This window comes from Aplidium turbinatum, chromosome 13, assembly GCF_918807975.1.
Source record: "Aplidium turbinatum chromosome 13, kaAplTurb1.1, whole genome shotgun sequence".
NCBI classification, from domain to species: domain Eukaryota; kingdom Metazoa; phylum Chordata; class Ascidiacea; order Aplousobranchia; family Polyclinidae; genus Aplidium; species Aplidium turbinatum.
In genome coordinates this window covers 9,666,372-9,730,458 of record NC_137484.1, presented here as the reverse complement: position 1 = coordinate 9,730,458, position 64,087 = coordinate 9,666,372, and the positions used below count along the sequence as shown (strand labels likewise).

The following is a 64,087-nucleotide window of genomic DNA, read 5'->3' as shown; positions in this document are numbered from 1 at the left end:
AATTTATCAGTAATCTGCGTCATTGGTAGTAAAAATGTGCATACTGTGAAATCCATCAAGATTGTCAAATTAGTCGTGTTTGTTTAAGAACAATAACATAATTATCGTAATTTACTGATAATTTCAGATAATTTTTTTTGTTTTCTTTGTGAACACCATCATTAAACCAATGGCAGAACGCTGAGTTGTTGAGATAAGAATTACAATATAGCACTTATAGGCACTGTATTATTTAGTGGGAATAAAAATATTTGATTGAGTTAGGCTAGGTCGCATAGGTAAATGAGAAAGGTTATACTGTATTTAGCATAATTTTACCACGCAACTCGATGCGCCTATTATCATGCAAAAACTACTACAAGATGCAAAAAATGTGATGTCGGTCTGCATGTCAAATGCTTCAAGCAATATCATTGTTAGATCACGAAGCGTAAGCTGTCAACGCGGATCAAACACGATGGATTGGCAATCAAAAACGCACACCTTTTATTGAGAACGGTATAAAGCTCGCAGGCTATGGTTTTCGAATAATTTTACCACAGCTTCAACAGACAGGCGGTTCTGGTACCCAACATTATACGATACTAACTTACGGTGACAGTATACATTACAACTTATCACTTTCAAAGAATAGAATCCAGTCAGTTTCTGTAATATACAGACATCCAAGCCTAAAAAACAGTAGCACAAAACGACTGCTGCAGCTGCGAAATGCCGCAAGAAAGACAGAAAGCCCGCGAAAAATAACTGCAGCCAGCAGAAGCATATTTATGACGTTACAAAGCCTTACGTATTACGTAATACCCTGATACGATGTAACAATCATATTCCGCAATGACTTGTTTCATTGATATTGTGTTACTTTGCTAATTTTCATCTTCATATTTTTTGAACTTTCATTTTAATAAAATGCTCGATGACAATAATGACATGACAAGACATGAACAAAGACATTTCCCATTTATCACTTTGAGCGATAAGTAAAATGTAATAGCCTAACGCTTAAGCATTACGCACAAGAAACTTGTGAAATTTGATAACGGATTTGCCTAGCGTCTTATATATAGGACGTTTTTTTTCTCAAAAAGTACAAACACAATTAGGAAAAAAATAATTGTGATATGTTCTTTAGGTCATAATTATGCAATATTTAAATTTTCCGCAAATTTTTTTAAGTACTTTCACTTTCGGCACAAATGGGTTAACTTTTTAAGTTAAATGGCACCTACGAATTTGGTTATTATTTTTGGATTAAAGTTATATCGCCAAGCTAGAAAAAAATTGCTCTTATAGTCTATAACCGATCTTGTGTTGTTATTGTGTGTGAATTTTGTCTTTTAAACTGAGTTTGTGACGTAACTGCACGTCTCAAGGCAAGTTCTTGCATTTTTAGTTAATCTACTCATCTAAAGATTTAATGCGCTTAAAACAGTAAGTTTCATGTTTTGACGAGAGGTATTTTATTTTTTTACGACAATTACTAAAAACTAACACTTCCAACGAAAAAAGAAAATATAAGAATAAAATAGTTGATCGTGAGGTGGCGCGAAAGACCATGTTTCCGATGTAAAAGCGGGCTCGTATTGCGACACTTTCACTAACCACTTGCCAATTTCTTTCGCTTCGCTTCAAAGGAATCTGTTCTGTCTGTGCGCTTACATTTTAATTGTACAATTCACTCGCGATTGCCGATTGCAGCAAAACAACAAGAGACTTGTTGCATGCATTTCATTGCATTGCAATTTGCAACTCTAAAAATTATTGTGTTGTCAGGGCCGTCGCTGCAGGGGGGCGTGCCCCCTCCCTTGACAACGACCTGTGCACATATACACTTCAGGCACTGAAGAAGAACTGGTTTTAATTTTAGTTTCATTAACTAAGTGGCTAGTAAAAATATTACTTTTCATGGTCTTTCCACTTGTGTGTTGATTCGAAATAAAAATTTATCGGCGATTATCGGCGATAATCAAATATTGTCTTTGGCGATAACGATAAACGATAACTGAAAAAATAATTGAGCGATAACGATAGGCGATAAAAACTTATCGCCGATAATTATCGCCTGTAAATTATCGCCGGTAAATTATCGCCGATAATGCTCATCACTGGATATAACGTTACTTCACCAATGAACGTTCAGGTGCGGCTGCAATATTTAGTTCGTTAAGCTTCTATACGCAGGAGTCAAACTTATCCAGCTTTTTGTTCAAATTGCTTGCGGTTGTAATGTTTAGGCCTAAGTGTTAGTTTTTGTAATGTAGGCCTAACTGAATATCTGAGAATGAACATTCATGACGAATTAAATATTTAGACAACTATTATTCCATGCCTAACACTGGATTTTGGTCCTGCAACGTCAAAATTAAGATTGTTCATGACTTTTAACATTAAAGGGATGTATGATCACGACATAGGCGAAGCACAATTTGACAGATTTTTATTTTTGATTTGTTTTGGAAATGCTCTCAGAGCGCACCAAATTGGAAGTGTTTTTCAAAAATTTCTGGGGGAGGCCCCCCAGACCCTCCGCTGAGTGGAGGGGGGAGGCCCCCCAGACCCTCCGAAAAAGTGCATAGACATTGTCTATGCACTTTTTCGAGTTAACAATACAAAAAAAAAACTTTTAAACCCATTGACGTTACCAATTTGAAATATAAGCGTTGGCTGTTTTTTTTTTATATGGCTTGCACTAGGGCTAGCATTTATGCATCATTTTCTTTCTAATGGGCTAGGCCTACTCTGCTAACTGCTTCTGTAAGCATAATATTTTTTAAGCATTTACCCTACGTAGAACCACAGCATTTTCCTTAAGGATTGCTACAGCAAAAATTTTGCTTTTCTTTTCTTAAATTTTTATTGAACATCAGTTTAGTTTAGACGTAATTTGCCGTTGCTTGACACATTAAGGACACGGGAAGCAGAAGCAGCCATATTGATAACTGATACAGTGGTGTAGCTGAAAACAATTTGGGGGGTGGGCCAAATATTTGATGAATTGAAGAGAACGACAAAGTGTTTGATTTAAGACATCGCCACCTGATGTGCAGTGGCGTATCCTGTTGGGTTGAGTACGGGAAACAATAAAGTTGGCGGGGAGTTAGAGCGTGCTGAAGGCACGCGTATTCCAGGGGGGTCCGGGGGCATGCCCCTCCGAAAATTTTTTGCAAAATTACGTTCAAATAATGGGGTATAGCGCTTTCTGGAAACACTTTTAGGGTAATATTTTTATGAAATTAATAGACAGATAAACAGCTATTATCTTATTAAAGGTAGCTGTTACACACGAACGGGCAAAAACTGCGGCTAAAATTTGAGAACACAAAAACTCAGCAACACAAAAACTACACAAAAACCCAACAGAGTAATCGATTCTAAAATTGCTTCCACAGATTAGTTAGAAGAAGCGTAAATCGCGTAAACTTTGCGCGATTTACAATTTGCAAAATTTATTGGTGTCTTTCTGTGTGTCTAAAACAAGTCCTGGGGGTATTAATAGCCAGATGTCTTGGAAAACGATATAAATTTATACAAATTATATTTTCAACAAAGGGTTCAACTTCGGAATCCAAACTTTAAAAATTTGGGGGGGCCATGGCCCCTTTCGCCCCCCTGGCTACGCCTATAAACTGATAACACTGGTCTACACAAAATTTCAGGTTTGGGTTTTGACAACTCATTTTAGCTAATTTTGGGGCGCTGAATCCGACAATGAATTCAGATTTTCTCTATCACATCACGTTTTTGAGATATGAAATATCCCTAATTTTTGAAAAAAATCAATTTTTGCCCCCCCTCTGTTGTCAAAACAAGGAATTCTGATGCAATAAACACTGTTTTACCTGCAATAATCTAGCTTTAATTAGCAAACAAGCATTCTATATTATATTCACACAAATTTGCGTTGTCTTTGTTAAAATTTCATGCCTTGGAATAAAAAATAGGCATGCAAAAGAGCAACCATAATAACATCAAACGCTACACCTACATTATGCTGACGAACATGTCGATAGGACAGTGACAAGGTATTATCTGAATTATAGCATACAGTTCACATAATATGCACATAGACATTCCAATTGAGTGCAGAAATTCTGAAGACACACACAGAAATAGCAAAGTGCCAAAATAAAGATTGACTCAAAGAGACTTGGGCAGGGCGAGTTCAGAAACAGTCAAAAAAAGAACTTTCATAAAATATGAACTCTTCACTTATAAGCTTAAAAATGCTCTTTTAGGGGACTTTCTTTTATGAGCAGCATCTGGAATTTCTCTTTTAAAACTCCAGCAATAGTCGGCCATTATATGACAATCCCACCGACTTTTGATAACGTTCCTCCATAATTTTAATATCCTGGTGGAAACGTTCACCCAGCTCTTCACTAACTTTCCCAAGGTTTTCTGGAAACTCATCCCCATGGCTCTTCAAATAGTGAAGTTTGATGCTCATCCTGCATCCCAAATCTTCAAAACTAAGCAGTAGCTCCCTTAAGAGATCTTTATAATTTTCTGCTTTTCTGTTTCCCAAAAAATTTCTCACAACAGCACCGAAAGCATTCCAAGCTCTAGCCTCGAATGGCAACATTGATTTTACAAATTTTTATCCTTTAACAATTGCTTGATTTGTGGTCCATTGAAAATCCCAGCTCTTTTTTTCTCTTCACTGAGACTAGGAAAAGCATAACATATATACTTAAAACACTTTCCTTCATGATCCAAAGCTTTTACATATTGTTTCATGAGACCAAGTTTGATGTGAAGAGGAGGCAAGAGGATCTTTTTGATATCAACTAACTGATCACGTATGATATTTTTGTCTCCAGGTGTCAAGGTAAGCCTTGGAGGCCACTCTTCTTTGTTCCAGTGCTGATCCTTGGCCCTGTTGTCCCAGTAGCATAGGAAACATGGGTATTTGGTGTAGCCACTTTGTTGCCCCAGCAAAAAGTTCACCATTTTTAAATCTACACAGATGAACCAACCATGCTCATGGTACTTTAACTTTTCAAGAACGGTTTTGATGTTCTGATACTCTTCTTTCATTGTCACCGAATATCCTATCGGAATAGAACCGTACACGTTACCATTGTGAAATAGAACACACTTCAAACTTCGTTTGGAGCTATCAATGAAAAGTCTCCTTTCGTCTGCATCATACTGTGGTAATCCCATTTTTAGAAGAAGCCCTTCTATATTGTTGCAATAAACGAAATCATTGTGGGAAGCAAAATATGGAAGTAGTTCTTCTTCTCGTTTGCGATAAAATGTCACGCTTGTACCAGCTTTGAAAAGTTTCCTTTCCTGTAGCCTTAATGCCAATAACTCCGCAGATTGCTTAGGCAAATACAAATCTCCCACTAAATCATTTAATTCCATCTGATTAAACTGGGAAGGCTTGTCTGACAGATCCTCGGGTGCTGGTTGAAAAATTTCACTTTCTCCTTCATTAAACGATGCTTCTGAAGAAGAAATAGCCTCTTCGTGTAGTTCTGGAAGTGATGTAAATACTGTCAGTGGCTTTTCATCACTGTGAGGAACTGGCCGCAATGCCGAATTCAGATTTGGATATTTCAAACGATATTTACTCTTTTTGTTATACCCTTTCACACTAACAAGACAAAAATAACAATCGTCAACATGATTTCGTTGCTCTTGCCAAATCATGGGTATTCCAAATTTCATTTGTGAACCTTTTCCTTGCGACCAACTTCTCAGACATTCAACGCAGGTTTTGCACACTTTATGAGGAGCCCAGCTTTTGTCCTGGTCTCCCAACTTGACTTTAAAGTAAGCAAGATATGCCCTTTTTACAAACGTGGTAATATTGCATTGTTGAGACTTCAACATGAAGCATCCACAAATGCAGCAAAATATATCCGGATCATTACAACATTTTCTTCTTTTGCTGGAAGCAGACATAGCTTGAGATCAAATATAACCTTTCTTTGTTAGTAGTTTTCTAAGACCAAGTTTTTCCATAGAAACACCACTATACCAAAAACTCTAACCGACTTGAACTCAAACTTATAAAGTATGAAAATACCTTTTCCTTCTACAAACCACTTTTCAGCTTGAACTCTGATGTTGGTCTGTAGGTCTGTCTGTCTGGTCTGTCTACAATGTACATGTGCTTTATGAAACTTCTAAATAAATCTTCCTTACTAAGCAAGAATTTATTTCTAAGTCAAATCTACTCCGACCAGCTGTCTTCCTACGATATTCCATCTGCACAGTGATAGCAGCTGACCCACAGATAAAGCCTGAGAAGCCAAGACAGGGAGTTCAAGCCAGCATGGAAAAACTCAACGCTACCAATCTCCACTATGTCCTATTACGATTATCATAACAGGAATTTTTTTTATTTTAGAGGAAATCTGAACCAATTTATGAATTTAGTGTAAAAATATCTCTATGTTTGAAAGTTTATAGCTGTCAGAAAATAATTATATTTGACATTTTACTGCACTAAAAAGGGTAAAAATTGGTCAATTTCATAAAATAATGGCAACGATAGAAAGAAAACTTGATGTGATAGAGAAAATCTGAGTTCATTTTCGGATTCAGCGCCCCAAAATTAGCCAAAATCAGTTGTCAAAACCCAAACCTGAAAAAAAAAGTTGAAATTTGTAGACCAGTGTAATAGGCTTAATCTTTCACTGCTCCTTGTCTGCTCTGAAATATATTTTTTTTTGTGCTAGATTTTTGAAAAGCTGCTTTCTTACCCAATATGCTCACTTAAACTATTTTCAGGTTACACATTTATGAAGATTAAACAGCATGTGCAGGGACTTTTAAACACTTTTCACATTTCGAAAAATTTAACAAATTTTGTTGGCAACTCTACTTTTGCATTATTTCTAGAAAAAGCGGCAATGGTGATAGAAACTAGCAAATGGAGGAAGCAAATTTTATGTAGTACTGTAGCCTACCATTCTAATCAGGGCTTTTGAAAGGATAGTTTGGGACTGGTATCAATGAAATCCTCGACCCCAAATCATGGCATTTATAAGAACAACGCACTATATCCAAATAGTACGCTGTGGTTTTTTCAAGTACTGTATCCGAGGGCCTAAAATCATTTCAGTTTTAAAGTACCCCTTGGACATCACTGCCAATGATAAACTGGGAGCATAGCGTTTTTATCAGAGTTTTTCATGAGAAAAAGTTGACTTATGCTAGTTATAAAGCATAAATCAATGCTGATATTGGATTATATAGCTGTGTACTTTTGTGTGTGTACGGTACTGTGTCGGTTATCACTCACTGTTGATTACCAACTGTTTAAGTATCGTATACGTAAGTATTATCTATATTAGTTTGTACCGTATGTAATTGAAAGATGAATAAGTTCTCTGCTTTGCAACATCTTATACGTTATTATTATTAATGTGAAGACTAATTTGTATAATGTCATTGTACACAACAAGTACCGTAGCTATGTAGAGGAGTTGATGTGTGGTAACTACAGAACTTGAATATGGCGAGGAGAAACTTTTTCATTGCTCGAAGCTACAGTAGTTTTTGTCTGACTTTCTTCAGAAGCTTATGTCATAATAAAGTCGACCTAAATGTGCTGGGGTAGCCTATTTATAGAATGAAGAAAAAAGAAAGTAAATTTTGGCTAATTAACATGAAAGTGGCTATTTTTACAAACTTGTTGCCATGGTCACAATCAAGTGTTGCCAGAGTTAGAATTAAAGTTAGGAAGGGTTAGAGTTAGGAATAAGGTTAGGGTTTTGATCTTTGCCCAGGACTAAAAAAGATTTCCAGAATACAAATTTTTGTTTTCAACAGCTTTAAACTTTTCTCAAATTAGGGCAGAATTTCTTATCTGGCAACACTATTGAGGCTATATTTACACTATACTGTGTAAATAAAGTGTATAGTGTAAATATAGCCACAGCCAATGGGTGCAACCTAATTTGTACCCTGAACAATTTGGGGTGCAACCTAGTTCGTACCTTGAACCATTCGTACAGTCAGTTCGTACCCTGAAAAGATCGAGAGAAAAAATTAAAAAAAGCCGAAGGCGCTGATCGGAGTTTCCCCAAACAATTTGAAACTAACTTGAGGGTTGGGGTTAGCGGAAACTGCGAAAAAATGTTTGCGGAAACTGCAATCAGCGAGGGTTAGGGTTAGAGCATAGATTACTCTATGGTTAGAGTAAGCGGAAACTGCGGAAAAATGTTTGCGGAAACTGCAATTAGCGAGGGTTTGAGCATGGATTACTCTATGGTTAGGGTAAAGGTTAGCGGAAACTGCGGGAAAATGTTTGCGGAAACTGCGATCAGTTAGGGTTAGAGCATAGATTACTCTATAATGAATTTAGTGTAAAAATATCTCTATGTTTGAAAGTTTATAGCTGTCAGAAAATAATTATATTTGACATTTTACTGCACTAAAAAGGGTAAAAATTGGTCAATTTCATAAAATAATGGCAACGATAGAAAGAAAACTTGATGTGATAGAGAAAATCTGAGTTCATTTTCGGATTCAGCGCCCCAAAATTAGCCAAAATCAGTTGTCAAAACCCAAACCTGAAAAAAAAAGTTGAAATTTGTAGACCAGTGTAATAGGCTTAATCTTTCACTGCTCCTTGTCTGCTCTGAAATATATTTTTTTTTGTGCTAGATTTTTGAAAAGCTGCTTTCTTACCCAATATGCTCACTTAAACTATTTTCAGGTTACACATTTATGAAGATTAAACAGCATGTGCAGGGACTTTTAAACACTTTTCACATTTCGAAAAATTTAACAAATTTTGTTGGCAACTCTACTTTTGCATTATTTCTAGAAAAAGCGGCAATGGTGATAGAAACTAGCAAATGGAGGAAGCAAATTTTATGTAGTACTGTAGCCTACCATTCTAATCAGGGCTTTTGAAAGGATAGTTTGGGACTGGTATCAATGAAATCCTCGACCCCAAATCATGGCATTTATAAGAACAACGCACTATATCCAAATAGTACGCTGTGGTTTTTTCAAGTACTGTATCCGAGGGCCTAAAATCATTTCAGTTTTAAAGTACCCCTTGGACATCACTGCCAATGATAAACTGGGAGCATAGCGTTTTTATCAGAGTTTTTCATGAGAAAAAGTTGACTTATGCTAGTTATAAAGCATAAATCAATGCTGATATTGGATTATATAGCTGTGTACTTTTGTGTGTGTACGGTACTGTGTCGGTTATCACTCACTGTTGATTACCAACTGTTTAAGTATCGTATACGTAAGTATTATCTATATTAGTTTGTACCGTATGTAATTGAAAGATGAATAAGTTCTCTGCTTTGCAACATCTTATACGTTATTATTATTAATGTGAAGACTAATTTGTATAATGTCATTGTACACAACAAGTACCGTAGCTATGTAGAGGAGTTGATGTGTGGTAACTACAGAACTTGAATATGGCGAGGAGAAACTTTTTCATTGCTCGAAGCTACAGTAGTTTTTGTCTGACTTTCTTCAGAAGCTTATGTCATAATAAAGTCGACCTAAATGTGCTGGGGTAGCCTATTTATAGAATGAAGAAAAAAGAAAGTAAATTTTGGCTAATTAACATGAAAGTGGCTATTTTTACAAACTTGTTGCCATGGTCACAATCAAGTGTTGCCAGAGTTAGAATTAAAGTTAGGAAGGGTTAGAGTTAGGAATAAGGTTAGGGTTTTGATCTTTGCCCAGGACTAAAAAAGATTTCCAGAATACAAATTTTTGTTTTCAACAGCTTTAAACTTTTCTCAAATTAGGGCAGAATTTCTTATCTGGCAACACTATTGAGGCTATATTTACACTATACTGTGTAAATAAAGTGTATAGTGTAAATATAGCCACAGCCAATGGGTGCAACCTAATTTGTACCCTGAACAATTTGGGGTGCAACCTAGTTCGTACCTTGAACCATTCGTACAGTCAGTTCGTACCCTGAAAAGATCGAGAGAAAAAATTAAAAAAAGCCGAAGGCGCTGATCGGAGTTTCCCCAAACAATTTGAAACTAACTTGAGGGTTGGGGTTAGCGGAAACTGCGAAAAAATGTTTGCGGAAACTGCAATCAGCGAGGGTTAGGGTTAGAGCATAGATTACTCTATGGTTAGAGTAAGCGGAAACTGCGGAAAAATGTTTGCGGAAACTGCAATTAGCGAGGGTTTGAGCATGGATTACTCTATGGTTAGGGTAAAGGTTAGCGGAAACTGCGGGAAAATGTTTGCGGAAACTGCGATCAGTTAGGGTTAGAGCATAGATTACTCTATAGTTAGAATTAGGGTAAGGGTTAACGGAAACTGCGGAAAAAATTTTGTGGAAACTGCGATCAGCGAGGGTTAGAGCATACATTACTCTATGGTTAGAGTTAACGGAAACTGCTGAAAAATGTTTACGGAAACTGCGATCAGCGGACTTCGGTTTTGAGCTATTTTTTCTCTCGATCTTTTCAGGGGGAAAATTTTAAAATGAATGCGGAAACTGCGATCAGCGACTTATATTTTTCTCGATCTTTTCAAGGTACGAACTGACGGTCCGAACTGTTCATGGTACGAACTAGGTTGCATCCAACAATTCGTACCCTCATTTCGTACTCTGAAGAGATTGAGAAAAAAATAGCACATAGCAGAAGTCGCTGATCGCAACAAAGCTGAAGTCGCTAATCTGTTCCTGAAAAAATTTTAAGTTAGAATTAGGGTTAAGCGGAAACTCTGATCCGTGTGTCATTTTGGCTTTTTTTAGGTTTTTTTCTCGATTTTTTCAGGGTACGAATTAGGTTGCACCCACAGCCAATTAACGTCAAGAGTAATTTTAGATTAACGCAGAAGTTTTAATGCATAGACAAATAAATTTTTTTGGTAGTATACAATAAATCTGGATTAAGAGTTTTAATGAATATTACTTCAAGACGCAAGTGCTGCAATTTTTTCCATTCTTGCTAAAAGGACAATTGTGTTGTCACTATGACAAGCTAAAAACATTAATTATGGCATTCTACGTTTTTTGAATGTTTCTATGCTTTTTCAGTTGCGAGTAGCAAGAACAATTGTTTAAATTTCTCTAATGAACTGGAATTTGAGAATACCCCTGGGTGAATTTTCATTTATCAAAAGGGTTATGGTTGTGTTTTCTAAAGAAAACAACTTGTGACAAAACAAAACGACTTTTACCATCCAATTGTTTGCTTTAGTTTACTCAATCCTAAATATTTACTTGAAATTTTACTATTATGATTGTAAAAAAATAATTGATAGTATCCATTAATTCATTACGTACATACTCAAGTACCATATAGGTCGATCTCGTATATAAGTCGAACCCCTACTTTTGAGCTGAAAATCGGTGATATTTTCTTTCGTGTATAAGTCGAATAGCTTATTCCGACACTACCATTTGATGGTTTATCTACGTATTGGTATTGACGTACGGTGAGGAAATTTCATAGAGTGTAGACTAGAGTAGCTTACGCTGATGGAATAGTCATGTAACACTATTCACTCAAATAATATGTAAACCAGCTAAATTAAACGCACTATTTTCAACAAGGTCTTCCCGCTGTGAGATCAATTATGATTCAACAGACCACATTGTTTTGTTATCAGACGAACGAGAATCGAAGTCCGCTCATTAACACATGAAAATTAACACTTGGCCTTCCTGTATTTAATGGTATTGCAGGCCTCGAAATTCGTTTTTGTTGATGACGGACAAACGTGTCCGGTCTGAGCAGACAAATGGTCAAATTAAGTCTCACGGCGGACACACCAGTTTTTGCATCAATCGTCATGCTTAATCATTTTATCTTGAAAATTCTTCACCATTTGAGAACTATAGCTACGGTTTAGAAGGCTTTTTTTAAATTTCAGCAAAGTCACACTGAAAGACGTGCGCTTGAAGAGTCAGAGCGCCGTGTAGCTGCTCAAAACGCTGCATAACTGATTAACTTCCACCGAACGAGGTCGTGTGGCTTCTTGCATCACAATGCTCTGGGCACGAGTCGGAAAAACTTCTACACTAATTCTACTATTTTCTGCTGTATAAAGTTTCTTTAGGCTTTTTTTCTTATTTTTGCATGTCATGTGAGCGAAAGTGAAGTTTCCCTCGGCCTTTTCTTCAGTAATACCAAAACTTAACAAATTTTGCTGCATCTTGCTGTAATAGCCGACTGAACTCGTATAATCTAATTTTGTAACCAACCTTGTCTTATCAATATTACTCGGAGATCAAAGCCAGAGATTGTGACGTAAAACTTGAACAAAGTTGCGCTGATTAGTGTAGAAGTACCCGTACTCCCATCGATTCTTAGCGAAGAATTCACCTTTGTTACCCTGATTCAATGTCATCAATTGTTGAAGCAAGGTAAAAATCGAACGTTTTCCTGCTTGAATGGAAGCTACCCAGACAACAAAATGTATCAATTTTACATTGTTGTCTGATAGATTTTGTTGTCTGTGTGAGAGATACAGTATTCACATATTCCAGATGCGCGCTAGAATGCGTGGGAAATTATATTCTCGCAACAATTGTCAGTATTATGCAATGACGATTTGTATCGCTAGTTCCTGTGTTATTTCTCGGCAGACAAATATGACCGATCTAGATGGGACTTCCCGCGGACATCACATGCTGTGACGGCGGACATTACCGCCGTGTCCGCCGTAAATTTCAAGGCCTGGTATTGGTTGCAGATATTGCCTGCATTAACGACGTCTCTTACTGCTATTATCACCTAGCCAACGTGACATCATTGTTTTATGCGGCCGCTAAGGTTTGATATCGACTTCAACGGTCATGGAATGTTACGTAATAAGAACGATTATATCCTACACGCAAAAATAAAAAAAATGATCGCTTAAAACGGCTCTTATTGCTGTTTTGTCTCATGAGCTTTGCATATTGCTCAACAAGTGTACAAAGTTTAGAATTGACAAAAAATCATTAAGTTTGAATGAATCACTGCAAATAGACATATTCAAAACTATTACTTTGGCCGACATCATTTCACAATCCGTAATTTACGTCGGCAATGATTTTGCCGCAGCAAAAATGTGTTAATTTTAAAGGCTGCTGAGCTCTAAACAACAGCTTATCCCATGTATGTCAAACCTGTCTTTTTGAGGTGAAAATCACTTGCGAAAATCTCGACTTATATGTACTCGAGTACATAGGCGCCTAAGCCGTGGGGGCCAGGCCCCCATGCATATTTCTGCGTGTGGGTAACTTTTTATGCTGTATTGATTCATAAAACAATAGATAAACTAGCGATCGGCAGCAAGAAAACATTTTTTGAATGCAAACTGCAACAGCTTCGCGATAAATAATCACTAGAACGAGTTGCGATGCTACAATCCCACATCAGACAACAAAATCTGTCATTTTTACATTGATTTAACGTCTGCAGACGTTAAATCTAAATGTAAATCTTTTACATTAAAATGTAAATTTTTACATTTAAATGTGAAAATGACTGATTTTGCTGCCTGGGACATAGCAAAAATCTACCATTTTGTGTCGATTTAATGTCATCAGATGTTGAAATGCGACATAATTTGACAACATAATTTGCTACGTAGATGGAGCGTGTGTTTAGCTTTATGCGCTTGCAAACAGACTCGGTGTCGCTTTCAAAAGTCGAAACCTCTGCAATGAATTGTCGCGGCAGTGAATCGCTTGCTGTGAAAATGAACTTGAAGTCTCGGCCCAGGTAACCACTAACCAACACAACAAGGGCTGGTACAAACCGCATTGCGCACAAGCGGCGGCATAATCAACGTAACAACGGACTCGCGCAAACTGCATGGCGCACACACGACCGTTGCCATAGAAACCCGATCAAAGGCGGGGAATATGCGCATCTTTTGTTTCATCTGCAATACGAAAACCGGCGTTTTACAGCGAATTGAATTTTGAAAGCAGGTCAGTCATAAGTTGGGATATTGTAGTGAAAAGGGAGCAATGTCAAGTCGAAAACTTAATCAAACGTCTCTCCGTAACTATTTTTCAAGGGCTGTTTACGGATGTCAGCAACTTTTAAACTTATTCAAGGTGACGTGCTGTTGAATTGACGTAAACATGAATGATTTTACTTTCAACAGGTATATTTTCAAGCGTATGATCAAGTTAGTATTTGCATTCCATTTTTAAAACATTGTCATTCCATTTACAGTGTACCTTTTAGTAAACCTTTGCGTCTCTTGTTTCATGCTAATAAATCTAGTTCGTTGCTAAACTTTATGTTGTGCTTAGCTTAAAGAGTCGCAGTCCATCAACCGCTAGCCAACGCAGACGCATGGCATGTGTTTGCTTAACCGCAGTGGTCGAGTTTTGTTTATAATAATCAATGGTATGTCAAAAGTAAGCGATAACTCCAAGTGTGGCAATAGTACTGTGAGAGTACTGTGATCCTACTACAAGCAATCCTACTGTGACGACATGATTACGTCATCCATCTGCGTGACATTTTGCTGAATTTGCGTTGCTGCTGATGAAACACGCTTTCGCCCCCACGGCCAAAAAAATAGTTAGGTGCCTATTAGGGTGGCTCTTAAAATTGAGTTTTTGAATTTTGCTTGGGACACCCTTTCAAATGGTGAGGTTGTCAGAAAAAATAACTCTTGCAAATTTTTTTAAAATTTGAAGTTGATTTAGAGGTGGCCCTCCTCCCCTAAAGTTCTGTGCCCTCCCTCGAAATACCAAATCTGCGTATCTCGAAAACCACTTGAGCTGGAGATACAGTTTTTGTGTTAAAAGATGCAGAAAACATGGTTTTCTATCTGCTTTCTGAACATTGAATGCATCTATCTTGAGTAGAAAAGCAGTTATTTAGAAAAAACGCATTTGACCAAATCTTGATTTTACAACCTTTTTTGTGACCACGAAACCGTCTACAAAATTTCGTGTTTTTGTCTTAATTTTTGCACCTTAGAGGGAACACTGGTAACGATATTCATTTCAAAATGTAATTCTGGTCAGTACTGGAAGAAGCGATATTATCGACAATACTGTACATATTGCCTTGCGTATCGTGACAGGATGTCTGCGACCTACACCATCGGACAATTTCCCTGTCCTTGCAGGCAACCAACCAGCTGAGTTTCGTCGCGAAGAAGCCATCCTGTCTCTTTCTCGCCGCACTACGAACCCCAACCACTTGCTCCACTCAAGTCTCTACGAGTCTGTGAGCGAGCAATCAAGCATCCTCGACAACTGAAATCGAGACACCCATTTGTATGTGACACACAACTCCTGATGAAAACCGCTGAAGACCAATTCATCAGCGCGGCTACCTGAGAGGACAACAAATGGAGCTCAGAGTGGAAGAAGAACTTCTCAAGACTCTAAAGTTGTATCTCCGACACCAGCCCCCATCCAACCGGAATGCATAATTTGCCAAGGAAGGCCTGGGTGCGGCTCAACCACCTGCGTACCGGGCTAGCCTACTGGAGTCAGACTATTCCGCTCCAACATGCACAAATGGGGGATGGCTCCATCCGCAATCTGTGAGTGTGGCAAAGAGGAACAAACCACAGACCACACCATCTGTAACTGCGCCAAATGGTGTGCGTGGTCTGCTTGAACTGGATGACGAATCAATGGACGAATCAAAGGATTGCTGCTCGACACCTGCTCAAGCATCTAAACCGCATCGCCACTGCCCAAGAGTGGTAAAAGACAGAGCCCTTGACCCCTGGAGTAACAAAGAAGGTTTAAACGGAGAAGAATCGACAATATTGTTCTTGTTGGAATTTGGAAACAGTTTCCTGTGTTCAGTAACAACTTGCAAAAGAAACTGAAGTTGGTACTCATCTTCAGTTAAGATTTTGTTAAAATCCTGGATTAGACTTAGAGCAACTCCTCTCTCTGCTCTGTCATTCACTACTGAAAGTCCCTTCGCCATGTGTAAAGCTTGAATAAATGCACCATCTTCTGTCCAATGAGCAGGATCCTTTGAAAGTATAATTATTGCTTCATCTTCACCCAACAGCTGAAGAAGCCATTTTGAATTAGAAGTGCAATACTGTTCTAGACCCTTATTGCTAAGAAACGCATCTACTTTGATGCTTGGTCTCCTTGGTGGACGTTCTCCTGTTTCATCTAACATGGTTGCCACCATTAGCTTTTTACTTTCCACAGACAATCGAGAGTCAAACAAGGCTAGTCCAACCATCTCTTCGGACAGATACCATAAATGCAGACCAAGCTTTTTGCATAAATCGCCTTCGCCATCCAACAAGTGCGATGCATAGCACCTGAAGCTTGAAAGCGGATTCCATGCTCAGGAGTTTCTCCAAGGAATATGATAAAAAACGGGCATTTTAGGTATGCATGAATGCATAAAAGTTTAGGAATACTTATTTCGTTTATTGCTTTACCCGTTTTACTTTTGAATAGCTGAACTTTGTTTATTGAATAGCTTGGGCCACAATACTTGTTTAGCACTGTTTTGTGCTAGAATACCGAAAACATGTTTTTTCTAAATAACTGCTTTTCTACTCAAGATAGACGCAATCACTGTTCAGAAAGCAGATAGGAAATCATGCTTTCTGCATCTTTTGACACAAAAACCGTATCTCTAGCTCAAGCAGTTTTTGAGATATGCAGATTTGGTATTTAGGAGGAGGGCGCAAAACTTTAGGGAGGGAGGGCCACCTCTAAATCAATTTCAAATTCAAAAATTTTTTGCAGGAGTTATTTTTTCTGACAACCTCACCTTTTAAAAGGGTGTCCCACACAAAATTCAATTTTTTTTCATTTTTTGCCAAATAAGAGCCACCCTAGTGCCTATGCTCGAGTATATATGGTATAACCAACAACCAACTGTAAAAAACCAGAAGTAAAAATTTCTGAATGTAAACATACTGAAAAAATAACACAAATATTTCACAAGTGTAAATAATAAATATATATACGACCTGTTTTAGCCTGATGCTGCAGTGTTGCTGTGGTGGTAGCGGTTTGTCACTAGCTTAAGTTGTAACACAATGCAATGTGCAATGACGAATGGTGTTGGAGTCAGATTGTCGTTAGTTTGTAAGGTTCTTTTCTTTGGCTTGAAGCTGCTGTCCTGATTGCATTGTGTTAAATTTGTGTTTTGTCCGGCGTGTTTGGCTTGTTGAATCAGTTGATTAATAGATTAGGCATCGTAATTCTTCCCTCTCAGCACAGTTGGTTATCAACAGTTATGTCTACACAATGAAGAAACATTTTTAAATGTTATTAATTCCGGGAACCCATGACTCCATGAGAACCAGGAAGATTAACCCAGACTCAATTACCAACAGAAAATTTAGTCACGGGCCTCTAAACTTCTTTATTTTTTTGTTACCAAGCATGGCTTACCAGAGCTTCTTTTCAGCAGCCAAATTCTCACTTCCAGCAGCTAAAGTAAAAAATCTGTCATTATACTTTGTGTGTTGTGTATTTAGTACTGTAAACAACAAATTATCTTGATTTGTTTTTAATATAGGCATGCAATACTATGGAAATATTATATATATGTTTTTGTTTCACTTTGCCTTTGCTTGTTCGATAACAATTTAAATGCGTTTTTGCAGTATAGGTTTTGTTGCTTGAAGTCTAACTAAACTTAAAAAATGCCAAAAAAATCATCCAAGACAGTAATGCAATACAATCCTGGAGACTTGATATTTGCAAAAATGAAGGGTTACCCTCATTGGCCGGCAAGAATTGATGATCTACCAGAAGGTGCTGTTAAACCTCCTTCGAAAAAATATCCTATCTTCTTTTTTGGGACCCATGAAACAGGATTTTTATCAGCAAGTGAAATTTACCCCTATGAAGAATTTAAAGAGAAATATGGCCATCCTCGCGCTCGACCATTTTATAACCATGGTCTTTGGGAAGTTGAAAATGATCCCACTGTTTTGTTTCGTGGGAATGGTTCCAAACTTGCAGACCAACAAGCAGAAGCTGCTGCATCTGAAGGAGTTAAGGAAGAGAAGGATTCTGATGAAGAGCCTCAAAATAAGCTTAAATATGATACAAATGAAGAAGCTGCTGATTCTGATGAATCTAATATTGAAGAAGAATCTGATGAAAGTTCATCTTCTGAATCTGCATCAAGCGAAGATGATTTTGCTCATCAAAAAGTGACAAAAAGGGGTAGGTCACAGAAAACAAAAGCCGCTGTTGATGTGTCTAGCTCATCAGAAAGTGACAGTTCATCTGCAGCAGAAGAACCACCGACCAAGAAAAGAAAAGCGAAAGTAACACCATCACGTCCAGCAAAGAAATCTCAAGCTCCTCCTCGCAAACCGAGAGTGAAAAAAACAAAATCTCCAGTCAAAATATCCCAGGAAAGTGAAATTAGTAGCTCTTCTGAAAGTGAAGAAGATATTGTATCATCCTGGAAGAAAAAAGATGCAGAGAGAAAGAAAAAGCAAGAAATAGATCAAGCTCGTCGACTTGAAGAAGAAAACAGAAAAATGAGAGAAATTGAAAAGGAGGTGGAACGAAAACAAAAGGAAGAGGAAGTTTATGAAAAGAAACCAAAAGAAAAGAAAAAGTTACAAACAAAAAAAAGGAAGCAAGACTCCAATAGAATAAAATCACCTAGAAAAGACGACAAAGAAAAGAAAAAAGGGAAAAACGACCACATAAAAAAGAAAAGCAAATTTGAGAAGTCTGAAAAGAAAAGTCATGCAAAAGAAATAAAACAGCCACAAGCTTTGCTGAATCTTTCAGGTGATAGTGCTAGTGATGAGGATATAAGTCGAACAAAACCTGAGAAACATATCCCTAAAGCTGGCGATGTGCGAACTGGGTCCCAGCAAGAACTCGACTTCTATGAAAAGCAACTGAAAACTGCCTTGACGATTGAGAATCCTGATATCCAAAAAGCACTGCAAGCTTTAGATAATATTGACAAAGTTCCTGTGTCTGCAGCCTTGCTTAAAAAATGCCAGTCATTAGTTTCAACTGTCAAGAAAATTAGACGATACAAGGCAAGCCAGAAGATCATGGATAAGTCTGACAAAGTATATCATCGCTTCAAGCTGATTTTTACAGGTTTGGAAAATGGTGCATCAGTCACTGCCGTCGCTCCAAAGCCAAGTTTTAAAGACTCTATTGTTCCCAGTCCTGAAGCCTTGTCATCATAACATCGTTTAAAGGTTTATTATTATTCTTGGCTTGTTTACAGCTTTACAGCCCAACTATGTCCTATAGTTAGACTTTCTCTGTGTATACTCTACTGGAGTCAGTTCGGACTGATACGCAGATACCGTAGTAGGAAGCAAGGATGTACTATCTCCAACTTCAATCTGATTCTACAACTCAACTTACCAAGCACTTCAATGGCAACACTCTTGTGGCGAACTGTTATTGTGCAGTAGTTGGGATTATACAAACTCCAGAAATCTGGACTTGCAATTCTTTTTAAACATTGGTTAATGGTTATGCCAGGTGCATCTGTGTATTTTGTATACTAGCAGTTAGTCCCAAAACTACTTGTCAACTGCTAGGACAACTGTCATCAGTCCTGCTCTTTGTCACATTTATAAATGATTGCTTTCGCATTCACAGAACGAACACTTCAACAGCTTTATCCTATTTATGCCAACTTTGTATTGGACATTAGGCTGCTCATCGATTCAGTTCTGTGACCGTTAAGGAATTTTGCTAAATTAAGGTTTCCAGCTTTTTTGTGATTTGGAAAAACAGTCAAAAAAGTTTTATTATTTTTAAACTCTTTTAGGCTAGATGCTCATTTGTTAACTTAAAGCAAAATTTCTACTGCTTTAAGTATTTGAACAGTTTTTGCAATTTGCGTGGTATCATTCAGATTGTAGAATTTACTTATCACATGAAAAAATTCGAAAAAATTTTGCTTATTGTACATTGCGTCATTTCATAAAAAGTAATAGGTTCTTGATTTACAGTGAAGAAATTTTGATTATTTGGTAAAAGAAATTATCATCATGTTGCGAATTTATGCTGTGAAAGATACTGCTCTGTGTGACAAACTTAGAAGTGATGTTATGAATTTTAATTATTTCAAAACTCATTTCAGTTTTGGAAGTTTAAACATCCAGATTGGTAGATGTTAGCACTTTCATTTTGATCACTCCAACGTCAAATACCACACCAACTCTGCAGCTATTGATAGTTGCCATGGTTTTTCAACAGTTGTTGCACACTGTGTGTGTATGTACCGCCGCCACAGACACTCTTTCACAAGTAGGCTACACAAGTAATTGTTATAGCAAGGAATGTGACTCGGAATAACTTTGTGTGGAGCGGAGCCGCTAGAATATTTTAAATTTAGGAAATGGTTGTGAGTTCATGAAAAACAATAAATTGAATAACTTTTGAGCACACATCTTCAAATAGATAAAATAACTAGTCGGTAGGAATTTGTCCAAAAAATGGATTAAATTTAGAAATCTGACAAAGTAAACTTTCAAAACACTTGTTGCACAGTTTCAATGACTATTTTTTGTTTGTTATTGTAAAATCAACAGTCTACAAAAACAAAATACTTTTGACCCATGGTTTTATATTTTTTGATACTACAGTTAAATGGAGATTAAACAACGACCACCCGCTTTTTTGTCAAAAATTTTGCTCATTTAATTTTCAAGTTAATTATAACCCAATTAAAGTTTGCGGTTTTCAGCACAGAATTCACCTGAATGAATTTTTATTAGAGATTTGGCCTGAAATTTTTCATTTCGAACCAGTATCTGCATAATAAATGGTCGGTAATATATCATAACCTGTGATATATCATAACGCATGTGTTAAAATCATGTTAAGAATCGACCTCCGGCACGGGTAAGTTCTTATCTTTTTATCTTTAGATGTGGAATCAATGTAAAAAGGCCTGGTTTGCTGTTTGGGTTAGTGCTGCTAGTGGAATCTTTGTTTATCAAAGACAGGCTGGAGGCTGCAGTGAAAATCAAGTCTCACCAAATTGTCTAACTCAACAAATCACATTTCTGTATGTTGCAACTCTTAAAATAGCGAATAGAAGGTTGGTCATAGCTCGAAGCTGCAGTTTTTTGTATGACTCACTCCAGGAGCTGTCGCCAGAATGAGATAATCGCAAATGCGGCGAAGTATATTATTAAACATTGGTCGCCACAAGGTTCCCCTTTCTGATGTCGCTCCACCTCTCGTTTGGTTGTCCACGTGGTTTACGCCCTTCTACTTCCATGACTGAACCGTATACAAGTTCAAATATCTGTTCAAAATGTTTCATTAAATAATTTGTTCTTAATGAGAACAACCAGAAGTGAAGGAAAATGTTGGGGTATCTCCAACTGTTAATAACAGCAAAGAGTTATTTTAAATACAGTACTGCAGCTTTTAATGCACATTCTGAATATTTAAGCTTAATTGGAAGTCATTTTTCTCTACCTACCTATTCTCAACAAACGTAACTGATTTAACTTAATCTTAAGGCGACCATGAACTCTGTTGCAGTCAAAAATACTTCATCTTATTGCAAAGCGAATTGTTCGCTGAAAAACCCACTTTATCTATTGGTTCCATTGTTTTCGGCTGTAATTCCCTTCGTGTTTTTTGCGCCCCACTATTGTGTACTCACGGAAAAGAATTTTATTGTAAATAAATTGTGTTTATTTTAATGTTCATCGCCTTTCTGAACTTGAGTGTCTTCAGAAAACATTGCAGCTTCTTTCTGATGAGGCACCATAAAAATAGCAAAGACAGAGAAGCAGTCCTATTGTTTTGACTCCTGTTGCAAAAGAACTAAATTCGTTCACTTTCATTTAAGAAACTTAGTTCAGTAATATTAGGGCTGTATGAAACAAAGCTATTTCGTTGGAAGCGAAATTTTAAATCTTTCTGAAATGCTGAAGTGGTGTAGTCTGTAAATTTTTTCTTCCACTAGGTGCCGCTGAATGAAGAGCTGTACTTGAAATGCGTTGCTCAAGTGCACACCCCGTGAGTTAAACCAGCGCTGCTTGATGTTTAATATAACATGAAGTCAAAACCGCAACGAACGTAATACCCTTTTGCTTTTTTTTATCATTAAAAAAAATGTATCAACTGTCCCATAGGTTGCTTACATAAGATAAAGATACAGCAATGTGATGTCTAACGTATTATGGTAAAAACAGTGTTGTTAAACTTTTCACTGTTTCCGAAACAGTAGCATACCGGTGTTTTAACGGTAGGGATGGCGCATAGAGAAAGATTCTCCTTTGACTCTTGAATCATCGATTCAGTCTCTTTTACCCCCTAGAAACAGGTTTTTCTAGAACCTTCATTGGTGCCAGCACCTCTATTAATAAATAATTTAGGCTACGCGTCTAAAATTTCGTAAACAACTGCCTTCATCCGAATCAATCTATGAAGTCGTGTTTAATATTTTATAATCTACTTAAAAAAAAGTAGCATTATTTTTTTGTGATCGTCTGCTTGAATGGCCTGGTCTACAATTAATGATCGTTGCAATGGATCTAGGCTCGATCATGACCTTTAGAGTTACGGCTAGCTATGTCACATTTTGTAAGCAATTTCTAAAAGGCCTAAAATCAAAGAAGATGAAGGGGTGTACCAGCAAGCATCTATAAGATTGGCCCATGATACAAGAGAAGGATCTACAGAGGATACAAACTGATAAGAATAAATCAACAAGTGAATGAAAAAATAACAGTACCGTAACCTCTCAAGTAGGCTACATGTAGCTCCACACTAAAATTTACATAACTTTTGACTCTTTTTTATTTCTTTAAAAGTATTAACTTAGTCTAAGTATTCATAAACAGGTCGCAATGCAATTTATATTTATGGTGTGCTTCTTATCGAAATGAAATTTGACACAGGTTCAAGGTTACATTTTAACTGTCACTTTGAAAATGGCTTGATTGTTAAGGCATTGAGAAAATTATCTGCTAATTTTTAACGAACGATGTTAATTTTTGTCTTTCTTGACTAACATTTCCTATTTTAGAGTAACCTAATGTTTTACAAAATGTTTCCAATCACATTACAAAATTTGGTTATCTATGGTTAATTTCAATACTTGCGTGGAAGGGCGTAATCAGAGGTGGCCAATGACCCCCCAAAATATATTTATATATGCAGCGACTAACAGACTTTTAAGCTAATCTATTGGCCAATAGATATTGATACACTGTCAATGTCGATTACATTTCTTGTGTGTCTGAAATGATAAAATTATCGTTTCTGTAGGATAGCAATTGACGAGTAGACCGTATGGTGTTTTTTTTTCTCTTCCTGTCTGCATGGGAACTTTTGCAGTGTAGCCTATATATTCATTGCAACTTGCATATTTCGAACATGCACTGTTTTTGACAAATAATAATTTATTGATTGAATGTCAGGACTTGCAATAACGCAAATAAACAAAACAATTGTTTTAGTTTTATGTACCGGTAACTTAAGTAAATTGTTTGCCTTCTGTTGCAGCATTATTTGACAGAGTTTTACTGTCAATTTGGGCTGAAAGTACTCTCAGAATGTGCAACTTTAAGTCATTTTCTTCAATTTTTTCTGGGAGACGTCCCCTAGACCGCCCACGCTGCAGATCTCACAGACATGTGCAATAATACTCATTTCCCCCCCCCCCCCCATAAATTATGTGCTATGGCGATGTTCTTGCTTGCGTGCATATTTCTCCATCACTAATAATTCACCATGAAATCAGTAGTTATTTGACATAGCCTACTCGTCTCTATGGCTGTTAGAGTGAAGGTTAGGGGCCTAAAATGGACAATAGTCAGGGCCTTTTGTCTGCTACAGTTTCTATCATGTCATTGACAGCTCGTTTTAATTTTAACATGACCAACTTTAGCCTTCTTTTGAAACGCCTTTAAAATAATTTTTTCACTTTGACAGAAAAGTGATTGGTCTTTTTTCATATCGAAATCGTATGATGCTGGTTTCGTTATGAAGTTTTGTCTGAAATATTATAGGTAATTCCTTTGTGAAGTTTCGTCCTAGTTGCTGCTCTCCAAAATAATTTTAAGCCCCTAAAATTCTCCCGGCTCAAAAAATATATTCTGAACCATCTTTTTTAACGCGACTGGCTGACAATATCCAACAGCTTAACCACTTCATGAGCGTCTAATTTTTTAAAAGATCTATTCGATCCACTTTTTAAATACATATTTCAAAAAATACAGGGTATGTATAGTTGTTATACACTCTGCATTTTTTGTCTATCGGATTAGTTCTACAAACTCTAAAAAAAATAGCACAGGTTTAGCCTACTGGTTTTGTCGATTTGAAATAGGTCAGTCATTCCAAATGATGGCCGATTATTGTCGTTACTGTCTACTTTATAAAACTAATTTCATCAACATGGTCAGTATTTTTAAATCTGTAGGCAATGAAGTTCAATCAATCAATCAATCGATACTTTTATTCATTAAAACCAGAACTAGCATGCCTTAGGGCCTAAGGTAATAGACACGTCAAAGTTATTCACGTTCACAAAGTGCTATTTTTAACAATATAGTAGCCTACGGTATCTTTTGGATATCCTTTTGTAATATCTCAAGCAACATTTTTTTACTCTGCACATAGCCTATATTCGGCATCACTTTTAGTCTAATTGACGTCAAGAAGTTACGCGTGGTCATTTGTTTGTTGCGTTTGTCTTTTAAAGAACGTGTTCAAAAATACTGAGTTTGTCATCTATGGCTCCAATGCAAAGGATGACTAACGCCACTACTGCAAGAGTTGATGATTGTGTCCAGTGGCGTACGCAGAGCAGAGGGGGAGGGGGCAATGGACTTTGCTTCCCGTTTGAAAAAAAAGTTTCAGTGCTTTTGAGAAGTAGACTAGGCTATGGCATTTAATATGTTTTGTATAGTGCATTCAAAGTAAATGACAATGTTATTACAGACCAAGCAAATATTAAATGCGTGGCTCAAATACCCCCTCCCCTCTGCGTACGGCGCTGATTTACTGATTGCGTCCCTATAGACATAAATGTGTTGATTTTAATACCACAATATTTTGCAAATCAATATTTATCCAGTTCATAAAAAAACTTTTAAAAATAAAATTTTCATTTCAGCAGAAATTTTATCGTTGGCAACAGAAACAAAACAGCCTAGCAAAAATAAATACAAATAGCTATAGTTCATTTGTGGACTCTAAACCAAATAAAACCTTGCCTACAAAATTAAAAAGTTACAAAAAGAATTTTGCAAAGATTCCCAGCTGAATGCACTGTAATGTTTACACACGGTCAGACAGTTGTTTATCGTATCCGCTAAAATTAGTTTCAATTACTGTTCTGTTGTCATTGAAAAGGGTTATTCTCGTGTTGACAAGCGGATGTGTGACTCGTATAAACTGGTTTTGACCCGTCATTAAAAACGAAATAAACTGAAAGGTCCAAGTTGTTTACCAGCGCCTTTTGAACCGTTTTCCTTGTGCAGAAAATCGTCAGGTCACTTTTGCATTGAGTGGGCTCTATTTAAATTGATTCAAAGTGTGAGAAATTCGAGATCGATCAAGTCTAATGGGAGATGTCATTTTGTTGTTGGAACCTTGGATCACAGACTATTTATAGATTACAAGTGCTACTTTTTATCAATGACATCCATATGTTTTTGAATACTGGAGACAAACTTTTCATTTAAACCTTAACCAAAGTCTTGTAAAAGTAGCCTAAAGCGCATATAAGGAAAGGAAACCGTTTGGCAATGATAAACTGCGTAGGGCCTACTGTAGCCTACATGTATTTAGGTGGAGCCGAACTATCTCTGTTTTGTCATTTTATGACCTTCAACTTGGAAGGTAAGATATAGGCGTAAGCCTAAGTGCCATTTCATTGATCTTTTTCCACACTGGCTGTCGAAAACAATTTTAGTTAGAAAGTCGATGTGATATTGTATGTTCTATCAATAGGCTGCATTTTAGCTTGCAATGTTGAAATGTTTTCGCCGGTAAACTCAACCACAAATAGATCATGTATATCCACTAGCCAGATAGCACAACGACAAAGAAGCTCAATAGCGTTATAAATTTTAAATTGTTATATAAGAACCCAGAGATAACCTTATAGTCTGTTTGACAATTTCTTGATAAAACTGAAAAGCAATGGTTTAATGTTTTCAACAAGAAGATATTGTTTTATAAATAAGCTACCGGAAGGCAAGGCCGTTGAGAGGATAATTTGGAGTCGAAACCAACGAGATCCTCCAGTTCCAAATCACTACACTTCTTAGAAAAAGTCACTCTGTCCAAAGAATACGCTGTGGTTAGTGCTGGTAACTTCAAGTTACCAAGTTACTTCAATTTACTTGGAAAAATTACGAATTCCTAATATTATTCTGGGCCCTGATTCAAAAGTACCTCCAGGACCCCCCGTCAAAGGTATTGCCGGTAGGCTACGTTTAAAAATACGGGCAAGTGTATTTACCGCTGACAAAAAATTACAAAATCACTTTTGGTTTTAAGCAAACTATAAGTTATAAAATATTAAGCAGCTTTTTGCTGCTTTCTTTTGTGTGTAATAAGTTCCTTCGTAGTTTTTACACCTTTTGCATAGGCTACATGACAAATGCTAGGTCGTTGCTTAATATTGAGAAGTATCGAAATGGAATTGCACACCACACTACCGGTTAATTGGATTCCAGCTATCAGCTGGCAGTAAAAACAATAGCGTAAGACGAGTAAGCTATTTCTTTGCGCGCTTGTAATGTAGAGTCAATTCTAGCAGCTCACTTATTATTCTATAACTCACCAAACTGATGATTTTTGAACAAAGTAAAGCGAATAGTGTGCCAAAGGAAAAGAATAGTCGTATTTGTACCGTGCAGGCGTGCACGTGTTTTTGTCAAAGTAAAGTGGGCTTATGAATGTTTGTAAGCCTACGTATTTTTCAAAGAGTTATCGATTCATTCAAAGAGGGCTATTCCTCATTCAGTCAGATTCAGTCGGTGCTTCTTGCTACAAACTTGCAAAACAGCTACGTCTTGAATAGTGATGTAATGAGAAGTAATATGATGAGATTATTAAGTAATTGGACCTGAACCTGATCGCTTTTATATTTTTGGTTCAACTCGGTGGCCTACCAAAATTACGAAGCAACAAATCAATGAACAAATCAAGCCACAAGCGCAGCCAAACCAGGCCTTGCAAAATAAAATAAGATTTTTACATTTTTGTTGACTTCCTTGGTATTTAGGTATTAGGTCAATATCAGTTTAAAAATATTTTTAATTTTGTTAAATTAAGATTAATATAGCCTACATTAAATTATTGATTTCAAGAAATTTACTGCAGAACTTCTTTTGATTCTACTTCAGTGCTTCCCAACAAGCTAGATCATAAACCGGAAATAGTCCAGCGTAAAAACATGCAACATACGGCCCACGAGCTCAGAGCAAGTTCTAAGATTTTAGCGTTGCCCTTCTGTAAAAACTATAAGGTAATTGCAGTAGAAAAATTTTCAGCTAGATTGTTATTATTGCTCAGTGGATCATCCTCGTAAAACAAAGTTTGCAATAATTGTTCAACTATTTGTCACTTTTGAAGTTTTGATTCATCATTTGAAATCTTAGACTCTCATATTACAAAAAGTAGCATCAGCAAGTTAACAAAGTTTAGGCTGAATAAAAAAAATAATAATATAAATTTTTGGTAGGTTAAAAAATAAAAGCTTTTAGCAAACTTTTTTTTATGAACAAAATTGTATTAAAAGACAATTCTTAATGCAAACTTTCTTTAAATCTATTTAATAATGAATTGAGTAAGATATTCCTAATCCGGCAGTGCCATTTGATCAATGTTGCTTGACTTCATTATTCGTTTATTTGTTGTTTAACTGACTTTTCAGTTTATTATTTACTGCATTTCTGACATTGTAAAACAGTTTTGCTAAATAAGATAGGAAACATAATATGAATAAAAGCTAGGTAACTGTTGAAGGAGTTTTGGCCATGAGGTAGGGTCAGTTTCTATTGTAATTTTGCAGTGACGCAACCCTGTAGTGACTGTAGTCGCCTACTCTTTTCCACAATGTTGTTGAAGTGATAGGCTAGAGCTAGACCTACAAAGCCCGAAAGTGGAAACTTTGTTCAAAGTAGGCTACCCCAGACATCAAAACCCGCCATTTTTACATTGATTCAAAGTGAACATCTGCTGATGTTGAATCAATGTAAGAATGATGGATTTTGCTGCCAGCAAATCACTTTACTTTCACATTGATCGAACGTCTACAAACGTTGCATCAATGTAAAATAAGACTGATTTGCTTACAAGATAAAGTATGACTACAAGGCTAATCCCTAAAGCAAAAACGAGTTTTGAAGAGTGTTAATTTTGCATTGGTTTGACGTTTTTAAAAACGTTTCTTAAAAAGCTTTATGGTTGATAAGTTCTATTCATGACCCTTTTTGAATTGACATTGACATGACCCTTTTTGAATTGAATCAACTTAATCCGTCTGTGACTATTGGTATAGAACAGAGACTCTTTGTACATCTCGAAAACGACAGAGTTCTTTGAGTTTACTTAGGCTACATTAAAACCAGTTCAAACCAGGAATTTATTTCAGCAGGAAATTGATCAAAACTTTTTATTTTGTCGCGGATATGTTGGTTCTGAGTGCTTTTGCATGAGGCTGGTAGCTTACCATAAATAAATGTTTCTCTTTTTTCCGAAATGTTTGCGTCAAAAGTCGAGTGAGATCAACTTAGTTACATTTTTGACTGAAAAATAAATATAAGACTAGTGACTTATAGAATTTCGATAATCATGTGATTAAAAACTGAAAACTGGTTTGCACGTTCGACAAGCATGCAAAAACTATTAAAATTACGTACGTTAAGGTAAAGAAAACTTTCACCACAAAGAGTTTGATTGATTGATTGAATCTTTATCCTCAGACTGGGAAAGCTTCTTGCAGAGCTTAATCCTGGCAGTTTCGCATACTTGTTGAGGCTTTGAATAAATGACGCAGGCCCGGTCACTGAGATTGGCTGAGTGAAGTTTCCGGTTGTTGAAGTCTTGTTGCCGGGGAACTATTTCATCCATTAGATGCCGCTGAATGGAGAGCAGTGTTCCCGACAATTTTCACCAAATCAAACGTCATATAAAAACCGTTCAAGTCTACTGAATATTACGTCATGGAAATTCCTAAAGCATGTGCCAAAATTGCACCATCGTTCATAGACTTGTGTCAAACCTGTTTGGACTTGTTTGGGCCTGTTTCAGTTTGAAACCTGTTTAAACAGGAAATATTACATCAGCTTTAAACACCTGTTTGAATGACTTCATAATTGTCTTTCATTATTGCGTCACAGTACTGCATACGTGAATTTGAGATATTGCTATCTATTCTGGTCATTCGTAAAATGATTGTTTGAAAGTTGGCCGCACATTTAACTGTTGGCTTAGTGCTTGCTAGCTGGACAAAGGTTCCGTCTTTTATCCAAGTAATCTGTTCTGTAGTGACAGTTTTCAGTGGTGTACGCGTTGCACCCCCTCGTTTTCGGTAGCCGTGGGCTAATTTTTACAGAAATACACTTTTTGAAAAGAAGTTCAAGTGTGTGTTTCTTCGGTCATTATATGCAGACGAAAGGATCCGGGAACTTTAAGTTACAATTTTCCCACGAAGAAATTATGGTTTACCGCTGTGACCAAGCAGTTCTTAACGTGCGTTGCTCAAGCGCACACCCCGAGAGTCGAACCAGCGCCGCTTGATCTTGAAGCTTCGTTCCAGAAGTGACGCGCTAACCAACTGAGCTATCGAGGAGCTAATGAGCTATTACTGAGGGACCTAATGAGCTATTACTGCTAAATACTGCCGAAATCTTTTTTGTGTTAACAATCATTGGTAAATCAATTCGCAATTCACAACGAAACAAATCTTCTTTTATTTAAAACAAACCAAGGCTTAAATTTTTGCGTCGAAACGAAGTACATTTCAGAAACAGACCCAATTAGAAGATTTTTGTCGGTGAGCGTGAAGCAGACAAATGAAACGACATAGGCCTAAGCAACAGGCGCCTAAACGACTTTCATATTTGGGTATTTCTTTGTAGGCTACTTAGGCTCACCTGCGCCAAAGAAATGGACAAAAGTTCTTGTGTGGCGTCGAACTGCCGCCATATTGAGCGACGATCGGGTGATCACTATTTACAATTTCTGTAAGATAATCTCATCAAATTTGATTTGAAATGTCACGCAAGTATTAAAACATTCATTTATTGATAAGGTAGACTGATGCAATGGCGTCAATAGATTACTTGACGACAAACTATTTGTCTCTTGCTGTTGGATCTTCGTCACAAAATGGCACAGAAAGTGACAGAAGAGCAGTGCAATGTGTCAGCAGACATGCACCGTCGTTTTTGTCATTTTGCATCTTCCCCGGTTTGGCTATACTCATCAACGTTGTCGTATTGGTCGCTGTTCTTCGCAAGGCAAAGAAACTGACTCGCCAAAGCCACGTGTACGCTCACGTCAGTTCCACACTCCTGGGAAACTTGTTATTCTCTCTGCTTTCCTTGCTGCAGGTAAAATGTTAGTTGCCCGAAAGCATATCAACAAGTTCTTGAGGATGTTTAATTGGCCTTATTTTACTTTAAATAACCTGCTACTGCAATTTTTTTGTTTCTTTTATTTCTACCAGCTCAGTGGCCGAGTGGTTTCGCCTTCGGCTCTGGTGCTGGTAGATCTGAGATCGATTCCAGGTCGGGTCAAACCGAAGACTTTAAAAACGGTACCGATTGTGTTCTATCCTGCATAGCGCAGTGAGAATGAGTCGGGTAATAATGTGATAACATCGTAAACCTGATACAAATTAAAAATGAGCCCTGTCGCTAAAAGACCTTAGCTGTTGTAGAGCGACAATAAATAAAACCATAACATTATTATTATTATTATTCTTTTATTTCTCTTTCAGAGTCATGTAGTGGGGTTTTCAATTTTGTTTTCTGCTTCAGTAGGTTGCCGTGCTGGTAGTCTACGTTTTGTGTAGCATGTGTATTAATAAACAAAACTCAGCAACAAAACGACATTTAACATGGTAAAAGCAAAATAGCAAACGCATTCGGCTGTGCATCTAGCATCTAGAAAACGTTTGCTGTATTGTTTTTATCCTTTTAAATGCGTGTTGTTGGTTGGCTGGTTTTGAATCTTTATCCTCGGACTGACAAAGCCTTGATTAATGATTGGTTTTGGTTATTCCTGGTAGTTTCGCATACTTGTAGAAGCTTTTGACGCAGGGCCGGTTACCGAGATTGGCAGAGTAAAGTTCTCCGATTGTTGAAGTCGTGTTGCCGGGGAATTATTCCCTCTATTAGGTGCCGCTGAAGGGAGAGCAGTCCTTAACGTGCGTTGCTCAAGCGCACACCCCGAAAGTCGAACTTGCGCCGCGTGATCTTGAGCCGGGCGCGTAACCACTGAGCGTAACTAACTGAGCTAACGTTGTTGCTGAGTTTTGTCTGTTTATGGTTGAACGAAGTATTCTCTCTACCCAATCTGTGTAGCTTAAAATACTTCTGTTTAGCCTACGGTAACCTATGACGCAATTTCATTTACCTTTTGATAATTTGAATCTGCAACATTGTGTATTTTATTTGTAGATACTGAGTTTATATTTAAATTTTGGCGGGTATCCTGATGATCCAGACCCATCTAAGAGAGCGGTCGTCCATGAAAATTCTAGCAGGTGGTGGACAATTCTCAAATCATTTCTTTGCGGAATGTTTGTTATCATGAGTGGAAATATTGGTAAGCAGATTTGTAGGCCAATTAAAGTGAATATAATTATTGGACGGGAGGCCTGCACAGACTATAGCTACCTTGCACGGTTGACTCCCCTAAATACGGTCAGCACAAAAATTATTAAACGATTATATTTTTGGGGCACAACGAGACAAAATTTGTAACATGCTTTACAGATTAATCTTTATAGTCTTTCAAAAGCTTTTTATTTACTTTTTATGGCCTTTTCTACGAATAGGCTGGTTTACAGTCTAGCTTTTTACTTTCGCAACCTCTTTGTTGTTTTACGGCCGGAACGTAGCCTAATCCCTGTCTTGGAAAAGGCATAACCAGAGCCCAGGGCCGTAGCTAGACCGCAGAGCAAGGGGGGGCCAACTTTTTTTTAGGGGGAGCCGAAAAAATTTAAATGGGCAAAATCATGATAATTGTAGCTGTTGCTATTGAATGTGAAGAGAGGGGCGTTCTTCCCGGCTATCAGCACAAGGCTGAGCACTCGCTAGTACAGCGAGCAGCTGCGATTCGCCAACCATAACGGTGTAGCTTCCACGCAAGCCATTCAGACTTTCCAATCAACGATATGTTTCTCGGCAGCCGATTTGTAGCAAGAATTGACAGCGATAGACACCGTGTTTCGCCCATGAGGCTGGGCTCGTCAGTATCGCACCACTAGTGTTAAACTGTTTTATTTGCATCAACAGCGCACGGGTACAAATAATTGACACGGCGAGAGAGCACAAACAAACATAGCCAGGTCGAAGACCTTAGAAAACCGGCCTGCCACACCCGCGGCGGCGGGGAGCGGCGTGATTTAGGGGTGACGATGCACCCGGAGGGGTAAGTCCACCAGCTTAGGTCGCGGGGGCCAGGCTGGGAAGTCGAGGCACCTGTGGAGGGAGAGTGTGGATCGAAAACGTTACATGACCCGTCCGCAAATTTAGAATGGCGGAGCGGGCCAGGGAGACAGGCTCTTTCTGCATTGCCCAGAAAGATGGCCTGCGACGGGCCGGGCGACCCGTCGCGTGTGGACGCTGGAACCGGAAGTAATTGACCGCCGGGCGGCGCCCACGTCTCCCTCACGCGACCACGGCGCAGGTACTTGACTCTTATACCCGGTCTGCCAGTAGGCAGAGCGGATAAAATTGGGGTCTACCACGAGGAAGAGAGTCAACTATTTAAGGATAATTTGGTTCTCGTGGCAAACAAAATTCAAATAAAAATGTGGAGCAGAGGCTCGATTAATCAATAGAAACAAAAAATATAGGTGGGATTGTAATACATACTCACTGGAGAAGAGTAAGCTTTGATTCGGCGAGCACGGATGTGCACTGGCCAGACGTTGACGCAGGTTCGCCCAGCTGGTTCGGGGAGGCTAGCGATTGAAACTAGAGGCACTGATAGACTACATTACCAGGAAAAAGTAGAAAATTGGGGTGGAAATTTTGAGGCTGCATCGAGTTGATCAGGGGATCGTGTTGATCAATGCGTTGAAAGCAGAGCGAGGTTGATCCGAGCGGGCAAGAACAGCGTTACAAGGCGAAGGCAGCATAAGATAACTCGAAACAATTGATTGATTAATACATAGAGATATAGTGAAGATTGAAGTTACTGTTACTTAATTGCTGTTAAACCATGTACATTAGACATTTTATTCCTTTCCTTTGTTCATTTTTGAATGCTTGGGTTTGATGAGACTGGAGCGTTATAAAAAAAGATGACACTGGTTTATAGACATAAGTTGATGATATAAGGTGATGAATTTTAAGACAATTGATATAAGGTTATGACGTCTAAACGGTTTGCTGTCTTGCGCGCTCGGGTACTTACTGCAACGTTTCTGTTATTGGGGAATAAGTTTCTGATCGCTGAAGTCGTCTTTTCTATGACGTAGCCCCTCCACAAGTGAGCCCGGCGTTCCAAGCTTTCCAGACGCGGAAGGATCCTTTGATTGAGAGGGAAGCCACTTTTCTAGCCACCTCTGCTACCCCACGAGAAGGAACGCCCAAGGCCGTCAGAGCTCGAGAGCTCGTCGGGGCATAGCTCCCGAGGGAGCCTACGACGAACGGAAGTGACAGGACGTCCCTGCAAGGGCGCTTCCTGTCTTCCTTTATGTTGACACATAACTCGCCGTACTTGTCGTGTTTCCTGTCGGCGGCTTTTCGAAGAGAATCCGCGCCGTTGTCGCACGGACATGTGACGTCACATACGACCGTGACACCGTCAGGGCGTTGCAAGACGATGTCAGGACGCAGATCGGCACCGCCCGCTTCCACGTGCTGTGGAACCGTACTATCTATGGAAAGCCCGGGTTGCCATTCGGCAGGCACGTGCCCCACGATCTCCCTCAATACTGAATTGTGTCGTTCCTTGACGACAGTCATCACGGTAGGGCAGTGATTCAATATGTTGGGGAGAGTCTCTTCCGCTTTCCCACAAGCACGACACATGGCAGGTAGGTAACGGCGGCCATGGCTTGGTTTTGATTTAAGTGGCATTAGATTCAATCTAGCTTTGTACGCAAATACTCGGTCCGCGTGATCCAGGAGCTCCGGGCGCCGGGTCCAGGAATTTGAGAAACCGGACAGGCAGTGGGCACTGACCGTCTTGCCTTGGTCAGGTTTGGATTCCCACCGTCTCCTCCACCACAAGTCATTGTGTTGATGGAGGGTCGACACCACTTTTTTCCTTAAGGGAGGGGTGATTGTGGAGCTCCCCGCGGCCAACTCAAGGCCACCATCCGGGCGGCGGACCAGCGTACGTTCAGACGACGGGTGGCCGCCGGGACACGGCCCCACAGGCTCTCGCCTGTAGGGCACGGTTTAGAGCGGGCGCCGTCGGGAGGGGGTTCACTGTTTAGATAACTGGCCAGGTGACCAGGCGTGGGATCCGGAGTGCCGAGCCTCAGACAGGCATGATGCCTAAGCTGCCCGAGAGCGACGGCAGAGACAATGTTGTCAGGTGACGTCAGCATCTTGAAAGCATGAGCTACCGAAAGCGTGTCACTTTCGCGACACAAGTTCAGGATGCCCAAACCTCCTAATGCAGGCTTACAGTAGAAGAACGCGCTGCACGCCCACTTGGGAAGACGCCACGCCACCTTCAAACACCGCAATACCAGTCGGTCAAGCTTCAGAAGCTCATACTGTCTGAAGCGCCGCACTCGCAGATGGTATGACGCGGACGGGAGAATGATAGAGGTGAGTGCCAGGAGTTTCTGGCTTGGGGTAAGAAAGGATTTCATTAATAGAGAAATGTGCTTCTCCAGAGTGGAGATGAAGGGTTGGGTTAGGGATGCGTCCGAGGCGTAACCGGTTCGAGCGCCGAGGTATTTATACGTCTCGCCCTTGGGGATGACTCGAATTTTCTCCCCGGCAAGGGAGAAAGGTTTCGGGTCGGCCCGCAGACGGGACGCCGACACTTTCCCATACGAAAGGGTGCCACACTTGCGTGGGTTGAACCGTAGCCCGGACCAGGAAGAGAAGGGTTCGGTAGAAGATAGGAGAGAGATCATCTGCTCGCGATCGGAAGAAACGAGGCAGATGTCGTCCGCATAAGCCATACAACGCACTTTAATGTCGTCTTCTTTGGCAGGAAGGTTGTAGCCGCAATCCGTTTTGTCACGGACGCCCCTGAGGAGCACCTCGATGACCAAATTCAATAGCAGCCCAGACAACGGGCAGCCCTGACGGACTCCCCGCCCCACAGGGATACGGTCGGTTTCACCATTGCCGCAGCGGACGGTGCAGGTGTTAGCGACGTATATGTCGGAGATGCACTCAATGAGGTCTGTAGGGGCGTCGAAATGACGCAGGACCTCGGCTATGCACTCGTGCCGGACACTGCCAAAGGCGTTTCGGATGTCCAGAAACGCAACCGACACAGGCCTTTTGCGTGACTGTGCATCCGAGAGGATGGTGTCGAGCATGAACACATGCTCATAGACGCCCTCCGTGGGCATGAAACCCTTTTGCTCTCGGCTGATAACATTCCCCTCCACCGCCCATCGCTGCAGGCGCCGGGCCAATACGGCGGCGTAAATCTTATATATGTTTCGGCAGATGGAGATGGGCCGCCAGTTGCTGACGTCGTGCAGGTCACCCTCAGGGTCTTTACATATGAGAGTGATCCTGCTGGTTCTCCACTGGTCCGGTACGCGACGGTTGATCCGGCAGGTCTCGAAAAGGCTGGCCAAGAGTCCCCCTCTTGGGTCCAGGGTCTTCCAGAAACCGTAGGACAATCCGTCAGAACCAGGGGCGGAACCGACCTCAAGCGACTGGAGGACCGCCTCCACCTCCCGGGCCGTAATGGGACCTTCACCGTCATCGACAGGGGAGAGGTTCACATTGTCATGCTCGTAGCGGTGGGCGTTCATCCACTCGGGCATCTGCGAGCAACTCCCAGCTTCAGGAGCGGTCATGTCGCGTCGAAATCTCTCCTCAATTTTTTGAGGAGGGATTTCGCAACGACGGTCACTGTTTTTGCCTTCAACGATCCGGCGGACCGTTCCCTTCGCGTCCCGCGAGAAGGCGGCTCGCAACCCCACGCCGCTACGATATCGGGCTCCGTTCCCGCGCGAACCCCCGCCGTCCGACCGAGGGGAACCCCCGTTCGAACGACGGCGAGACGCGCGAGCCCGGGCGCCACGATTGAAGCGTGGTTTGCGAGGACGTGTCCTCTTGGGCGGCGAAGTGCCAGCGGTCCACTCTTCCAATTCAATGCAGAACTGGTCGAAATTTATGCCACCCGCTAAAGTAAGGTTCACTAAACTGCAAAGAGCCCGCCTGGAGCTCTTCGTCTTACTTTCCCTGACAAGTTCAACAGGGTCTTGGATGGATCGTTGAGTGTTGGGTGTGGTGGACATCCCTGGGGTAGTCTGCGGGAGTCCGGAGTCAATCGTGGCTTGGTTGCATGCCATGGCGTCACTTCGGGGTCGAGTCAAGGTTTGAAAAGGGATAGTTGACAGGAAATTAGAGTGGGTGGTTTGGGTAGGTGGGGTAAAAGGCTGGGCTTCAGCAGACAGCGTCGAGGTACAAGGTTGTATTAGAGGGATGGAAACAGGATTAATGGGTAAGGAGGAGTGAGATGGGTAGCGTTGGAGAGATTTGGAAGAAGAAATCTGCATGGGCGGCTTGGAAGAGCTGATTGAGTCCCCAGCTTCAGCTCCGGTGGAAGCCGTCAGAGGCAGAGAAGAAGAGGGACGCGAAGCCGGCTTGGATAAACCGAGCGAGTCCACTGCCACGGCTCCGGTGGAGGTCGGCTTGCGCAGAGGTACATGTAGAAAAAGGTTCGCGCTAACAGTAAGGCCGTAACAGTCCGTGGTCGGGCTATCGGGCGAAGAATTTTTTTTTTTTTTTTTTCTTCGCGCAACGCTCAGAGTTCAAGATGGATACCACTACATCTTGCAGGTTTACAAATTGTCCATATGGAATGGATTTGTTTCCTGTCTCATCATTAGTGCGTCCGCTCCGGGAGCCGTCCACACACCCAAACACTCAGCAGGCACACCATACTTACATGGAAGATACCTACCAGGGAGGCGAGGGACTCACTACGACCGAAGGGACCCACCGCGGTAGATGGTAATCTGTGGATGTAAATGTTTGGTTAGTGGCTGCCTCAAGCTGATCTGCCTGTCTCGACTTTCCTCTTGCTGATCTTGGAGCAGACTAGGAGATGGCGGGTCAAGCACAAGAACTAGCGCGTTTTGGTAGAGAGTTAATTTTAATTTTATTTGTAATTGTTTGTGTGTGTGTATCTTCTTGTTGCCCGCTTCAAGAAGGGCACCTGCTTGTGGGAGACGGGCCACTGCAGTCTGACACCTCATTTGGCGGAGATGCCGGAGAGGAGCGGCCAGAGGGAGGGTAGCTTTCGCTGACCCCAGAGTCGTCTTGGAATGGGCCGCTGCAATCCTGTCATCCCAGAGCGAGTGGGACAACGGAGAGGGACGGTTAAAGATCTCCCGCTGCAATCACTCTTCCGGCATCAGGCCGTTGCAGATGAGTGAGAGGGACGGGTTAAAGGTGGGTTGTTACGCCCTTGGCTGTCTAAACTTCTTCAAAGATGATCTACGACCGTACTGTGCTAGTGAGACCCACCGCTGCAATCAGTCATCCCTACCACCGAGGACGACTGAGAGGGCGGTTGAAGAGTGGATCTCGACTGGTTCTTCTTTCTTCTGACCGTAGGAGGAGGTTTGGAAGGAGTAGAAATGTCAGATGACAAAGGAATGTTATGCTTTTGTGTTATGTCTTTCGTTTTTGTCATGATGACCCACAGGGCTTGAATGGTGGACCGTTTTGTGTCCTGTATATATGTGTCGCCTATGTCCAGAGATTTCTTCTTTTGGATGATGGTGTGCTTGGCGACATTCATCATGGTCAAAAGAATCGGGTTGTTCTTTTGTCCTCCAGGGAGTTGGTTGTAAAGGATCATGTCCTTTGTTATTTCTATGTCAAGGAAGAGGAAAGAGATTCGCTGTTCGACGAGTCATTCGACCACCGCTTTACCAGTCAGTTAACTCTTATCTTTGTGGAAACAAAGAAAGAGCCAACAAAACCAGCAGGCGCCAGGGCAGAGGACATGTGAAGAGAGGGGCGTTCTTCCCGGCTATCTGCTCGCTGTACTAGCGAGTGCTCAGCCTTGTGCTGATAGCCGGGAAGAACGCCCCTCTCTTCACATGTCCTCTGCCCTGGCGCCTGCTGGTTTTGTTGGCTCTTTCTTTGTTTCCACAAAGATAAGAGTTAAACTGACTGATAAAGCGGTGGTCGAATATTAATCGAGCCTCTGCTCCACATTTTTATTTGAATTTTGTTTGCCACGAGAACCAAATTATCCTTAAATAGTTGACTCTCTTCCTCGTGGTAGACCCCAATTTTATCCGCTCTGCCTACTGGCAGACCGGGTATAAGAGTCAAGTACCTGCGCCGAGGTCGCGTGAGGGAGACGTGGGCGCCGCCCGGCGGTCAATTACTGCCGGTTCCAGCGTCCACACGCGACGGGTCGCCCGGCCCGTCGCAGGCCATCTTTCTGGGCAATGCAGAAAGAGCCTGTCTCCCTGGCCCGCTCCGCCATTCTAAATTTGCGGACAGGTCATGTAACGTTTTCGATCCACACTCTCCCTCCACAGGTGCCTCGACTCCCCAGCCTGGCCCCCGCGACCTAAGCTGGTGGACTTACTCCTCCGGGTGCATCGTCACCCCTAAATCACGCCGCTCCCCGCCGCCGCGGGTGTGGCAGGCCGGTTTTCTAAAGTCTTCGACCTGGCTATGTTTGTTTGTGCTGTCTCGCCGTGTCAATTATTTGTACCCGTGCGCTGTTGATGCAAATAAAACAGTTTAACACTAGTGGTGCGATACTGACGAGCCCAGCCTCATCGGCGAAACACGGTGTCTATCGCTGTCAATTCTTGCTACAAATCGGCTGCCGAGAAACATATCGTTGCTATTGAATGTTGGGATTTTGCCAGGGGGGGCGAAATTTTTTTCAGGGGGGCGAGGCCCCCCTGGCCCCCGGCTGGCTACGGGCCTGCCAGAGCCGTAACTGGTGAAGGTAGTGAGCATACCACCCTTTGGCCAGCTAAATAGCCTATTACAGCTGGACCAACAGTCTCATTTAACGTCAATACCAAAGAATGTAGGCTAGCATGTGCATTAAAAGTTTGGCTAGAAAACTCATTTTAGCTATAGCTTCTATCTTGACAAAAAACTTTAGGCCCCTACTAAAGCCCTTGATGATAAATAGATAAGGAGCAATTGTGCAATGTGCAGTTTATCTTTATCCTTGGACTGAAAAGTCTGTTTGAAAGTTTTTGATCTGCATGCTTGTAGATAGGCTACTGACGCAAGCCCAGTCAGCGAGCGCTTCTTGAAGTGTGTTGTCTGTAAGTCATTCTATCCACTAATAGGTGCCCCTGAATGGAGAACTGTCTTTGCAGCGCGTTGCTCGCTCAAGCGCACACTCCGAGAGTAAAGCCATCGTTTATTGATTTTGCCGTTTCTTAGTTTCCCATTCGAAGCCGAACGCTTATCCAATTGAGCGATTGGCGCGGTTTGTGTAGGCTAATTAACGCACGTGAAAGTCGATCGCAATTTTACGCTCAATCATGCCCCAATGGTTGATTGATGGATTGAATCTTTATCCTCGGACTGGGAAAGCTTCTTGCAGAGCTTAATCCTGGCAGTTTCGCATACTTGTAGAGGCTTTGAACCACTGACGTAGGCCCGGTCACCGAGATTGACATAGTGAAGTTTCCGATTGTTGAAGTCTTGTTGCCGGGGAATTATTCCATCCATTAGATGCCGCTGAATGGAGAGCAGTCCTTAACGTGCGTTGCTCAAGCGCACACCTCGAGAGTCGAACCAGCGCCGCTTGATCTTGAAGCTTCGTTCCAGAAGTGACGCGCTAACCAATTGAGCTATCGGGGTGGAGATTAGTGCCTTCTTCGAGCGGTTAAGGCGCTAACAAACAGACCACAAACCATATCATCAACAACAGTAGGCTAACCTATTATCTTTTATCCACCAAATGAACGAGAAGGTCTGTATGTTTTGAATGACGAGATCAAAGACTAACATTTCTAGAGACTCTCAATGTAATTCGGGAAACATCTCCATCGTGTGGTTTCAAAAGGATAAACCGTCGGTCACTGAAGCTCATAAGACAATAACAAGAGTTTTAATTTTAGATAATTTTAATTGTGCAGGGCTTCTTATCGACAGTATACGACACAACACATGCTCTACGTTACGAACAGCAGCCGGTCATCGTTTACAGAAAAAGGATAAACGCACTCGTAGAAGATGGAAGAAAAGGTTAGCGACAATTGTTTGATTGTGCCGTCATTGTCGGCACTCGGCAGCATGGTGAAAGCCTCTGACGGAAAGAAGAAAGGTTGATTGATCATGAGATTCTTTATTTGATTCAGTCACGTGAGAGGTTCGTCCCTCATCAATAGTGTCCAGCCATATTATCACAGGACGTGGCATGATAAAAGATAGGCAATGTATTGTATCAAACAAGATTGACTTGCCTAAGTTCCTATTGATTGCCGTCTCACGTTCAGAGTTCCGCATCGTTGTTTTTCGTCAGTATCTCCGCGTAGGAAACGTCATTTTTTTAACCAGTTCATGCTTATACTTCAACAGGTGGCTGACGCGAAGACACCGTTCGTATTTACTTATCAGTTTTCTTTGGGTTGTTCCTCTTGTTTTCATCTTTGCACCGGTGGGAGAATGGAACTGCGTCAAAACCTGTCAATGTTTAAGTGAATGTTTTCCTTTTAATCATGGCTACAAGCCAAGTGATTATTCCTGTTCACGCATTTTTCCTCCAATGGCCAATTCTTGGCTTTCTCTGGTTGTACTTTCATGGATCATTGAAATACTTGCAACTTTGTGGTTATTGAAGAGGTAGGCCTACGATAGAATAATGACCGGAGTGATATAGTCAAGTCAAGTTATTTTGTTTTAACAGCGCCATATACTGTATTAACAAATAATCAGAGTAAAATGTAATCGTCAAAACAATGCATTGTACAACTGTTGGTTAGATTATGGCGCAATCAGGATGGTAGCGAAAGACCATAAGCAGTCATCTAGTCAGCCACCACCCCATCACAGTAAATCTAACTACACATTCATACACACTAGTGTGCAGAGGCAGGCACACTACTTCATTGAATAAAAAGGGTTCGCCACTGAGATTGAAAAACAACTACTGTTGGTTTGAATCTGCATTCTCAGACTGAGTAAGCCGAGGATGAAGATTCAAACCAACGACCAAGACATGACCAACCACCAATAATTAGTGATTGTGTGCTATAATAGGCTACAGCACTTGCGAAAGTTTTCCTGAAATAACGAAGAAAAACGTGGATACCACCACCGAATTGCAACAATTTTTATGTGAAGCATACAAAAACAGGGCAATATAAACCTCTGAATTTTATTTTTGAATTAAATAGGGTAGGCTATCCAATTTACATAATATTGACATGCAGCTAGAATATGTTTTCAAGTAACATAGCCTATAGTAAACAATATTAGTAATTCAAGTAACATATTTCAAGTAACCTAATAGCACCACTATTTCTTCTTTTTGTTCTCAGCTACTGTAGCCTACAATGTTTTTCAGATCTGTGCAGAAGATTACCAACACATGGGTTCAGGCTTCAAGTTTAAAATGTGAAAAACAACGAGCTGACGGAAGCTACAAAACTGCAGATCTTAACAGCATTAGAGATGGTGTATCTCCTGGTAATCTGTCGCAGCTAAGCGAAGAATGCAAGTTCGCAAAGTCGAACGGGCTTAACCTCGATTGTTCTTGCAGCGAGAATAGTCTTTGCTCAGACATCGGTGTTGACAAATTTGTTAATAAAAACGACTTAAACATAAAGAAATGCCGGGAAGAAAACTTTGAAAACGAAGATAATAAAGGAATTTCGTCGGAACAAAAATTTTGCGAAGCAAGCAACTCAGAAATCAGACAAACCTTCACCAAAATTACAGAAGAACCTACAAAAATAACGATGAAATGTAAAGAGACTACCACTCATCGTCGCATGATGAAGCACTTGCGCAACACCAGGACAAGCACATTTAACTTGAGATTTGTGATCTGGTTGACAGTCTCTTTCATCCTTTGCACAACTCCAACCATGGTTCTACTTGCAATTGATATTCTGACTCCAAACTTGAAGCTAAACATGATTGTACTAAATTTGTGTTTGATGTGCCCGTTCGTGTATTGTTATACTTGTCCATATATTTTGGTTAAATGCCTTCCAGGAGTCAAGAAATCATTGTCAGCCTTGGTTCTCAGCATATATTCAACAACTGATTGATTATAGAAATTCTTATTCTCGGTCTGAAAAAGCTTAATTCTAGCATTACAAGATTCTACCATATCTTGTAAAAGCTTTGAACTACTATACTAACGAAGGCCCGGTAATTGAGAATAACAGAAAGAAGTTTTCGTTTGAAGTGTTGCATGAAAATTATTCCATCCAAGAGGTGTCCCGTTAAAAAGGAGAACAGTGCTTAAATGCGTTGCTCAAGCGTTATTTTGAACCATATTTTTCTCGAGCACGCCTCAACGTATAGCCTATAGCTTTTGCTTGTCTATAAATCTCCATTACAGTATGTTATAACAAGTATCGTTTTGCTTTGATAGTCAGTAATAAAAGTAAACTTAAGTGTTCTTATGAATAAATGCATAGAAAAACCATCACTGTACAGTGTAGAATAAAAGTCAAGTGAAATGTGCATGGGATATGTATTGAATCCGAAAAGCACTTCTACATCTGCATTGAGCGGAGAAAATCACGAAGTTTTTACGACTCAAGGCTGTTTATGACTACAAGTCAAGAGAATAAGCGTACCGTGGTAATTCCTCATATACGAAACTAAAAAATGTTAAAGTTTCAAGTTCACAGTCATTTCCCTAGAACACGATACATGAACAGTGGCGTACACGGACAATTTTCATAAAAGAAGGTTTTGAAAAAAAGTGCACAAGGTTATGTTAAACAGAACCATGATAACCATCTTCTATTCTACGACGGAAACAAAAGTAATGGTCATAAATTCTAAGCCTATTGTACTAATGATACGGGCTACAAGTCAAGTAATTCTAACCGACGTTACGCTTCTTGGTAAAAAAATATTGGTTTAGTAGACAGTGAATGGCTACGAATGTATTCCACTATCTAAGTGGGCTATCGCACGTGGTGTTAGGTCGGTCTTTCGTGTGGAGATATAAAACTAAAATTTGTTAGAAAAACTCTTTAACCTTAACCTAACCCAGCAAAATCAGGTTACATTGCAACCAAGCCAAACAAGTCATCTTAATTTAGTGTGTAGTCCAACTAAGCGGTGAAAACTGCAGCCTACTGCCAATGAAAAACACACCAATTTTATTCAAGTGGATGGTAAGGCTAGGTCGATAGTAGACTAGTTTTGCTTCGAATAGCACAACTATACCTACAAACAACACAAGCATAGATTGAAGCAAGTGAAAAAACTAAAAATTTTCCTACCAGTACTACTTTTTTGTTTCGTCCCAGCAACCTTTACAACATAATTTCAATTTCAGGCATTAAACTCAATGAAGATTTAATCCCCAAGCCCCCCTGCGTACGCCACTGTATATAAATATACCCTTAAACTCCAATGAAACGAACGATATTTACTCATTTATGCCACAATGTGTCTAAGATACAGCAGAATAGCCTAGTGTCCGAGAAGAATTGCAAGAAAAATAAAATAAAATCAACAAATTTGAAGCAAACATATTTTACAGCAGAGTTTACAAAAGCATTCAAGAGCCAAAATTGCATTGGACAAACTTCACTGGCAATTGCTAGAATTACTTAACCCGAATGTTCATAATACAATAACAACAAAAATAGACCTTCATTGATATTTCTTTTGCTTTTAATGAAAAATTTGTTAAACAGAAATAGACCTGACCCAAAGAAAACGATGAGATGGGTACTCCCACCAAAAAAAGTTTTCCTACCCGTTTTAGACTGCAATTACATTAGCATATAAAATAATTTCACACGATCACTTTAACTGACATACAATATACAATTATACATAAGTAATATTATAACACAAAGATAAATACAATTTGCCAATACCGGTATATGAAACTGAGAAGTCAAGAACAGCTTTATGCTGAAGCCAACCTTACCATCCACTGGAATAAAATGTCGTCTTGTGTCAATCCTTGAAAATCGTGAAGTTGCAGTCAGATATTTCTGGGCTAAGTACACGCTTCACTGCACTCAATATAAAATTATCTTAGTTCAACAAACCAAGTTAAGTTTTTGTGTTCATTAAATATTTCTTTACGCTTTCAATGCAAATTAAATATCTTGCACGAGTTTGCACCAATAAATGCTCACATGACGAAGAAGAAGAATGCTCACGAACACTTGGGTGGCCAAAAAAAATTGAAATTTTTTATTTTTGTTTGCACACCCTCTCATTTGAGGAGGATTCATTAAAAAATGACACTGTGAAAATTTGAAGTGAATCCGACAAGAGGAAGTGCTCTCCCACCGACCTCAAAGTTTGCTTTCTTTGGCATAATTCGTCAAAATTCCTTCAATATGTGACGTAATTCTTTTTTGACTTATCTACATTGCAGTTGCAGCATTTTTGTGTTAACCATTGTTTTACTCTGAATTTATGATATAATAAGTGTTTCCACATGCAGAAAAACATAAATAATGCACAAAATAGATCACATTAACAAGCGTTTGGTATGAAATTAAATGCACTAAACTTTAGCAAAAACCGCATAAAAGTACGTTCACCAGTCACGATCGCAACGCTTCAGGTGACGGAATGGCCCGTTTCGGTGAGTCCGATCCCTTAACGGGGGATTTTTTCAATTTTTTTTTAAAATTATTGGGTACCGTATCCTAATTATCATTGCCGTTTTAGGGTTAGGGGTGAGAGGTTAGGAACTCAACGAATCGGACTCATCGAATAGTAGCAGACCCTCAGGTGACAACACATTGCCCAGAAATTGCAAGAGAAATGTTTGTAAAGAGTCAAGCCATTGGTTGACTTTCATGCACTTGTTGGAAGCAGCTTTCTGTGGTGCTCGACCACTTGATAGAGGAGCTGGCGCTGTTGTTCATTTTTTGTAAGGACTTCATTGAAGTCAGTAGCTAATTTGACTGCCCGCTCTGCACAATCATTGACGGCTTTGAGATGACGCCAAACTTTGCATGCTTCTTTACAATCATCACGATCACGCCATGTGTCGACAGAAGCAGTGACTCGAAAAGGTTAAGTGAACGCTGTGTTACAAACTGTGCCAAAGAGAGACGTTGAAACTTGACAATTTTGTTTGGGGCAACACAACGAACATCTTCGAGAAATGGATCTTTCTTAAGAGCATTAACGATTGCCTTCTTTTCATCATCTGTGTTATTATCACTGAATAAAGGCAGTGCAGCAAGATCCTCACTGATGTACCACAAGCGCAACTTCAACTTTTTTCTGCCACTTGAGAAATTGCATTGTCAACCTCTTTATAATCCTCTGTGAGCTGTAACATTGCTAGGTCATTTGTAGGGGCAGATATTGATGAAGGTGCTGCAAACCAAAAAGTGGCATAGATGGTAGTAGTTAATATTACTTCATCTGCAACTGTACTGCAGTTGCAATGCAGTAGAACCACACCCCATACAGGCAGCTGACATGGCCCCTCAAGAGAGTCAACAAATGGACACCCACTCTCTAGTGTTGACTCTCTTGAGGGGCTATGTCAGCTGCCTGTATGGGGTGTGGTTCTTCACCACCTATACTACGAGATGAAGATCAATAAGGTTACACTGCCACTTGCTTGCAGTACAGTTCTTGTGAGTGAAAGCTAATATCGCTACCTCTGCAAAGACTCACGTTGTTACCAAACTAAAACGCATCCATCAAGAGCATATAGGAGAATCAAAGCACAAAGGGAGGCGAAATTCAGCTTCCCAGCTGACCTCAGAAGCTGACTTCACCCAGAGCTTAAGTGCATTATTTGATATTGCACATGCTAACTGGAAATGCCGCACAACAATACCAGAAGACTGCCAGTTTTTGTTAGACCAATGTGGTGCATGACAGATACTGATGACAACAGAGGACCCAATGCATCGGCAAGCTGCTGCAAAGTATAGAAAGCGCAAAGATGATGAACAGAGACGCAACAGAAATCGCATTGATCCAGTACCATCAAGTGCTGCTGCTTTCTCACCTGAAAATGATCAGCAGATGATGAAGATTCTTCCAGTGACCCACTGTTTGCACCGTAAATCCAAATAACATCAAAACAAAAGAAAACCCAGTACGAGCAGCCATTACCAAAACGCTGCATTATCGATAGTCCACTGTTTAATGCAGCACTGAACAGAACTATAACATCAAGTTGTCAAGCAATGATGATCGTCACTCCTGCTCTTGCTGCAGCTGGAATTGATATAAATGACTTGACAATGTCACATTCCTCTGTCGTGAATGCTCGAAACACCTCATGTGAAAGCCTGGCAGCTGCAGTGCTGCAAAAATTTAAACCAACAGTCCAACAGTTCCACTTGTTGCTCATTTTCATGGTAAACATTTGACTAATGCCACTGGCACAAAGTGCGACTCTTTGGCCATTGTAGTTTCTGGTATGCATGTTGAGATACTGCTTGGCATTCCGAAGCTGCCTGTTGGAGCGGGATCACTAATGGGCCAAAAAGTAGTGGAATTCATACACAAGTTGTAGCAGATCATTTAGCTGCACTTTGTTTTGACACAACATCAAGCAATACGAGAATCCACACTGGAGCTATTACTGTCGTGCAGCAGGAATTTAATCGAAGGCTGCTATTTCTTGCATGCCGTGATCTCAAAATTGTCAATGATTGTGCAGAGCGGGCACTGGGCAGTCAAATTAGCTACTGACTTCAATGAAGTCCTTACGGAAAATGAACAACAACGCCAGCTCCTCTATCAGGTGGTCAAGCACCACAGAAAGCTGCTTCCAACAAGTGCAAGTAAAAGCCAACATGCTAACAGCTCCATTAAATAAAATCAATGGCTTGACTCTTTACAAACATTTCTTTTGCTTTTTCTGGGCAATGTGTTGTCACCTGAAGCGTTGCGATCGTGACTGGTGAACGTACTTTTATGCGGTTTTTGCTAAAGTTTAGTGCATTTAATTTCATACCAAACGCTTGTTAATGTGATCTATTTTGTGCATTATTTATGTTTTTCTGCATGTGGAAACACTTATTATATCATAAATTCAGAGTAAAACAATGGTTAAAACAAAAATGCTGCAACTGCAATGTAGATAAGTCAAAAAAGAATTACGTCACATATTCAAGGAATTTTGACGAATTATGCCAAAGAAAGCAAATTTAGAGGTCGGTGGGAGAGCACTTCCTCTTGTCGGATTCACTTCAAATTTTCACAGTGTCATTTTTTAATGAATCCTCCTCAAATGAGCGGGTGTGCAAACAAAAATAAAAAATTTCACTTTTTTTTGGCCACCCTAACGAACACACGCATAAAACATAACATAATACGTTACGTTGTGTATGGCCTCGGTGTCAGCATTTAATCTAACTCAAACAAAGCACTTCTGCAGTTGATTCGGATTTTACAGTGGAATTTAACTAAAAATGAATTTGTCTTTAAAACAATGATTTCACCAAGATAAGGGGATTACATTGTTTTCTGCAATCAAAACAATGCATATAACATATTGCAATCGAAAATGACTAATAAACAAAGCTGGTTGGATTGTTTTCTTTTCACAAGGTAGGAATTCATTTGACTGACCAAAGTGGCGAACAACAGCTCTAAGACATGAATTACTGGAGCAGTGCATAGCCTAAGCCCAGCCTCATGGGTAAAACACGTGTCTGTCTATCACAGTCAAATTTTGCTACACTTGACTGCTTAGAAACAAGCTTGATGCTGATAAGCCCAAAGACTAGCTGTTTTCTGGTAGCCTTTCTGTTAAGTTAAGGAAACAGCACAAATTTAGGTTGATAAAAAGATCCTCAATCCAAGAAGCTCAAACAAAGAAGCTTACAAATGAGATTGCTGAACTGAATCGTAGAATAATCTGCATGTCTCAGTAAGTTGTCAACATTACCATAAAAACACTTAGTAAACATTGACTAATCCAGCAGATTTTCGTGCCTTTTGAATCACAGCTCGTAGAGTAAACTGTTGACGAGAAAGAGTTCGTACATGTTTGAGAAATGTATCAATATCAAGAATGTTCTTGTGTAAGGCTTCTCCAAGATAATAGAGTGCATCTTCTAATCCTTGCTCTTCTGCAAATGATGAAACGATTTGTTTATACAAAGGCGTGGTCGCCATGACAACTTCATCAACATCCAAATTATCTTGACGATGGTGAAGGCGCTTTATTTCATTTTCTATTTCGTGATTTTTTGCTGTTAACATGATAATCTTGCCATCTGCTTCACGAATTTCACTTTCAAGCCTTCGAAAAATTGTATCCAACTTGGCTTTCCCGGCTTTCAACCTTTCCTCAGATTGTTTAACTTGTGACATTTCAGCATCTGCTTGGGCAAGGGTACTCTTCATGCTACGCTTCAGTTTTTCATTAACAGCTGAAAGCAATGACGCCCTGATCATATTATCATCTACAGAAGATGGATGTGTTTGTGACGTTGATACTTGAGGAGGATAAGAAGGGGTTGGCATGCCCATGGGGTTGGACGGAGGGTACCCTGGATATTGTGAAAAACCTGCATTCATTGGTGGGTAAGGTGTTGGCTGATTCATACCTGTGGAATATGGACCAGAAGAGAAATTGGGCTGATAACCCGAAGAAAACCTTTCTGCAGCAAAGCCTGTTGCTGGGTAGGGCAGATGTGGTTGTGGAGATGGTGAAAAAGTCTGAGGCAGTGGAGGTCTGACAGAAGCAGGTTGCTTTGCATAGACAGGCGGTTCTTCACTAAAAACAGCAATCATGACCTGAATGCACCCGATTAAATTATGACTGTTAGACTTCCATTCATTAAGATAGGGTAAATATACTTTTCCATTTGCATCAACATGTTTTCCTTGTCGAACTTGCATTGTGTTAGTTGGCTCTATGAAACATAAAGGAGGGGCGGAAGGATGAAGTTCTTGCAGCCAAATTGCAACAGGAATATTATAAGTTGTTCCTTTGTATTTAACTGGTATTGTCCCTTTTAAGCACACCAGCATTTTACTTGACCCATTATTGTACATAAATTGATTCAGTGATGGTTTTAAACATCCATAATGTGCAATTGCATTCAAAGCGTCTTGTTTGGCAGCATCGAGTTGACTGTATTTCCCTTGCATATTAGATCTCAGCCACTGATCATGCTGGAGTGCCATGTTATAAAATGTAAATTAAAATACACTTCTTAGAACAGTTACATCAAATGTAGACTTCCTAAAATAAATAAATTAATAATTTTTGAGAATCTAATAACAATAACTTATTTCACACCAGTAGAGTGTAAAACAGCATCAATTAAAAGTTTTCATGACTGGCGTCACAGATCTTCTGACCTGTAAGCAATCGAAGCCTTCACATGAAATAGATGTATATAGCCTAGATATTATAGGAATGACATTACTATTCATACTTCAATTTTCAATGAAATTATATTCAGAAAAAAAATTGTATATAATTGCTGTAATGTAAAAAAATTAGCAAATGTCAAACCATGACAAATCATCATTGCTGATTGGGTGCAACCAAATTATCCCCTGAACACTTCATCTCCTGAAAAGATGGAGAAAAAAATATAACAGAGCCGAAGCCGCTGATCGGAGTTTACGTAAACACAGGCCTTGAAATATCCGGCGGTCATGACCTCCGGAATGACCTCGAATGTCTGCCGAAGCCGACTCATTGGTCGGTAATAAATGACCGCCGCAAAATTCTTGACAAAAATAGAGCTAATGCAGCAAAAATATATCTTAAATTTGAATTGTTACAACTGTTTGTTTAACGCGAACAAATATGGAGCTTGAAACAACAATAGTACAGGCAATTGCTTTAAAGATCACATTACAGTGGCATGGTTAACAAGCTGATGGCAAAAGTAGCCATTTTTACATCATTTCAACGCCTTGCAATGTTGCCTGAACTTTTCGGCAGGATATGTATTCTAATTTTAACAATGAGGATTATTGCGTTACATTGATCGTTTGTTAAAAGAAACGTCACAGAGAAGCAAGTCTCAGCTGGCTTCCGCACGTGCTTAGGCGAATGTGTCGACCTTATTCAGGCTGATACTGATAGAAATAGAATTTCTGCACAGAAGGGAGGGTGTTAGACACATTTGTCTGACACCATTAGATAGAAATAGAATTTAGAAAATCTTCTTCTACAAACACGACTACACAATACTGTAGTGTGATTTTGTGCAAAATCTACATGCAGAAAATATGTCCCGTTGAAATATTAAATGTCCGCTGAAAGGGCCAGTCCGGTAAGACAAGCTTGACCGCCGGAAAAAAGTACAAATTTCGAGGCCTGTAAACATTTCAAAATTTCTCTCAATTTTTTCAGGGGACGAAATAGGTTGCATCCTTATGGAGGGTTAGGATTAGAAATGTTTCTATTTCTAACCCAGGGTTAGGAATTAGGTTAGGGTTAAGGATTCAACCTATTGGTTAGGGTTAAGGTCAGGGGTAGAAAGAAACATTTCTAACCCTAATCCTTAATAAAGATTCAACCTATTGCAGCGGTCGGCAACTAGCGGCTCCGGAGCCGCATGCGGCTCTTTTATCTCTGCACTATGGCTCACGCGGATGCGCTATGCAATGAAGTTCCGGAGCAGAAATCACATTAACTGCATGAAATAAATCATTAAAGGAATATGTGTACGTTTATATCTGATCATAAACCGATTAGTTGTGTTTCCCAGTCATGTTAAAAGTTGACAGCTGTTGGAATGCTAACTACAAATTAATTCTACAGGGTGCGGCCAAATAAATCAAACAAAAGGCTTTCCTGTAAGCGTTAGGACTAGGTTTTTGCTGTAAGCAGTCAGTTAGATGGTGCACTGGTGCAGCTCCGAGCAGGTTTTAGTTTAATGGAGACGAGACCAAATGGCTTTCAATGCTAAAGGTTGCCGACCCGTGACCTATTGGATAGGGTCAGGGATAGGGTTAGAAACTTCTAAGTGTTTCTATTTCTAACCCTAACCCTTAATAAGGATTCAACATATTTCGTCCCCTGAACACTTTGTCCCCCGATTGCCCGATTGCGGGGTTGCATCCTTGCTGATTAGCATCAGTGGGCATAGCTATGTACCCGGTGGATAAGTTTAAGGACAGCAGCATGGAAGTAAAATGTAAGCTAATTAGGACTTTCTCTTTATAGAATGGTACCGTAGCCTACTTTATGATAATAATGTTGCAAGAACGTAAATTTATTATTCAAATTTAAAAAGACATAAAAAATTGGGCTGTTGGCTACTCAAATTAAAAATTCACCACAAAAAACCAGTATATAATGATTGTTGCTTCAAATTAAAATTCAGTTTAAAAAAACATTTTTGGGTAGGCTAGTGTCAAACTGATATCCTGCTAGGCTGCAGAATACCAACCCAAGAAGAGAAATATCATACGAGCCAGGATGCAACTTATTTTGTACCGTGAACACTTTGTCGCCCGATTTCGTCCCCTGAGAAGATCGAGAAAAAAATAGAACAACGCCGAAGTTACTGATCAGAGTTTCCGCAACCATTTAAAAATTTTCCCCTAAAATTAATCATTGAGTTTTTATGGGCTACCACAAATAAGTGTGACTTTTTCTTTGTAATTCTGTCTAGAAATGTTGGAAGTGAATAGTTCATTCCAGTGTGGCAGCTCATGATCATTTGTTATGGAGGGACTACAATCTTAATTCGATAACCCTAACCCAAAAGTGAGGTTAGGTTTATCAAAATAAATATATAAATAAATCATTCCAGTGTTGCAGCTTGTGATCATTTGTAATGGAAGGGCTACAATCTTAATTCAATAACTCTGACCTGAAAGTGAGGTTTGGTTTATCAAAATTAACCCTAACCCTAAAGTGAAGTGCGGTTTATCAACTATTATTTCAAGACACTTAGCATGGTCAACTGTTTCGACAACTTCGGCGCTTCTGTATTTTTTCTCTCGATCTTTTCAAGGAAAAGGCGCGGCGACTCTGATCAGCGACTTCAGCTCCATTGTATTTTTTCTTGGATCTTTTCAGGGGACGAAATCATTGATTGATTGAATCTTTATCCTCGGACCGGGAAAGCTTCTTGCAGAGCTTAATCCTGGCAGTTTCGCATACTTGTAGAGGCTTTGAATCACTGACGCAGGCCCGGTCACCGAGATTGACAGAGTGAAGTTTCCGATTGTTGAAGTCTTGTTGCCTGGGAACTATTCCATCCATTAGATGCCGCTGAATGGAGAGCAGTCCTTAACGCAATAGGGGTTGTGACAAATTTGTGGCAGTGGCACCTGCCGCGGCACCTGCCACCAGTTTGCGTGGCACCTGCCACAAATTTGCGCGGCACCTGCCACAGTTTGCGTGGCACCTGCCACAATTTGCGCGGCACCTGCCACCAGTTTGCGTGGCACCTGCCACAATTTGCGCGGCACCTGCCACCAGTTTGCGTGGCACCTGCCACAGTTTGCGCGGCACCTGCCACCAGTTTGCGTGGCATCTGCCACAATTTATGCGACACCTGCCACCAATTTGGAGTCGAGGTTGTGACAAATTGGTGGCAGGTGCCACTGCCGCGGCACCTGCCACTGTTTTTGTGGCAGGTGCCACCGATTTTGGTGGCAGGTGCCACTGCTTTTGTGGCAGGTGCCACGGTTTTTGTGGCAGGTGCCACCGATTTTGTGGCAGGTGCCACTGCTTTTGTGGCAGGTGCCACCGATTTTGGTGGCAGGTGCCACGGTTTTTGTGGCAGGTGCCACCGATTTTGTGGCAGGTGCCACCGATTTTGATGGCAGGTGCCACTGCTTTTGTGGCAGGTGCCACCGATTTTGGTGGCAGGTGCCACTGTTTTTGTGGCAGGTGCCACCGATTTTGGTGGCAGGTGTCCTTGATTTTGTGGCAGATGTCACCGATTTTGGTGGCAGGTGTCACCGATTTTGTTACAGGTGTCACCCAAATTCGTGACATGTGTCGCCCAAGTTTATGTTTGTTGAATATTATTCTAGTCATAATAATGCAGCGATAGATTTCACGCTACAGTGGTCACAATAGTTAGCCTCACACTGCTGTAATAAGGTTCTGCCGATGTTCTACCACCCAAAATCTCACGCAAAATATAGCATTTCATTTGATAAAAATGAATTTATGTAAAATCAAGTTATTTTTGCCAATTTTTAAATTTCGCAGTGACCCTCCAGTTGTCCATATTGCAAGAAAAACTAGTAAAGCAAGTCGTCCCGATCTTCCACTGTCCCTATCTTATGTAAAGGCATCGGCCTATTTGAAACAAAGTTTAACCTAGATCGAGTTAACGCAGCTATAGTATAGGCCTACTAGCTTACTGCGAACTTCAAACACGTTTAATCCCTTTCATCATAGCCGTAGAATTAGGCTAAACATAGAAGAATAAAACAATTTATCATAGAAGAATATTTATTTCATTTATTATTTATTTGCGTCAGACAAAGCTGTCCATATCCAAAACAAAACAACGAAATAATACACAAACTGCAAATGCACAAAGGTCACAGAGAGCCACTTTGGATGCCGCCGGTTTAAAAGCTCACTAAATAGGCAGTGTGTTCACATATCTACTGTTATAATTTACTGTTTACATATTTACATATCTATTCTTTACATATCTATTTAATTTACATATCTACTGTTATAATTCACATACAATGAGCGTTGGAAGAATTGAAAGTATTCAGAACGATAAAAACAATCAGATGACATCATGTCTGATATAAAGCGATTTGAGGAGTGTATGCAACGGTTAATAAACGAAAACATGTTTTTCCTAATTGAAAGCATCAAACGTTGCTACATTATTCATTACTTTAATGTTCACGGGCACTGACATAACGAGGCAAGTTGTGCAATATTCTGAAAGAGTCATTGTAAGCAACAAGCAATCGTTTCATACTTATTATAGAAGAATATAGAATATATTTTATTATAGAAGATCTAAACTTGTTCCACAACTGGGATGAGTAAAACGACATACAATAAGATCTAAATAAGTTACAATGTTTTTTACAGCGGGTGAGCATTTAGAAAAATGAGATTTTGCATTATTTGCAGCACAGTACTGAGAGCGTACTTGCCTTGAAATATCATTTTCATCTGAAAGAGAACTCTCAATAAATACACCGAGGTATTTTACAGAGTCTGTGAACACAATTTCAGATTTACCTAGATGTAGCAAATAAGCACGTGAAAGATAAAATTTTTGGGGAGAATAACATACCAAATTACTTTTTAGAATTGAAAGTAATTTCATGTTCAACAGCATACTTGTGGCAAACATCTAACAAATTTTGTAAGCCACACAAACTAGGCGAGATGCAGCAAATGTCATCAGCAAACATAACAGGCTATGATCTAGACAAGAGTTGCCAACATAGCAACCAACTTTTGTTTTATTGAGCTCATAAGAAAGCTAATCAATATATACGGCAAAAAGATAGGGGCTTAACACCCCACCTTGTCTGACTCCGTTGGACACAGTAAATGATTGGGACAAGTGACCTCCCCACATCACTCGCATGGTTTGTTTACTAGCCTAAAGTTTACTAACAGTATTCCCATTAGCGAACAAAATACATAGGCACGTTACGTGTGATAAGCGTTTCAAACAATAAATGATGATTGACTTTGTCGAAGGCTTTTGAAGCATCCAAAAAGACAGAATATACAGGAGTGTCATGACTGATATAAGAGGACACTGCTTGTTTTAATAAGAAAACACTCATGTCAGTACTATGACCAGACTTAAACCCAAATTGATTGTCACTGGTATTCAAGAAAGGCAATAGATGATTCAAAATAAAACGTTCAAACAGTTTTGCATTAACCATTTTGGTGGTGCAAACAAAATTTTGTCAATACAAATATATTTATGAAAACGTAGTAGGCCTAATTTACAATTTGACTAAATAACTGGACAACTATCCTCTCAACGGCCCTACATACATCAGACTGTTATGCCCTTAAAAAATTTTGTTAGCCTTCACCTTCAGGCTTAGCTCATGATGTACTGGATTGAAAATCATATTGCTAATTATAAATTTCGTCACTACCAAGATAATGTGTTAGTCCGAAAATAAATACTTAACTTCTTTAGCCTATGTAGTACCGTATGTAGGCTATTGGTTTATTTGTATTTTATTTCATGTTAAGCCAGAAGGTTCACATCAGGCTACCACGGTACGCTAAAAGAAACACAATATCTTATTAAACACGACATCGACTCCAAAATTATAAAGCAGCGGTTCCCAACCTTTTCACACCGGGGACCTGTAAAAATTACATAAAAATTGGGGACCTTCATCAAACGATCGTAGGGAATAGAATAATCCTATTTGCAATCTTTTGAGGACCAAAGTTGTCTTTGCATACCGTAATGCAAGATTTCCGCATAGACCATGAATTTAAGAAAAAAATTAAAACAAAACGTTAAATCAAAACATTTCAAACAAAAATGTCAATCCATGAAAACACACACAAAATCAATATATTCGGCTACTAGGAAATTTATTGCCGTTTCGCTGTTGCCGTTATCTGAGGAAATAAGGAATTAGAAATAATTGCCTCTACCCAGGGATCAATTTCGAGTAATGGGTAGTACCAAATTTAAGTCATAAGTAGGGCAACCAAAAGTCAATAAAGTCAAAAATTTTCTGCCTTGTTCAAAGTTTATAAAACGTCCACAAACTAAATTTCCGGCTGACACGAAGAGAGGTTTCAAAGTTATTAAGTAAAAAAAAAGTCAAAATTCATGGTTAGGTCAAAATTTTCTTTTAATGTAGTTTTTCTTCTCTCTATTGATATTTTATTAAAGCTACACAGATACTGATTTTTTGTTGCAATTTCTGTTGCTATTCTGACGTAATAATCGATTTGTTGCAATTTCTGAGGTAATAATCTTGTTTCGCCCACTACTGACGATTGAATATTAGCCAACTACCCTGCTGTTGATGAGTTGGTTGCCAGGGTTAAAGCAGTGACCATTAAAAACAGGTCAAGAAAAGCTAGTTTTACTTCCATTGGCCAACCTCCACAGCCAAATGTAACTAGATGGGCCCTTGGTTGAAAGCTGCTTTCTATTATTCAAGAAGTCTACCGGAAGTAAGAAATATTGTGGAAGGCTTCCATGATGGTGGTGTCTTGCTGCGGCGTGCGCAAGATGCTGTAAAAGCTCCCAATTTAGCTACTCACCTTGTACAAAATAGAGGAGCAGCACAGCGCACTGTTCAATTCAATTCAGAAGATGGAAGACAGCCGATACACCATTCAAGAAGCTTACCAGAAAATGAGGTCCCTTAACTTTGGTGTTGATGGCTGCCGAATTGGAAAATATATTCAAGCAAGAATCTCAAGAAATGACATCAAGTGCATTGTGAAAATGGGACGAGATGATATTTCACCACATTTTTATAGCCTGCTGAGGAACTCCCAAGCAACTTCTGTATTTCTCTATTTTAGGAAAAAATTTGGTGAGAGACAGGAACTTCAAAGGCGATAATGTGAAACATTACTTGATGTTAAAGTATAATAGTGCAGAACTCTCTCAGTAATTTCGGGACATTTAAAGACTCTCCATATTTATCTTTAGCAGTTTTTCGAGTGACTTTCATTATACCTGTTCACTGTTCGTTAGATGTGGTGTCCTTGAGTCTTCCACATTTTTCTCATATTTCATTAGAAAAGAAGATATCCTTACCTAACGGTTTGATTTCTAATATGCTTTATATTTCGCATTTGGGTTGCAAACGCAGAAAGCTATTGGTCAAAATTAGGTCAAAATTTGTAACTTATAAAGTCAAAATTTCAAGTTTTTACGTCAAAAAATTGGTTGCCCTAGTCATAAGTAAAGTAGACAACCGGAAACAGACATTGTCGTCGGCTGCAGCGTGGGTCAGGTGTACGTCCGCGTCGGAAGGCGTACACCGATGCATAGCGCTCAAGTCCGCTTTCCCGCAATGCAGGATAAAGATAACAAACAAACAAAGGAAGATTATTTCGAACGCCTAGAACCGTTGGACGTGGAGTGAACAACAATTCAGTCTTTGACTCCATGTTTGATGAATTTCACTTTGATAGTCCATTAGGCTTCAACACATCAACAATGATGAGGGCACTAAAGTTTTGAAAAGAACCGGATTTGCAGAAAATCTGTAGAAGTTGCTTCATCTTCGCCATGGGTCTGTTTGGGTGTTGGTTAATCTGTGATGGGCAATAAAAATCGATGAAAATGAAGGCTGCATGTCAGGGCTGAGGCGCGTTGTGATATAAAGCGCGCCTCTTTCCAGAACTAACTGTTCTAATGTAGGGTAGTAGGCCTATTTTCACTGCAAGTCTGCAATGAAAGTTAGGCAATCTGTAGTGCAAAACAATATCAAGCACAATACCATCTGGATGGAATGGGCTACATTTAACCAATAGGTTTATATACTACAGTAATGTAGGCTACAGTAAAGACTACGTATGTGATAAACACGCGAAATAGTTGCCAATAGTGTACCATCGTCAGTCGCCACGGATGTTTCCTAGACTATAACAAACCAATTACTCTTGCATCTCAAAAGAAAATGTTGTTTCAAGAAACGAATTTTTGACATATTTTTGTTTTGTAGCATCACCTTATGGGCTGTCGAACATATAAGAATTTAGAAGTATGATTGTGTTGTTTAAGCAAACTGGATTCTTACCTTGATCACAAAAATGCCACAATTGTTGGCGTCGTATTGTTTCAGATGAAACAATTCCCCTGGTACCCAGCACACCTCTCTCAACGCCATGTCCGTTTTGCTCACTCGTGTGGTAAAGAATATTCTAAAGCAAACACTGTGTAGCCTAAAACACAGAAATGGCAACCAGGCTTTGCTTAAACATGTACCATAATCCGCAAAAACATTACACATGAACATATACACATTGCAATGCAAAACAATGTGAGTTATGCGAAACTAAACTTTTTTTAAATCATAGACTACTCTCACTTTAAACTGTCACATGCTTTAGAACTTCCTTCTTTTGTCGTCCCATATGGTTCAACCAGATAAACCGTGGAAGAAGGTATGTGAACATACTGTGAACAAAATTAGTTGCATTGGACAGTGGACACACACGATGAAGTGAGAGGAACAGCCTTTTTAGGCCTACAAGTTAAGTTTACCTGGTCAAGTTGCAATCTGCAAATGTGATGATAACATAGCGAAGTTTTTCTATTGCAGTACAAAATAACATATATAGGCTATCTGAAACATTGGGCATGCGCATGGGCAAAGTTACATTATACCACCGCAAAGCAAAGTCATACGGTAAGAACCGGAATGGCCCGTTTCGGTGAGTCCGATTCGGTTAGTCCGATTCGGTGAGTCCGATCCCTTAACGGGGGATTTTTTCATTTTTTTTTTAAATTATCGGGTACCGTAGCCTAATTATCATTGCCGTTTTAGGGTTAAGGTTTAGGGCTTAAGGTTAGGGCAGGGGTTCTTAACCGGGGATAAATTTACCCCCAGGGGGTAAATTTCACCTACCGAGGGGGTAAATTTACTGAATCATAAATTAAAGCAAACTTTATTTTTTCAGTTATTAAAAAACTGATAGTGTTGCACTCGATTTCAATTCAAATTTATGCTTAATGTAAGTTTTCTTATTTTTCTTTTATCTCTATGCAAGTAGACTACCGGTAGGCCTACCAGTTTCATTTCAGCAGCGTATGTGTGCTACATTTTTGGAAAAAATGGATACTGGAAAAATTGGATAAGTACTTTCAACAAAATAATATATCCTGGAATCATGTGGGTTTACTTTGCATAGAAGGTGCCCCTTCTATGCTCGGTGCTAAGTCTGGTTTTACAACTCTGGTGAAAAAACGCGCACCGAACATCATTTCTACTCACTGTGCCTTCATCGACATGCACTGGCAAGTAAAACCCTTCTAGAATATTTGAAAGCAGTATTGAAACATGTGGTTGAATGTGTGAATTTTATCAGGGCACGTGCTCTTAATCATCGTCTTTTCAAAGTGGTTTGTAATCAGATGAGATCAGAACACTCTGTTCTCCTTTATCACACCAAAGTTCGGTGGCTCTCTATAGGGGTCTTGTTTTGTCTCGAGTTTTCAAACTACATGGTGAAATCGAGATGTTTCTTAGAGAACGCAAATCCCCATTGAGTAAGCACTTTAGCGACAACAAACTTATTGGTGCATTGGCTTACTTGACAGACACTTTTTCAAGTTTGAACTAGCTCATTATGCAAATGCAAGGAAAAAGTGTTACCATTATAGATGTAGGCTAGGCTACATGATAAACTTCAGGGCTTCCAGACAAAATTAGATCTGTGGAGTAGAAGAGTTCAAAAAGGAGTTTACGCAAATTTTCCAACATTTGATAATTGGAATGTCAGTAGAAGTCGTAACGAGATTTCTGATCTCGAAGTCGAAATATGCCAGCACCTTGCCGCCTTGAAAAAAAAAACTTTGACGGTTACTTCGAAGGTGAAAGTTTTAACAATACTGCTCTTTGGATAACTCATCCCTTCGAAGCCAAGTTAGAAAGTATTGCTGGCGATGATCTTTGCAAAGATGAATTGATGGATCTTCAATGTTCAACAACGCTTTGTTCCAAATTCTTATTGTGCAATGGTGACTTTTCCAAGTTTTGGTATGGATTAGTCGAAGAGTTTCCTACGCTGACTAAGCGTGCATTTGAAGTTATTATACCTTTTCCAACTACTTATCTGTGTGAAGCAGGGTTCTCTACATGGTTGACTATTAAAACAAAACATCGATCTCGCTTAGTTCCCAAAGACGACATGCGAGTAGATCTTTCAACGACTGTTCCAAGAATCTCCAAAATTGTTCGTGGAAAGCAAGCACAAAAGTCATTTGAGTAGACATTATTTTTCACAGGAACCCATCAAGAACAATCGTGTCTTCGGCAAATAAACAGCTTGTTTTTGATTATTGCCAAGGTAAATCCAGACAAAAAAGGATGTCTTGAATTTCTTCCCTTGGTTGACTGGACACGATGACATCACAAGAGGCCACCAAAACGGTGGGGGTAAATTTTACTTTTTTCATTTGGCCAGGGGTAAACGAGACAAAAAAGGTTAAGAACCCCTGGGTTAGGGGTTAGAAGTTAGGAACTCACCGAATAGTAGCAGACCCGTAAGAACAGAGTAGCCTACATACACAAGTATACATACCAGTAGATTCCAATGGGTTCCACTTTTGTTGTAAGCTCCCATGAATACTTCTATCCTGCTAAAATTTACCTGAAACAAAGTGAATGCATCAGACAGGCTAATCTACTTCAAACTTAAAAACATGAAATGAACATGAATTGACATAGAAAAGAACGTAGGAGCTTCCAGAAAAAACCTGATTCCTTGGAAAGTTTATTTATAAAACAACAGTCTACAAATGAAATTATCAGACGAAAGTTTACGCCTAACCATTTACAGTAAAATACAATATTTTGAAATGCCACAAAGCTTTCTGAGTTGCGCTGTCGTCCGCTATGTTGAGCATTTCAAGCAGCCCATTCGCTTTTCCATCACTAAATGTAATCAGAGCAATCCATTCAGAATTGCGAACTTCGTGCTTATGTTATTTAATTATATATATAGCTTGAATAAGTGATCATTTGAAATAATCCTAATTTAAATAATTGTAATTTTTAGTGTACCTAGACCTAATTGCCATTTCAATTAATGGTAATTGCGGTTTGCGAAATGAGATGAGATGGGAACTCAGGTCTCAGGTTATCACCAATCAATACTTTTGGACCATCGATGTTTCTGATTGTGATATATGGCTAAATTATAGTCTGAAGCCAATCGTTACAACAAGCATGGTCGAACCAACCTGACTTTGATCTGTTATATCGTGCATGCGTTGGGCCTCCTTCCATCCATGTATCCCAAAGGTGCTCTGCTTTGTACACAGTGTACATTGGCAACATTTTTCCCGATGCAGTGCCAGCAAACATAATAGATGTTGATCCTTTTGAATGATTCATAATTCTTTCAGGGTATTTGATTCCACATTTGAATATGCATCGCTTCTTGCCTGGGACGTCTGATGAGTTTGTTTCGTCATAGTTTATTATTGCCTGTGGTTCCACATCCACATTCAGAAGACTTTCTTCTAGATTGTTAAAGTACACACTCACAGTTTCAGCACTTACTTCTGCTTGACCACGCTTTATATTTTGGCAGTGGCGTTGGGTAATTTCAGCTTCACTTCGTTTTAGGAAGGAGTAACCCCAGTCAGAACCTGGAATATTGTTACGAAAGGCAGCAACAGTCTTTTCTTGTTGTGTTAGTATTCTGTAACCAATCATTCTGACGTCCAATATATCAAGGGGCTGGCCCCAATAACCACATGTTTGAATGATGTGGACTAAGGCATGCTCTTCGAGTCTTCAGCATCTGAAAATGCTGTTGGTCTTCCAACATCTGTAAATGACATTTATCACGCTTGTCGCTTATGTTTGATAGGTCGCATTGGGATTCCACACTCCTCTGCAGCTTTTCTTAGAGACAGACCAGAGTCTACTGCCTTCTGTAAGTTCTCTTCATCATAGTCCTTGTAGCTCCTTGAACCAAGTGATCTTTTATGCTTTCTAGGCATTGTCAGTCTAAGATAAATAATATTTTTGTTAGTAACTGTGTAATAAAATATATATACTGTGCAAAGTAACCCCATAAACATTTAATTATGACTTATGAATGTAAAACAGATATTTTTGCCAGAAATATATTACCAGCCTACTCCAAAAGCTATATTTATGCTAACAATAGGGTAAACTAACATTATATGCAAAATCAATAACAAACTCACATTTCTTATCTTCGTGCTTCACGGAAGTTTTCAATGTCAGAATTTTGTCGAAATAGTATAATATTATTTAATATTTTATATATTATACAGTTACTGCTAATATTCTATGGGGAAGAGAATTACTGTCAAAAACTGAAAGAAAGAAGTGACCGATTAATATGGAATAGTTCATTTGACTTTATTTTATCTATAACGTAGAAAAATCCAACATACCAAAAACGGTATATTGAGTAAACCGCCATGGATAGTTAGCTACCTGCCACGGATACCGGTACAGTACCGTACTAGTTAATTAACTGCCACGGATAGTTAGTTGACTACTGCAGATGTGAACTTGACGGAGCAATGTATTAAGGTATCAATCCTGACATAGATACATGTTGCCTTAGTTAACTGCCGCATATATAAGTTTTCTGTTATTGATTTATTGAGTAAACTGCCACGGATAGATAGTTAACTGCCACGGATAGTTAGTTAATTGCTACAGACGTGAACTTGATGGAGCAATGTATCATTGTATCAATCCTGATATGGATAGGCTACCCTATATGTTGCCTTAGTTAACTTCCGCATACATAAGTTGCCTGTTATGGGTAGTGACAGTAGATTACCGGGACGAGCAACTCCGTTGTTCCGCCAACATTAGAAGGGTAAATTGCCAATTTGACATTTTTTTCACGCTTTGCTGCTGGCTTGCTTTCAACTAAAAACTTTAAATTACTTCAAAACCAACTTCACTCTTTTTATATAACCCATAAAAAATACATTATTTTGTAAATAAAATAAAAAATTACCCTTCTAATGTTGCGGATGAACAAAAAAGCGGATTTAGTTAACAATCCCGGTAATCTACTATCCCTAGTTATGGGTATATTGAGTAAACTGCCACGGATAGTTAGCTACCTGCCACGGATAGCTAATTAACTGCCACGGATAGTTAGTTGACTGCTGCAGATGTGAACTTGACGGAGCAATGTATCAAGGTATCAATCCTGACATAGATGGGTGTTGCCTTAGTTAACTACCGCATATATAAGTTGCCTGATTGATATATTGAGTAAACTGCCACGGATAGTTAGTTAACTGCCACGAATAGTTAGTTAATTGCTACAGACGTGAACTTGACGGAGCAATGTACCAAGGTATCAATCCTGGCATTGATATATGTTGCCTTTGTTAACTTCCGCATATATAAGCTGCCTGTTATGGATATATTGAGTAAACTGCCACGGATATTGAGTTACCTGCCACGGATATTGAGACTGCCACGAATATTGAGTTACCAGTAACTGCTGCAGATCAGGGTTGCCAGGTCCACTTATGGAAAAAATGCCAAACAACTGGTCAAAAAATGCCAAATGACCTAAAAAAAATGCTAAATAGGCAAAACGCTGCAAAATCGAAGGTTTCTTCCTTATAAAAGTAATAGATTCGGTAAAAAATGGATAAAACTGCAACAAAACTCAGCCTACACTTGCTGCTATTGCACAACCTAGTATCTTCATTCTTGAGAGTACGATACCGTGCTCTTCAGAAAAAAAGACTTTTAAAAAAATGACAATAATACAAAAAAATCCTTTTAGATCTTGATGATATTTCCAAGATCTGGTTAAAAAACTGAGCTGAAATACCATCAAACGGCTGAGAACCACATAAAATTTGTCAGTTGCTTCGGAAACTTTATTATTCTCTGCTTGCTTCATGGAATTTTGTGTTTTGGCCTACGTTATCATCAATATGTTGTTTTTTTTTGTGCGTATGCTGTTGTTGAAGCGCGGGAACGTTTAAATTATTATTTTTCTCTTGTAAGCTTATTTTAAATGGCAAAATCGTAA

At 39.6% G+C, this 64,087-nt stretch overlaps 3 protein-coding genes and 1 pseudogene across 3 annotated transcripts; 2 read left to right on the top strand and 2 right to left on the bottom strand.

Annotated features, from left to right (window-relative positions):
* The first annotated feature begins 17,065 nt into the window (after positions 1 to 17,065).
* Positions 17,066 to 21,589, top strand: LOC145782510 (lens epithelium-derived growth factor-like). Its single transcript, XM_082594311.1, has one exon. It carries the CDS (start codon positions 17,569 to 17,571, stop codon positions 19,093 to 19,095), a length of 1,527 nt encoding a protein of 508 aa, XP_082450437.1. The 5' UTR covers positions 17,066 to 17,568; the 3' UTR covers positions 19,096 to 21,589.
* An 8,588-nt stretch (positions 21,590 to 30,177) lies between these two features.
* LOC145782336 (uncharacterized) lies at positions 30,178 to 42,531 on the top strand. The gene is made up of 5 exons (XM_082594126.1): positions 30,178 to 30,465; positions 31,537 to 31,684; positions 40,377 to 40,485; positions 40,819 to 41,082; positions 41,807 to 42,531. The coding sequence occupies exons 1-5, from the start codon at positions 30,178 to 30,180 to the stop codon at positions 42,513 to 42,515; spliced, it is 1,518 nt and encodes a 505-aa protein (XP_082450252.1). The 3' UTR covers positions 42,516 to 42,531.
* A 5,760-nt stretch (positions 42,532 to 48,291) lies between these two features.
* LOC145782589 (tumor susceptibility gene 101 protein pseudogene) lies at positions 48,292 to 49,572 on the bottom strand (annotated as a pseudogene).
* Positions 49,573 to 57,258: 7,686 nt separating this feature from the next.
* On the bottom strand, positions 57,259 to 61,403 carry LOC145782512 (uncharacterized). Its single transcript, XM_082594313.1, has 5 exons — positions 61,275 to 61,403; positions 60,614 to 60,682; positions 58,399 to 58,487; positions 58,108 to 58,231; positions 57,259 to 57,622 (listed from the first exon to the last, which is right to left on the bottom strand). The coding sequence occupies exons 1-5, from the start codon at positions 61,299 to 61,301 to the stop codon at positions 57,488 to 57,490; spliced, it is 444 nt and encodes a 147-aa protein (XP_082450439.1). The 5' UTR covers positions 61,302 to 61,403; the 3' UTR covers positions 57,259 to 57,487.
* Positions 61,404 to 64,087: the final 2,684 nt, after the last annotated feature.

Coding starts and splice junctions, on each gene's coding strand:
- LOC145782510 (XM_082594311.1), top strand. CDS start 17,569: ATGCCAAAAAAATCATCCAAGACAGTAATGCAATACAATCCTGGAGAC.
- LOC145782336 (XM_082594126.1), top strand. CDS start 30,178: ATGGCGTCAATAGATTACTTGACGACAAACTATTTGTCTCTTGCTGTT. Junction 30,466..31,536: donor CTCTGCTTTCCTTGCTGCAG/GTAAAATGTTAG, acceptor TTTTATTTGTAG/ATACTGAGTTTATATTTAAA. Junction 40,486..40,818: donor CGTAGAAGATGGAAGAAAAG/GTTAGCGACAAT, acceptor ATACTTCAACAG/GTGGCTGACGCGAAGACACC.
- LOC145782512 (XM_082594313.1), bottom strand. CDS start 61,301: ATGCACGATATAACAGATCAAAGTCAG. Junction 60,683..61,274: donor ATATAACAGATCAAAGTCAG/GTTGGTTCGACC, acceptor ACTTTGTTTCAG/GTAAATTTTAGCAGGATAGA. Junction 58,232..58,398: donor AAAGCATGTGACAGTTTAAA/GTGAGAGTAGTC, acceptor TGTTTGCTTTAG/AATATTCTTTACCACACGAG.